The sequence below is a fragment of the Apteryx mantelli genome, chromosome 31, assembly GCF_036417845.1.
Source record: "Apteryx mantelli isolate bAptMan1 chromosome 31, bAptMan1.hap1, whole genome shotgun sequence".
NCBI classification, from domain to species: Eukaryota; Metazoa; Chordata; class Aves; order Apterygiformes; family Apterygidae; genus Apteryx; species Apteryx mantelli.
This window is the reverse complement of record NC_090008.1, coordinates 4,552,175-4,619,944: the sequence shown is the minus strand read 5'-3', so window position 1 is coordinate 4,619,944 and position 67,770 is coordinate 4,552,175.

The following is a 67,770-nucleotide window of genomic DNA, read 5'->3' as shown; positions in this document are numbered from 1 at the left end:
CCCGTCGACCACCATCAAATCGCTGCGTGCCTTCGCTGCCTCGCTGCTTAGCAAAGCGCCACGTGCCTTGGGCGCCTACAAAAGCGCCGTGTCCCTTCGGCGCTACTACGGCGTTTGCTAAGCGGCGAGGCGGTGAAGGCACGCAGCGGTGTGTGAGGCGGCAAAGGCACGCAGCGCTGTGTGAGGCGGTGAAGGCACGCAGCGCTGTGTGAGGCGGCGAAGGCACGCAGTGCTTTGCCAGGCGGAAAAGGCACGCAGTGCTTTGCCAGGCGGCGAAGGCACGCAGCGCTTTGCTAGGCTGCGATGCGGCGAGGCGCCGAACGCAGGCACTTCTTTGCTAGGCGCCCAAGGAACACGGCGCTTTGCTTTTGGGCGACGGCACGCGGAGCTTTGCTAGGCGCCGAAGGGAGACGGCGCTTTGCTAGGCAGCGAGGCGGCGAACGGACAAAGCGAATTGCTAGGCGGTGATTCGCTGCCGCGCAGAAGAACGAAGCACTGGGCATGTTGGCTGTCTCGCAAACAAGCAGCCTGCTGCATCTCTTCGCTGCCTGGCCAACTAGCAAAGTGCTGCCTCGCTTCGCCTCCACGCCAAAAAGCAATCCGCGATGCCACTGCGCCACCTGGTGCACAAGCAAAGTGCTGCATCTCTTCGCTGCCTCGCAGAAGGAGCAACCACTGGGCATGTTGGCTGTCTCACAAACAAGCAGACTGCTGCATCTCTTCGCTGCCTCGCCAACAAGCAGACTGCTGCATCTCTTCGCTGCCTCGCCAACAAGCAAACCGCTGCGTCTCTTCACTGCATCGCCAAAAGCAAAGCGTCGTGTCTCTTCGCCGCCTCGCAAACTAAACGCTGCATGTGTTCAGTGCCTCAGCAAAAAGCAGAGCGCTGCGTGTATTCGCTGAGTGGCAGAAAGCAAAGCACGGCGCCTCTTCGCTGCCTGGCCAACGAGCAAACCGCTCCATCTCTTGGCTGCCTCGCAAACGAAGGAAGCGCTGCGTGCCTTGGGCGCCGAGCAAAGCAGCGCGTGCCTTCGCCGCCTCGCCGCCTAAGAAAGCGCTGCGTGCCTTTTCGCCCTCGCCGCCTAGCAAAGCGCCGTGTGCCTTCGCCGCCTCCCAAATCGCTCCGTCCCTTCGGCGCCTAGCAAAGCGCCTAGCAAAGCGTCCTCACCCTTGGCTGCCTAGCAAAGCACTGCGTGCCCTCGCCGCCTCGCACAGCGCTGCGTCCTTGGGCGCCTGGCAAAGCGCTGCGTGCCTTCGCCGCCTCGCCGCCTAGCAAGGCGCCCTAGCCCGTCGACCACCATCAAATCGCTGCGTGCCTTCGCTGCCTCGCTGCTTAGCAAAGCGCCACGTGCCTTGGGCGCCTACAAAAGCGCCGTGTCCCTTCGGCGCTACTACGGCGTTTGCTAAGCGGCGAGGCGGTGAAGGCACGCAGCGCTTTGCTCGGCTACGACGCGCCGAGGCGCCGAAGGATGCAGGCGTTTGCCAGGCGGCTGCGGGGGGGGAGGGACGCAGTGCTTTGCTAGGCGGCGAGGCGGCGAAGGGACGAAGCGATTTGGGAGGCGGCGAAGGAAGACGGCGCTTTGCTTTTTGGCGACGGCACGCGGAGCTTTGCTAGGCGCCGAAGGGAGACGGCGCTTTGCTAGGCGGCGAGGCGGCGGAGGGACGCGGCGCTTTGTTTGGTGGCGAGGGCGAAAAGGCACGCAGCGCTTTCTTAGGCGGAGAAGACACGCGCTGCTTTGCCAGGCGCCGAAGGCACGCAGCGCTGTGTGAGGCGGCAAAGGCACGCAGCGCTGTGTGAGGCGGTGAAGGCACGCAGCGCTGTGTGAGGCGGCGAAGGCACGCAGCGCTGTGTGAGGCGGCAAAGGCACGCAGCGCTGTGTGAGGCGGTGAAGGCACGCAGCGCTGTGTGAGGCGGCGAAGGCACGCAGCGCTGTGTGAGGCGGCGAAGGCACGCAGTGCTTTGCCAGGCGGAAAAGGCACGCAGTGCTTTGCCAGGCGGCGAAGGCACGCAGCGTTTTGCTAGGCTGCGATGCGGCGAGGCGCCGAACGCAGGCACTTCTTTGCTAGGCGCCCAAGGAACACGGCGCTTTGCTTTTGGGCGACGGCACGCGGAGCTTTGCTAGGCGCCGAAGGGAGACGGCGCTTTGCTAGGCAGCGAGGCGGCGAACGGACAAAGCGATTTGCTAGGCGGTGATTCGCTGCCGCGCAGAAGAACGAAGCACTGGGCATGTTGGCTGTCTCGCAAACAAGCAGACTGCTGCATCTCTTCGCTGCCTCACCAACAAGCAAACCGCTGCGTCTCTTCACTGCATCGCCAAAAGCAAAGCGTCGCGTCTCTTCGCCGCCTCGCAAACTAAACGCTGCATGTGTTCAGTGCCTCAGCAAAAAGCAGAGCGCTGCGTGTATTCGCTGAGTGGCAGAAAGCAAAGCACGGCGCCTCTTCGCTGCCTGGCCAACGAGCAAACCGCTCCATCTCTTGGCTGCCTCGCAAACGAAGGAAGCGCTGCGTGCCTTGGGCGCCGAGCAAAGCAGCGCGTGCCTTCGCCGCCTCGCCGCCTAAGAAAGCGCTGCGTGCCTTTTCGCCCTCGCCGCCTAGCAAAGCGCCGTGTGCCTTCGCCGCCTCCCAAATCGCTCCGTCCCTTCGGCGCCTAGCAAAGCGCCTAGCAAAGCGTCCTCACCCTTGGCTGCCTAGCAAAGCACTGCGTGCCCTCGCCGCCTAGCAAAGCACTGCGTGCCCTCGCCGCCTCGCACAGCCTTGCGTCCTTGGGCGCCTGGCAAAGCGCTGCGTGCCTTCGCCGCCTCGCCGCCTAGCAAGGCGCCCTAGCCCGTCGACCACCATCAAATCGCTGCGTGCCTTCGCTGCCTCGCTGCTTAGCAAAGCGCCACGTGCCTTGGGCGCCTACAAAAGCGCCGTGTCCCTTCGGCGCTACTACGGCGTTTGCTAAGCGGCGAGGCGGTGAAGGCACGCAGCGCTTTGCTCGGCTACGACGCGCCGAGGCGCCGAAGGATGCAGGCGTTTGCCAGGCGGCTGCGGGGGGGGGAGGGACGCAGTGCTTTGCTAGGCGGCGAGGCGGCGAAGGGACGAAGCGATTTGGGAGGCGGCGAAGGAAGACGGCGCTTTGCTTTTTGGCGACGGCACGCGGAGCTTTGCTAGGCGCCGAAGGGAGACGGCGCTTTGCTAGGCGGCGAGGCGGCGGAGGGACGCGGCGCTTTGTTTGGTGGCGAGGGCGAAAAGGCACGCAGCGCTTTCTTAGGCGGAGAAGACACGCGCTGCTTTGCCAGGCGCCGAAGGCACGCAGCGCTGTGTGAGGCGGCAAAGGCACGCAGCGCTGTGTGAGGCGGTGAAGGCACGCAGCGCTTTGCCAGGCGGAAAAGGCACGCAGTGCTTTGCCAGGCGGCGAAGGCACGCAACGCTTTGCTAGGCTGCGATGCGGCGAGGCGCCGAACGCAGGCACTTCTTTGCTAGGCGCCCAAGGAACACGGCGCTTTGCTTTTGGGCGACGGCACGCGGAGCTTTGCTAGGCGCCGAAGGGAGACGGCGCTTTGCTAGGCAGCGAGGCGGCGAACGGACAAAGCGATTTGCTAGGCGGTGATTCGCTGCCGCGCAGAAGAACGAAGCACTGGGCATGTTGGCTGTCTCGCAAACAAGCAGACTGCTGCATCTCTTCGCTGCCTGGCCAACTAGCAAAGTGCTGCCTCGCTTCGCCTCCACGCCAAAAAGCAATCCGCGATGCCACTGCGCCACCTGGTGCACAAGCAAAGTGCTGCATCTCTTCGCTGCCTCGCAGAAGGAGCAACCACTGGGCATGTTGGCTGTCTCGCAAACAAGCAGACTGCTGCATCTCTTCGCTGCCTCGCCAACAAGCAAACCGCTGCGTCTCTTCACTGCATCGCCAAAAGCAAAGCGTCGCGTCTCTTCGGCGCCTCGCAAACTAAACGCTGCATGTGTTCAGTGCCTCAGCAAAAAGCAGAGCGCTGCGTGTATTCGCTGAGTGGCAGAAAGCAAAGCACGGCGCCTCTTCGCTGCCTGGCCAACGAGCAAACCGCTCCATCTCTTGGCTGCCTCGCAAACGAAGGAAGCGCTGCGTGCCTTGGGCGCCGAGCAAAGCAGCGCGTGCCTTCGCCGCCTCGCCGCCTAAGAAAGCGCTGCGTGCCTTTTCGCCCTCGCCGCCTAGCAAAGCGCCGTGTGCCTTCGCCGCCTCCCAAATCGCTCCGTCCCTTCGGCGCCTAGCAAAGCGTCCTCACCCTTGGCTGCCTAGCAAAGCTCCACGTCCGCTCGCCGCCTAGCAAAGCACTGCGTGCCCTCGCCGCCTCGCACAGCGCTGCGTCCTTGGGCGCCTGGCAAAGCGCTGCGTGCCTTCGCCGCCTCGCCGCCTAGCAAGGCGCCCTAGCCCGTCGACCACCATCAAATCGCTGCGTGCCTTCGCTGCCTCGCTGCTTAGCAAAGCGCCACGTGCCTTGGGCGCCTACAAAAGCGCCGTGTCCCTTCGGCGCTACTACGGCGTTTGCTAAGCGGCGAGGCGGTGAAGGCACGCAGCGCTTTGCTCGGCTACGACGCGCCGAGGCGCCGAAGGATGCAGGCGTTTGCCAGGCGGCTGCGGGGGGGGAGGGACGCAGTGCTTTGCTAGGCGGCGAGGCGGCGAAGGGACGAAGCGATTTGGGAGGCGGCGAAGGAACACGGCGCTTTGCTTTTTGGCGACGGCACGCGGAGCTTTGCTAGGCGCCGAAGGGAGACGGCGCTTTGCTAGGCGGCGAGGCGGCAGAGGGACGCGGCGCTTTGTTTGGTGGCGAGGGCGAAAAGGCACGCAGCGCTTTCTTAGGCGGAGAAGACACGCGCTGCTTTGCCAGGCGCCAAAGGCACGCAGCGCTGTGTGAGGCGGTGAAGGCACGCAGCGCTTTGCCAGGCGGTGAAGGCACGCAGCGCTGTGTGAGGCGGCAAAGGCACGCAGCGCTTTGCTAGGCTGTCATGCGGCGAGGCGTCGAACGCAGGCACTTCTTTGCTAGGCGCCCAAGGAACACGGCGCTTTGCTTTTGGGCGACGGCACGCGGAGCTTTGCTAGGCGCCGAAGGGAGACGGCGCTTTGCTAGGCAGCGAGGCGGCGAACGGACAAAGCGATTTGCTAGGCGGTGATTCGCTGCCGCGCAGAAGAACGAAGCACTGGGCATGTTGGCTGTCTCGCAAACAAGCAGACTGCTGCATCTCTTCGCTGCCTCGCCAACAAGCAGACTGCTGCATCTCTTCGCTGCCTCACCAACAAGCAAACCGCTGCGTCTCTTCACTGCATCGCCAAAAGCAAAGCGTCGCGTCTCTTCGGCGCCTCGCAAACTAAACGCTGCATGTGTTCAGTGCCTCAGCAAAAAGCAGAGCGCTGCGTGTATTCGCTGAGTGGCAGAAAGCAAAGCACGGCGCCTCTTCGCTGCCTGGCCAACGAGCAAACCGCTCCATCTCTTGGCTGCCTCGCAAACGAAGGAAGCGCTGCGTGCCTTGGGCGCCGAGCAAAGCAGCGCGTGCCTTCGCCGCCTCGCCGCCTAAGAAAGCGCTGCGTGCCTTTTCGCCCTCGCCGCCTAGCAAAGCGCCGTGTGCCTTCGCCGCCTCCCAAATCGCTCCGTCCCTTCGGCGCCTAGCAAAGCGCCTAGCAAAGCGTCCTCACCCTTGGCTGCCTAGCAAAGCTCCACGTCCGCTCGCCGCCTAGCAAAGCACTGCGTGCCCTCGCCGCCTAGCAAAGCACTGCGTGCCCTCGCCGCCTCGCACAGCGCTGCGTCCTTGGGCGCCTGGCAAAGCGCTGCGTGCCTTCGCCGCCTCGCCGCCTAGCAAGGCGCCCTAGCCCGTCGACCACCATCAAATCGCTGCGTGCCTTCGCTGCCTCGCTGCTTAGCAAAGCGCCACGTGCCTTGGGCGCCTACAAAAGCGCCGTGTCCCTTCGGCGCTACTACGGCGTTTGCTAAGCGGCGAGGCGGTGAAGGCACGCAGCGGTGTGTGAGGCGGCAAAGGCACGCAGCGCTGTGTGAGGCGGTGAAGGCACGCAGCGCTGTGTGAGGCGGCGAAGGCACGCAGTGCTTTGCCAGGCGGAAAAGGCACGCAGTGCTTTGCCAGGCGGCGAAGGCACGCAGCGCTTTGCTAGGCTGCGATGCGGCGAGGCGCCGAACGCAGGCACTTCTTTGCTAGGCGCCCAAGGAACACGGCGCTTTGCTTTTGGGCGACGGCACGCGGAGCTTTGCTAGGCGCCGAAGGGAGACGGCGCTTTGCTAGGCAGCGAGGCGGCGAACGGACAAAGCGAATTGCTAGGCGGTGATTCGCTGCCGCGCAGAAGAACGAAGCACTGGGCATGTTGGCTGTCTCGCAAACAAGCAGCCTGCTGCATCTCTTCGCTGCCTGGCCAACTAGCAAAGTGCTGCCTCGCTTCGCCTCCACGCCAAAAAGCAATCCGCGATGCCACTGCGCCACCTGGTGCACAAGCAAAGTGCTGCATCTCTTCGCTGCCTCGCAGAAGGAGCAACCACTGGGCATGTTGGCTGTCTCACAAACAAGCAGACTGCTGCATCTCTTCGCTGCCTCGCCAACAAGCAGACTGCTGCATCTCTTCGCTGCCTCGCCAACAAGCAAACCGCTGCGTCTCTTCACTGCATCGCCAAAAGCAAAGCGTCGTGTCTCTTCGCCGCCTCGCAAACTAAACGCTGCATGTGTTCAGTGCCTCAGCAAAAAGCAGAGCGCTGCGTGTATTCGCTGAGTGGCAGAAAGCAAAGCACGGCGCCTCTTCGCTGCCTGGCCAACGAGCAAACCGCTCCATCTCTTGGCTGCCTCGCAAACGAAGGAAGCGCTGCGTGCCTTGGGCGCCGAGCAAAGCAGCGCGTGCCTTCGCCGCCTCGCCGCCTAAGAAAGCGCTGCGTGCCTTTTCGCCCTCGCCGCCTAGCAAAGCGCCGTGTGCCTTCGCCGCCTCCCAAATCGCTCCGTCCCTTCGGCGCCTAGCAAAGCGCCTAGCAAAGCGTCCTCACCCTTGGCTGCCTAGCAAAGCACTGCGTGCCCTCGCCGCCTCGCACAGCGCTGCGTCCTTGGGCGCCTGGCAAAGCGCTGCGTGCCTTCGCCGCCTCGCCGCCTAGCAAGGCGCCCTAGCCCGTCGAACACCATCAAATCGCTGCGTGCCTTCGCTGCCTCGCTGCTTAGCAAAGCGCCACGTGCCTTGGGCGCCTACAAAAGCGCCGTGTCCCTTCGGCGCTACTACGGCGTTTGCTAAGCGGCGAGGCGGTGAAGGCACGCAGCGCTTTGCTCGGCTACGACGCGCCGAGGCGCCGAAGGATGCAGGCGTTTGCCAGGCGGCTGCGGGGGGGGAGGGACGCAGTGCTTTGCTAGGCGGCGAGGCGGCGAAGGGACGAAGCGATTTGGGAGGCGGCGAAGGAAGACGGCGCTTTGCTTTTTGGCGACGGCACGCGGAGCTTTGCTAGGCGCCGAAGGGAGACGGCGCTTTGCTAGGCGGCGAGGCGGCGGAGGGACGCGGCGCTTTGTTTGGTGGCGAGGGCGAAAAGGCACGCAGCGCTTTCTTAGGCGGAGAAGACACGCGCTGCTTTGCCAGGCGCCGAAGGCACGCAGCGCTGTGTGAGGCGGCAAAGGCACGCAGCGCTGTGTGAGGCGGTGAAGGCACGCAGCGCTGTGTGAGGCGGCGAAGGCACGCAGCGCTGTGTGAGGCGGCAAAGGCACGCAGCGCTGTGTGAGGCGGTGAAGGCACGCAGCGCTGTGTGAGGCGGCGAAGGCACGCAGCGCTGTGTGAGGCGGCGAAGGCACGCAGTGCTTTGCCAGGCGGAAAAGGCACGCAGTGCTTTGCCAGGCGGCGAAGGCACGCAGCGTTTTGCTAGGCTGCGATGCGGCGAGGCGCCGAACGCAGGCACTTCTTTGCTAGGCGCCCAAGGAACACGGCGCTTTGCTTTTGGGCGACGGCACGCGGAGCTTTGCTAGGCGCCGAAGGGAGACGGCGCTTTGCTAGGCAGCGAGGCGGCGAACGGACAAAGCGATTTGCTAGGCGGTGATTCGCTGCCGCGCAGAAGAACGAAGCACTGGGCATGTTGGCTGTCTCGCAAACAAGCAGACTGCTGCATCTCTTCGCTGCCTCACCAACAAGCAAACCGCTGCGTCTCTTCACTGCATCGCCAAAAGCAAAGCGTCGCGTCTCTTCGGCGCCTCGCAAACTAAACGCTGCATGTGTTCAGTGCCTCAGCAAAAAGCAGAGCGCTGCGTGTATTCGCTGAGTGGCAGAAAGCAAAGCACGGCGCCTCTTCGCTGCCTGGCCAACGAGCAAACCGCTCCATCTCTTGGCTGCCTCGCAAACGAAGGAAGCGCTGCGTGCCTTGGGCGCCGAGCAAAGCAGCGCGTGCCTTCGCCGCCTCGCCGCCTAAGAAAGCGCTGCGTGCCTTTTCGCCCTCGCCGCCTAGCAAAGCGCCGTGTGCCTTCGCCGCCTCCCAAATCGCTCCGTCCCTTCGGCGCCTAGCAAAGCGCCTAGCAAAGCGTCCTCACCCTTGGCTGCCTAGCAAAGCACTGCGTGCCCTCGCCGCCTAGCAAAGCACTGCGTGCCCTCGCCGCCTCGCACAGCCTTGCGTCCTTGGGCGCCTGGCAAAGCGCTGCGTGCCTTCGCCGCCTCGCCGCCTAGCAAGGCGCCCTAGCCCGTCGACCACCATCAAATCGCTGCGTGCCTTCGCTGCCTCGCTGCTTAGCAAAGCGCCACGTGCCTTGGGCGCCTACAAAAGCGCCGTGTCCCTTCGGCGCTACTGCGGCGTTTGCTAAGCGGCGAGGCGGTGAAGGCACGCAGCGGTGTGTGAGGCGGCAAAGGCACGCAGCGCTGTGTGAGGCGGTGAAGGCACGCAGCGCTGTGTGAGGCGGCGAAGGCACGCAGCGCTTTGCCAGGCGGCGAAGGCACGCAGCGCTTTGCTAGGCTGCGATGCGGCGAGGCGCCGAACGCAGGCACTTCTTTGCTAGGCGCCCAAGGAACACGGCGCTTTGCTTTTGGGCGACGGCACGCGGAGCTTTGCTAGGCGCCGAAGGGAGACGGCGCTTTGCTAGGCAGCGAGGCGGCGAACGGACAAAGCGAATTGCTAGGCGGTGATTCGCTGCCGCGCAGAAGAACGAAGCACTGGGCATGTTGGCTGTCTCGCAAACAAGCAGCCTGCTGCATCTCTTCGCTGCCTGGCCAACTAGCAAAGTGCTGCCTCGCTTCGCCTCCACGCCAAAAAGCAATCCGCGATGCCACTGCGCCACCTGGTGCACAAGCAAAGTGCTGCATCTCTTCGCTGCCTCGCAGAAGGAGCAACCACTGGGCATGTTGGCTGTCTCACAAACAAGCAGACTGCTGCATCTCTTCGCTGCCTCGCCAACAAGCAGACTGCTGCATCTCTTCGCTGCCTCGCCAACAAGCAAACCGCTGCGTCTCTTCACTGCATCGCCAAAAGCAAAGCGTCGTGTCTCTTCGCCGCCTCGCAAACTAAACGCTGCATGTGTTCAGTGCCTCAGCAAAAAGCAGAGCGCTGCGTGTATTCGCTGAGTGGCAGAAAGCAAAGCACGGCGCCTCTTCGCTGCCTGGCCAACGAGCAAACCGCTCCATCTCTTGGCTGCCTCGCAAACGAAGGAAGCGCTGCGTGCCTTGGGCGCCGAGCAAAGCAGCGCGTGCCTTCGCCGCCTCGCCGCCTAAGAAAGCGCTGCGTGCCTTTTCGCCCTCGCCGCCTAGCAAAGCGCCGTGTGCCTTCGCCGCCTCCCAAATCGCTCCGTCCCTTCGGCGCCTAGCAAAGCGCCTAGCAAAGCGTCCTCACCCTTGGCTGCCTAGCAAAGCACTGCGTGCCCTCGCCGCCTCGCACAGCGCTGCGTCCTTGGGCGCCTGGCAAAGCGCTGCGTGCCTTCGCCGCCTCGCCGCCTAGCAAGGCGCCCTAGCCCGTCGAACACCATCAAATCGCTGCGTGCCTTCGCTGCCTCGCTGCTTAGCAAAGCGCCACGTGCCTTGGGCGCCTACAAAAGCGCCGTGTCCCTTCGGCGCTACTACGGCGTTTGCTAAGCGGCGAGGCGGTGAAGGCACGCAGCGCTTTGCTCGGCTACGACGCGCCGAGGCGCCGAAGGATGCAGGCGTTTGCCAGGCGGCTGCGGGGGGGGAGGGACGCAGTGCTTTGCTAGGCGGCGAGGCGGCGAAGGGACGAAGCGATTTGGGAGGCGGCGAAGGAAGACGGCGCTTTGCTTTTTGGCGACGGCACGCGGAGCTTTGCTAGGCGCCGAAGGGAGACGGCGCTTTGCTAGGCGGCGAGGCGGCGGAGGGACGCGGCGCTTTGTTTGGTGGCGAGGGCGAAAAGGCACGCAGCGCTTTCTTAGGCGGAGAAGACACGCGCTGCTTTGCCAGGCGCCGAAGGCACGCAGCGCTGTGTGAGGCGGCAAAGGCACGCAGCGCTGTGTGAGGCGGTGAAGGCACGCAGCGCTTTGCTAGGCTGCGATGCGGCGAGGCGCCGAACGCAGGCACTTCTTTGCTAGGCGCCCAAGGAACACGGCGCTTTGCTTTTGGGCGACGGCACGCGGAGCTTTGCTAGGCGCCGAAGGGAGACGGCGCTTTGCTAGGCAGCGAGGCGGCGAACGGACAAAGCGATTTGCTAGGCGGTGATTCGCTGCCGCGCAGAAGAACGAAGCACTGGGCATGTTGGCTGTCTCGCAAACAAGCAGACTGCTGCATCTCTTCGCTGCCTGGCCAACTAGCAAAGTGCTGCCTCGCTTCGCCTCCACGCCAAAAAGCAATCCGCGATGCCACTGCGCCACCTGGTGCACAAGCAAAGTGCTGCATCTCTTCGCTGCCTCGCAGAAGGAGCAACCACTGGGCATGTTGGCTGTCTCGCAAACAAGCAGACTGCTGCATCTCTTCGCTGCCTCGCCAACAAGCAAACCGCTGCGTCTCTTCACTGCATCGCCAAAAGCAAAGCGTCGCGTCTCTTCGGCGCCTCGCAAACTAAACGCTGCATGTGTTCAGTGCCTCAGCAAAAAGCAGAGCGCTGCGTGTATTCGCTGAGTGGCAGAAAGCAAAGCACGGCGCCTCTTCGCTGCCTGGCCAACGAGCAAACCGCTCCATCTCTTGGCTGCCTCGCAAACGAAGGAAGCGCTGCGTGCCTTGGGCGCCGAGCAAAGCAGCGCGTGCCTTCGCCGCCTCGCCGCCTAAGAAAGCGCTGCGTGCCTTTTCGCCCTCGCCGCCTAGCAAAGCGCCGTGTGCCTTCGCCGCCTCCCAAATCGCTCCGTCCCTTCGGCGCCTAGCAAAGCGCCTAGCAAAGCGTCCTCACCCTTGGCTGCCTAGCAAAGCTCCACGTCCGCTCGCCGCCTAGCAAAGCACTGCGTGCCCTCGCCGCCTCGCACAGCGCTGCGTCCTTGGGCGCCTGGCAAAGCGCTGCGTGCCTTCGCCGCCTCGCCGCCTAGCAAGGCGCCCTAGCCCGTCGACCACCATCAAATCGCTGCGTGCCTTCGCTGCCTCGCTGCTTAGCAAAGCGCCACGTGCCTTGGGCGCCTACAAAAGCGCCGTGTCCCTTCGGCGCTACTACGGCGTTTGCTAAGCGGCGAGGCGGTGAAGGCACGCAGCGTTTTGCTCGGCTACGACGCGCCGAGGCGCCGAATGATGCAGGCGTTTGCCAGGCGGCTGCGGGGGGGGAGGGACGCAGTGCTTTGCTAGGCGGCGAGGCGGCGAAGGGACGAAGCGATTTGGGAGGCGGCGAAGGAACACGGCGCTTTGCTTTTGGGCGACGGCACGCGGAGCTTTGCTAGGCGCCGAAGGGAGACGGCGCTTTGCTAGGCGGCGAGGCGGCAGAGGGACGCGGCGCTTTGTTTGGTGGCGAGGGCGAAAAGGCACGCAGCGCATTCTTAGGCGGAGAAGACACGCGCTGCTTTGCCAGGCGCCGAAGGCACGCAGCGCTGTGTGAGGCGGCAAAGGCACGCAGCGCTGTGTGAGGCGGCGAAGGCACGCAGTGCTTTGCCAGGCGGAAAAGGCACGCAGTGCTTTGCCAGGCGGCGAAGGCACGCAGCGTTTTGCTAGGCTGTCATGCGGCGAGGCGCCGAACGCAGGCACTTCTTTGCTAGGCGCCCAAGGAACACGGCGCTTTGCTTTTGGGCGACGGCACGCGGAGCTTTGCTAGGCGCCGAAGGGAGACGGCGCTTTGCTAGGCAGCGAGGCGGCGAACGGACAAAGCGAATTGCTAGGCGGTGATTCGCTGCCGCGCAGAAGAACGAAGCACTGGGCATGTTGGCTGTCTCGCAAACAAGCAGACTGCTGCATCTCTTCGCTGCCTGGCCAACTAGCAAAGTGCTGCCTCGCTTCGCCTCCACGCCAAAAAGCAATCCGCGATGCCACTGCGCCACCTGGTGCACAAGCAAAGTGCTGCATCTCTTCGCTGCCTCGCAGAAGGAGCAACCACTGGGCATGTTGGCTGTCTCGCAAACAAGCAGACTGCTGCATCTCTTCGCTGCCTCGCCAACAAGCAAACCGCTGCGTCTCTTCACTGCATCGCCAAAAGCAAAGCGTCGCGTCTCTTCGGCGCCTCGCAAACTAAACGCTGCATGTGTTCAGTGCCTCAGCAAAAAGCAGAGCGCTGCGTGTATTCGCTGAGTGGCAGAAAGCAAAGCACGGCGCCTCTTCGCTGCCTGGCCAACGAGCAAACCGCTCCATCTCTTGGCTGCCTCGCAAACGAAGGAAGCGCTGCGTGCCTTGGGCGCCGAGCAAAGCAGCGCGTGCCTTCGCCGCCTCGCCGCCTAAGAAAGCGCTGCGTGCCTTTTCGCCCTCGCCGCCTAGCAAAGCGCCGTGTGCCTTCGCCGCCTCCCAAATCGCTCCGTCCCTTCGGCGCCTAGCAAAGCGCCTAGCAAAGCGTCCTCACCCTTGGCTGCCTAGCAAAGCACTGCGTGCCCTCGCCGCCTAGCAAAGCACTGCGTGCCCTCGCCGCCTCGCACAGCGCTGCGTCCTTGGGCGCCTGGCAAAGCGCTGCGTGCCTTCGCCGCCTCGCCGCCTAGCAAGGCGCCCTAGCCCGTCGACCACCATCAAATCGCTGCGTGCCTTCGCTGCCTCGCTGCTTAGCAAAGCGCCACGTGCCTTGGGCGCCTACAAAAGCGCCGTGTCCCTTCGGCGCTACTACGGCGTTTGCTAAGCGGCGAGGCGGTGAAGGCACGCAGCGCTTTGCTCGGCTACGACGCGCCGAGGCGCCGAAGGATGCAGGCGTTTGCCAGGCGGCTGCGGGGGGGGAGGGACGCAGTGCTTTGCTAGGCGGCGAGGCGGCGAAGGGACGAAGCGATTTGGGAGGCGGCGAAGGAACACGGCGCTTTGCTTTTTGGCGACGGCACGCGGAGCTTTGCTAGGCGCCGAAGGGAGACGGCGCTTTGCTAGGCGGCGAGGCGGCAGAGGGACGCGGCGCTTTGTTTGGTGGCGAGGGCGAAAAGGCACGCAGCGCTTTCTTAGGCGGAGAAGACACGCGCTGCTTTGCCAGGCGCCGAAGGCACGCAGCGCTGTGTGAGGCGGCAAAGGCACGCAGCGCTGTGTGAGGGGATGAAGGCACGCAGCGCTGTGTGAGGCGGCGAAGGCACGCAGTGCTTTGCCAGGCGGAAAAGGCACGCAGTGCTTTGCCAGGCGGCGAAGGCACGCAGCGTTTTGCTAGGCTGTCATGCGGCCAGGCGCCGAACGCAGGCACTTCTTTGCTAGGCGCCCAAGGAACACGGCGCTTTGCTTTTGGGCGACGGCACGCGGAGCTTTGCTAGGCGCCGAAGGGAGACGGCGCTTTGCTAGGCAGCGAGGCGGCGAACGGACAAAGCGATTTGCTAGGCGGTGATTCGCTGCCGCGCAGAAGAACGAAGCACTGGGCATGTTGGCTGTCTCGCAAACAAGCAGACTGCTGCATCTCTTCGCTGCCTCGCCAACAAGCAGACTGCTGCATCTCTTCGCTGCCTCGCCAACAAGCAAACCGCTGCGTCTCTTCACTGCATCGCCAAAAGCAAAGCGTCGCGTCTCTTCGGCGCCTCGCAAACTAAACGCTGCATGTGTTCAGTGCCTCAGCAAAAAGCAGAGCGCTGCGTGTATTCGCTGAGTGGCAGAAAGCAAAGCACGGCGCCTCTTCGCTGCCTGGCCAACGAGCAAACCGCTCCATCTCTTGGCTGCCTCGCAAACGAAGGAAGCGCTGCGTGCCTTGGGCGCCGAGCAAAGCAGCGCGTGCCTTCGCCGCCTCGCCGCCTAAGAAAGCGCTGCGTGCCTTTTCGCCCTCGCCGCCTAGCAAAGCGCCGTGTGCCTTCGCCGCCTCCCAAATCGCTCCGTCCCTTCGGCGCCTAGCAAAGCGCCTAGCAAAGCGTCCTCACCCTTGGCTGCCTAGCAAAGCTCCACGTCCGCTCGCCGCCTAGCAAAGCACTGCGTGCCCTCGCCGCCTAGCAAAGCACTGCGTGCCCTCGCCGCCTCGCACAGCGCTGCGTCCTTGGGCGCCTGGCAAAGCGCTGCGTGCCTTCGCCGCCTCGCCGCCTAGCAAGGCGCCCTAGCCCGTCGACCACCATCAAATCGCTGCGTGCCTTCGCTGCCTCGCTGCTTAGCAAAGCGCCACGTGCCTTGGGCGCCTACAAAAGCGCCGTGTCCCTTCGGCGCTACTGCGGCGTTTGCTAAGCGGCGAGGCGGTGAAGGCACGCAGCGGTGTGTGAGGCGGCAAAGGCACGCAGCGCTGTGTGAGGCGGTGAAGGCACGCAGCGCTGTGTGAGGCGGCGAAGGCACGCAGTGCTTTGCCAGGCGGAAAAGGCACGCAGTGCTTTGCCAGGCGGCGAAGGCACGCAGCGCTTTGCTAGGCTGCGATGCGGCGAGGCGCCGAACGCAGGCACTTCTTTGCTAGGCGCCCAAGGAACACGGCGCTTTGCTTTTGGGCGACGGCACGCGGAGCTTTGCTAGGCGCCGAAGGGAGACGGCGCTTTGCTAGGCAGCGAGGCGGCGAACGGACAAAGCGAATTGCTAGGCGGTGATTCGCTGCCGCGCAGAAGAACGAAGCACTGGGCATGTTGGCTGTCTCGCAAACAAGCAGCCTGCTGCATCTCTTCGCTGCCTGGCCAACTAGCAAAGTGCTGCCTCGCTTCGCCTCCACGCCAAAAAGCAATCCGCGATGCCACTGCGCCACCTGGTGCACAAGCAAAGTGCTGCATCTCTTCGCTGCCTCGCAGAAGGAGCAACCACTGGGCATGTTGGCTGTCTCACAAACAAGCAGACTGCTGCATCTCTTCGCTGCCTCGCCAACAAGCAGACTGCTGCATCTCTTCGCTGCCTCGCCAACAAGCAAACCGCTGCGTCTCTTCACTGCATCGCCAAAAGCAAAGCGTCGTGTCTCTTCGCCGCCTCGCAAACTAAACGCTGCATGTGTTCAGTGCCTCAGCAAAAAGCAGAGGGCTGCGTGTATTCGCTGAGTGGCAGAAAGCAAAGCACGGCGCCTCTTCGCTGCCTGGCCAACGAGCAAACCGCTCCATCTCTTGGCTGCCTCGCAAACGAAGGAAGCGCTGCGTGCCTTGGGCGCCGAGCAAAGCAGCGCGTGCCTTCGCCGCCTCGCCGCCTAAGAAAGCGCTGCGTGCCTTTTCGCCCTCGCCGCCTAGCAAAGCGCCGTGTGCCTTCGCCGCCTCCCAAATCGCTCCGTCCCTTCGGCGCCTAGCAAAGCGCCTAGCAAAGCGTCCTCACCCTTGGCTGCCTAGCAAAGCACTGCGTGCCCTCGCCGCCTCGCACAGCGCTGCGTCCTTGGGCGCCTGGCAAAGCGCTGCGTGCCTTCGCCGCCTCGCCGCCTAGCAAGGCGCCCTAGCCCGTCGACCACCATCAAATCGCTGCGTGCCTTCGCTGCCTCGCTGCTTAGCAAAGCGCCACGTGCCTTGGGCGCCTACAAAAGCGCCGTGTCCCTTCGGCGCTACTACGGCGTTTGCTAAGCGGCGAGGCGGTGAAGGCACGCAGCGCTTTGCTCGGCTACGACGCGCCGAGGCGCCGAAGGATGCAGGCGTTTGCCAGGCGGCTGCGGGGGGGGAGGGACGCAGTGCTTTGCTAGGCGGCGAGGCGGCGAAGGGACGAAGCGATTTGGGAGGCGGCGAAGGAACACGGCGCTTAGCTTTTTGGCGACGGCACGCGGAGCTTTGCTAGGCGCCGAAGGGAGACGGCGCTTTGCTAGGCGGCGAGGCGGCAGAGGGACGCGGCGCTTTGTTTGGTGGCGAGGGCGAAAAGGCACGCAGCGCTTTCTTAGGCGGAGAAGACACGCGCTGCTTTGCCAGGCGCCGAAGGCACGCAGCGCTGTGTGAGGCGGCAAAGGCACGCAGCGCTGTGTGAGGCGGTGAAGGCACGCAGTGCTTTGCCAGGCGGAAAAGGCACGCAGTGCTTTGCCAGGCGCCGAAGGCACGCAGCGCTTTGCTAGGCTGCGATGCGGCGAGGCGCCGAACGCAGGCACTTCTTTGCTAGGCGCCCAAGGAACACGGCGCTTTGCTTTTGGGCGACGGCACGCGGAGCTTTGCTAGGCGCCGAAGGGAGACGGCGCTTTGCTAGGCAGCGAGGCGGCGAACGGACAAAGCGAATTGCTAGGCGGTGATTCGCTGCCGCGCAGAAGAACGAAGCACTGGGCATGTTGGCTGTCTCGCAAACAAGCAGACTGCTGCATCTCTTCGCTGCCTGGCCAACTAGCAAAGTGCTGCCTCGCTTCGCCTCCACGCCAAAAAGCAATCCGCGATGCCACTGCGCCACCTGGTGCACAAGCAAAGTGCTGCATCTCTTCGCTGCCTCGCAGAAGGAGCAACCACTGGGCATGTTGGCTGTCTCGCAAACAAGCAGACTGCTGCATCTCTTCGCTGCCTCGCCAACAAGCAAACCGCTGCGTCTCTTCACTGCATCGCCAAAAGCAAAGCGTCGCGTCTCTTCGGCGCCTCGCAAACTAAACGCTGCATGTGTTCAGTGCCTCAGCAAAAAGCAGAGCGCTGCGTGTATTCGCTGAGTGGCAGAAAGCAAAGCACGGCGCCTCTTCGCTGCCTGGCCAACGAGCAAACCGCTCCATCTCTTGGCTGCCTCGCAAACGAAGGAAGCGCTGCGTGCCTTGGGCGCCGAGCAAAGCAGCGCGTGCCTTCGCCGCCTCGCCGCCTAAGAAAGCGCTGCGTGCCTTTTCGCCCTCGCCGCCTAGCAAAGCGCCGTGTGCCTTCGCCGCCTCCCAAATCGCTCCGTCCCTTCGGCACCTAGCAAAGCGCCTAGCAAAGCGTCCTCACCCTTGGCTGCCTAGCAAAGCTCCACGTCCGCTCGCCGCCTAGCAAAGCACTGCGTGCCCTCGCCGCCTAGCAAAGCACTGCGTGCCCTCGCCGCCTCGCACAGCGCTGCGTCCTTGGGCGCCTGGCAAAGCGCTGCGTGCCTTCGCCGCCTCGCCGCCTAGCAAGGCGCCCTAGCCCGTCGACCACCATCAAATCGCTGCGTGCCTTCGCTGCCTCGCTGCTTAGCAAAGCGCCACGTGCCTTGGGCGCCTACAAAAGCGCCGTGTCCCTTCGGCGCTACTACGGCGTTTGCTAAGCGGCGAGGCGGTGAAGGCACGCAGCGTTTTGCTCGGCTGCGATGCGGCGAGGCGCCGAACGCAGGCACTTCTTTGCTAGGCGCCCAAGGAACACGGCGCTTTGCTCTTGGGCGACGGCACGCGGAGCTTTGCTAGGCGCCGAAGGGAGACGGCGCTTTGCTAGGCGGCGAGGCGGCAGAGGGACGCGGCGCTTTGTTTGGTGGCGAGGGCGAAAAGGCACGCAGCGCTTTCTTAGGCGGAGAAGACACGCGCTGCTTTGCCAGGCGCCGAAGGCACGCAGCGCTGTGTGAGGCGGCAAAGGCACGCAGCGCTGTGTGAGGCGGTGAAGGCACGCAGCGCTGTGTGAGGCGGCGAAGGCACGCAGTGCTTTGCCAGGCGGCGAAGGCACGCAGCGCTTTGCTAGGCTGCGATGCGGCGAGGCGCCGAACGCAGGCACTTCTTTGCTAGGCGCCCAAGGAACACGGCGCTTTGCTTTTGGGCGACGGCACGCGGAGCTTTGCTAGGCGCCGAAGGGAGACGGCGCTTTGCTAGGCAGCGAGGCGGCGAACGGACAAAGCGAATTGCTAGGCGGTGATTCGCTGCCGCGCAGAAGAACGAAGCACTGGGCATGTTGGCTGTCTCGCAAACAAGCAGCCTGCTGCATCTCTTCGCTGCCTGGCCAACTAGCAAAGTGCTGCCTCGCTTCGCCTCCACGCCAAAAAGCAATCCGCGATGCCACTGCGCCACCTGGTGCACAAGCAAAGTGCTGCATCTCTTCGCTGCCTCGCAGAAGGAGCAACCACTGGGCATGTTGGCTGTCTCACAAACAAGCAGACTGCTGCATCTCTTCGCTGCCTCGCCAACAAGCAGACTGCTGCATCTCTTCGCTGCCTCGCCAACAAGCAAACCGCTGCGTCTCTTCACTGCATCGCCAAAAGCAAAGCGTCGCGTCTCTTCGGCGCCTCGCAAACTAAACGCTGCATGTGTTCAGTGCCTCAGCAAAAAGCAGAGCGCTGCGTGTATTCGCTGAGTGGCAGAAAGCAAAGCACGGCGCCTCTTCGCTGCCTGGCCAACGAGCAAACCGCTCCATCTCTTGGCTGCCTCGCAAACGAAGGAAGCGCTGCGTGCCTTGGGCGCCGAGCAAAGCAGCGCGTGCCTTCGCCGCCTCGCCGCCTAAGAAAGCGCTGCGTGCCTTTTCGCCCTCGCCGCCTAGCAAAGCGCCGTGTGCCTTCGCCGCCTCCCAAATCGCTCCGTCCCTTCGGCGCCTAGCAAAGCGCCTAGCAAAGCGTCCTCACCCTTGGCTGCCTAGCAAAGCTCCACGTCCGCTCGCCGCCTAGCAAAGCACTGCGAGCCCTCGCCGCCTCGCACAGCGCTGCGTCCTTGGGCGCCTGGCAAAGCGCTGCGTGCCTTCGCCGCCTCGCCGCCTAGCAAGGCGCCCTAGCCCGTCGACCACCATCAAATCGCTGCGTGCCTTCGCTGCCTCGCTGCTTAGCAAAGCGCCACGTGCCTTGGGCGCCTACAAAAGCGCCGTGTCCCTTCGGCGCTACTACGGCGTTTGCTAAGCGGCGAGGCGGTGAAGGCACGCAGCGCTTTGCTCGGCTACGACGCGCCGAGGCGCCGAAGGATGCAGGCGTTTGCCAGGCGGCTGCGGGGGGGAGGGACGCAGTGCTTTGCTAGGCGGCGAGGCGGCGAAGGGACGAAGCGATTTGGGAGGCGGCGAAGGAACACGGCGCTTTGCTTTTTGGCGACGGCAAGCGGAGCTTTGCTAGGCGCCGAAGGGAGACGGCGCTTTGCTAGGCGGCGAGGCGGCGGAGGGACGCGGCGCTTTGTTTGGTGGCGAGGGCGAAAAGGCACGCAGCGCTTTCTTAGGCGGAGAAGACACGCGCTGCTTTGCCAGGCGCCGAAGGCACGCAGCGCTGTGTGAGGCGGCAAAGGCACGCAGCGCTGTGTGAGGCGGTGAAGGCATGCAGTGCTTTGCCAGGCGGAAAAGGCACGCAGTGCTTTGCCAGGCGCCGAAGGCACGCAGCGCTTTGCTAGGCTGCGATGCGGCGAGGCGCCGAACGCAGGCACTTCTTTGCTAGGCGCCCAAGGAACACGGCGCTTTGCTTTTGGGCGACGGCACGCGGAGCTTTGCTAGGCGCCGAAGGGAGACGGCGCTTTGCTAGGCAGCGAGGCGGCGAACGGACAAAGCGAATTGCTAGGCGGTGATTCGCTGCCGCGCAGAAGAACGAAGCACTGGGCATGTTGGCTGTCTCGCAAACAAGCAGACTGCTGCATCTCTTCGCTGCCTGGCCAACTAGCAAAGTGCTGCCTCGCTTCGCCTCCACGCCAAAAAGCAATCCGCGATGCCACTGCGCCACCTGGTGCACAAGCAAAGTGCTGCATCTCTTCGCTGCCTCGCAGAAGGAGCAACCACTGGGCATGTTGGCTGTCTCACAAACAAGCAGACTGCTGCATCTCTTCGCTGCCTCGCCAACAAGCAGACTGCTGCATCTCTTCACTGCATCGCCAAAAGCAAAGCGTCGCGTCTCTTCGGCGCCTCGCAAACTAAACGCTGCATGTGTTCAGTGCCTCAGCAAAAAGCAGAGCGCTGCGTGTATTCGCTGAGTGGCAGAAAGCAAAGCACGGCGCCTCTTCGCTGCCTGGCCAACGAGCAAACCGCTCCATCTCTTGGCTGCCTCGCAAACGAAGGAAGCGCTGCGTGCCTTGGGCGCCGAGCAAAGCAGCGCGTGCCTTCGCCGCCTCGCCGCCTAAGAAAGCGCTGCGTGCCTTTTCGCCCTCGCCGCCTAGCAAAGCGCCGTGTGCCTTCGCCGCCTCCCAAATCGCTCCGTCCCTTCGGCACCTAGCAAAGCGCCTAGCAAAGCGTCCTCACCCTTGGCTGCCTAGCAAAGCTCCACGTCCGCTCGCCGCCTAGCAAAGCACTGCGTGCCCTCGCCGCCTAGCAAAGCACTGCGTGCCCTCGCCGCCTCGCACAGCGCTGCGTCCTTGGGCGCCTGGCAAAGCGCTGCGTGCCTTCGCCGCCTCGCCGCCTAGCAAGGCGCCCTAGCCCGTCGACCACCATCAAATCGCTGCGTGCCTTCGCTGCCTCGCTGCTTAGCAAAGCGCCACGTGCCTTGGGCGCCTACAAAAGCGCCGTGTCCCTTCGGCGCTACTACGGCGTTTGCTAAGCGGCGAGGCGGTGAAGGCACGCAGCGTTTTGCTCGGCTGCGATGCGGCGAGGCGCCGAACGCAGGCACTTCTTTGCTAGGCGCCCAAGGAACACGGCGCTTTGCTTTTGGGCGACGGCACGCGGAGCTTTGCTAGGCGCCGAAGGGAGACGGCGCTTTGCTAGGCAGCGAGGCGGCGAACGGACAAAGCGAATTGCTAGGCGGTGATTCGCTGCCGCGCAGAAGAACGAAGCACTGGGCATGTTGGCTGTCTCGCAAACAAGCAGACTGCTGCATCTCTTCGCTGCCTGGCCAACTAGCAAAGTGCTGCCTCGCTTCGCCTCCACGCCAAAAAGCAATCCGCGATGCCACTGCGCCACCTGGTGCACAAGCAAAGTGCTGCATCTCTTCGCTGCCTCGCAGAAGGAGCAACCACTGGGCATGTTGGCTGTCTCACAAACAAGCAGACTGCTGCATCTCTTCGCTGCCTCGCCAACAAGCAGACTGCTGCATCTCTTCGCTGCCTCGCCAACAAGCAGACTGCTGCATCTCTTCGCTGCCTCGCCAACAAGCAAACCGCTGCGTCTCTTCACTGCATCGCCAAAAGCAAAGCGTCGCGTCTCTTCGGCGCCTCGCAAACTAAACGCTGCATGTGTTCAGTGCCTCAGCAAAAAGCAGAGCGCTGCGTGTATTCGCTGAGTGGCAGAAAGCAAAGCACGGCGCCTCTTCGCTGCCTGGCCAACGAGCAAACCGCTCCATCTCTTGGCTGCCTCGCAAACGAAGGAAGCGCTGCGTGCCTTGGGCGCCGAGCAAAGCAGCGCGTGCCTTCGCCGCCTCGCCGCCTAAGAAAGCGCTGCGTGCCTTTTCGCCCTCGCCGCCTAGCAAAGCGCCGTGTGCCTTCGCCGCCTCCCAAATCGCTCCGTCCCTTCGGCGCCTAGCAAAGCGCCTAGCAAAGCGTCCTCACCCTTGGCTGCCTAGCAAAGCTCCACGTCCGCTCGCCGCCTAGCAAAGCACTGCGTGCCCTCGCCGCCTCGCACAGCGCTGCGTCCTTGGGCGCCTGGCAAAGCGCTGCGTGCCTTCGCCGCCTCGCCGCCTAGCAAGGCGCCCTAGCCCGTCGACCACCATCAAATCGCTGCGTGCCTTCGCTGCCTCGCTGCTTAGCAAAGCGCCACGTGCCTTGGGCGCCTACAAAAGCGCCGTGTCCCTTCGGCGCTACTACGGCGTTTGCTAAGCGGCGAGGCGGTGAAGGCACGCAGCGCTTTGCTCGGCTACGACGCGCCGAGGCGCCGAAGGATGCAGGCGTTTGCCAGGCGGCTGCGGGGGGGGAGGGACGCAGTGCTTTGCTAGGCGGCGAGGCGGCGAAGGGACGAAGCGATTTGGGAGGTGGCGAAGGAACACGGCGCTTTGCTTTTTGGCGACGGCACGCGGAGCTTTGCTAGGCGCCGAAGGGAGACGGCGCTTTGCTAGGCGGCGAGGCGGCGGAGGGACGCGGCGCTTTGTTTGGTGGCGAGGGCGAAAAGGCACGCAGCGCTTTCTTAGGCGGAGAAGACACGCGCTGCTTTGCCAGGCGCCGAAGGCACGCAGCGCTGTGTGAGGCGGCAAAGGCACGCAGCGCTGTGTGAGGCGGTGAAGGCACGCAGCGCTGTGTGAGGCGGCGAAGGCACGCAGTGCTTTGCCAGGCGGCGAAGGCACGCAGCGCTTTGCTAGGCTGCGATGCGGCGAGGCGCCGAACGCAGGCACTTCTTTGCTAGGCGCCCAAGGAACACGGCGCTTTGCTTTTGGGCGACGGCACGCGGAGCTTTGCTAGGCGCCGAAGGCAGACGGCGCTTTGCTAGGCAGCGAGGCGGCGAACGGACAAAGCGAATTGCTAGGCGGTGATTCGCTGCCGCGCAGAAGAACGAAGCACTGGGCATGTTGGCTGTCTCGCAAACAAGCAGACTGCTGCATCTCTTCGCTGCCTGGCCAACTAGCAAAGTGCTGCCTCGCTTCGCCTCCACGCCAAAAAGCAATCCGCGATGCCACTGCGCCACCTGGTGCACAAGCAAAGTGCTGCATCTCTTCGCTGCCTCGCAGAAGGAGCAACCACTGGGCATGTTGGCTGTCTCACAAACAAGCAGACTGCTGCATCTCTTCGCTGCCTCGCCAACAAGCAGACTGCTGCATCTCTTCGCTGCCTCGCCAACAAGCAAACCGCTGCGTCTCTTCACTGCATCGCCAAAAGCAAAGCGTCGCGTCTCTTCGGCGCCTCGCAAACTAAACGCTGCATGTGTTCAGTGCCTCAGCAAAAAGCAGAGCGCTGCGTGTATTCGCTGAGTGGCAGAAAGCAAAGCACGGCGCCTCTTCGCTGCCTGGCCAACGAGCAAACCGCTCCATCTCTTGGCTGCCTCGCAAACGAAGGAAGCGCTGCGTGCCTTGGGCGCCGAGCAAAGCAGCGCGTGCCTTCGCCGCCTCGCCGCCTAAGAAAGCGCTGCGTGCCTTTTCGCCCTCGCCGCCTAGCAAAGCGCCGTGTGCCTTCGCCGCCTCCCAAATCGCTCCGTCCCTTCGGCGCCTAGCAAAGCGTCCTCACCCTTGGCTGCCTAGCAAAGCTCCACGTCCGCTCGCCGCCTAGCAAAGCACTGCGTGCCCTCGCCGCCTCGCACAGCGCTGCGTCCTTGGGCGCCTGGCAAAGCGCTGCGTGCCTTCGCCGCCTCGCCGCCTAGCAAGGCGCCCTAGCCCGTCGACCACCATCAAATCGCTGCGTGCCTTCGCTGCCTCGCTGCTTAGCAAAGCGCCACGTGCCTTGGGCGCCTACAAAAGCGCCGTGTCCCTTCGGCGCTACTACGGCGTTTGCTAAGCGGCGAGGCGGTGAAGGCACGCAGCGCTTTGCTCGGCTACGACGCGCCGAGGCGCCGAAGGATGCAGGCGTTTGCCAGGCGGCTGCGGGGGGGGAGGGACGCAGTGCTTTGCTAGGCGGCGAGGCGGCGAAGGGACGAAGCGATTTGGGAGGCGGCGAAGGAACACGGCGCTTTGCTTTTTGGCGACGGCACGCGGAGCTTTGCTAGGCGCCGAAGGGAGACGGCGCTTTGCTAGGCGGCAAGGCGGCAGAGGGACGCGGCGCTTTGTTTGGTGGCGAGGGCGAAAAGGCACGCAGCGCTTTCTTAGGCGGAGAAGACACGCGCTGCTTTGCCAGGCGCCGAAGGCACGCAGCGCTGTGTGAGGCGGCAAAGGCACGCAGCGCTGTGTGAGGCGGCGAAGGCACGCAGTGCTTTGCCAGGCGGAAAAGGCACGCAGTGCTTTGCCAGGCGGCGAAGGCACGCAGCGCTTTGCTAGGCTGCGATGCGGCGAGGCGCCGAACGCAGGCACTTCTTTGCTAGGCGCCCAAGGAACACGGCGCTTTGCTTTTGGGCGACGGCACGCGGAGCTTTGCTAGGCGCCGAAGGGAGACGGCGCTTTGCTAGGCAGCGAGGCGGCGAACGGACAAAGCGAATTGCTAGGCGGTGATTCGCTGCCGCGCAGAAGAACGAAGCACTGGGCATGTTGGCTGTCTCGCAAACAAGCAGACTGCTGCATCTCTTCGCTGCCTGGCCAACTAGCAAAGTGCTGCCTCGCTTCGCCTCCACGCCAAAAAGCAATCCGCGATGCCACTGCGCCACCTGGTGCACAAGCAAAGTGCTGCATCTCTTCGCTGCCTCGCAGAAGGAGCAACCACTGGGCATGTTGGCTGTCTCACAAACAAGCAGACTGCTGCATCTCTTCGCTGCCTCGCCAACAAGCAGACTGCTGCATCTCTTCGCTGCCTCGCCAACAAGCAGACTGCTGCATCTCTTCGCTGCCTCGCCAACAAGCAAACCGCTGCGTCTCTTCACTGCATCGCCAAAAGCAAAGCGTCGCGTCTCTTCGGCGCCTCGCAAACTAAACGCTGCATGTGTTCAGTGCCTCAGCAAAAAGCAGAGCGCTGCGTGTATTCGCTGAGTGGCAGAAAGCAAAGCACGGCGCCTCTTCGCTGCCTGGCCAACGAGCAAACCGCTCCATCTCTTGGCTGCCTCGCAAACGAAGGAAGCGCTGCGTGCCTTGGGCGCCGAGCAAAGCAGCGCGTGCCTTCGCCGCCTCGCCGCCTAAGAAAGCGCTGCGTGCCTTTTCGCCCTCGCCGCCTAGCAAAGCGCCGTGTGCCTTCGCCGCCTCCCAAATCGCTCCGTCCCTTCGGCGCCTAGCAAAGCGCCTAGCAAAGCGTCCTCACCCTTGGCTGCCTAGCAAAGCTCCACGTCCGCTCGCCGCCTAGCAAAGCACTGCGTGCCCTCGCCGCCTCGCACAGCGCTGCGTCCTTGGGCGCCTGGCAAAGCGCTGCGTGCCTTCGCCGCCTCGCCGCCTAGCAAGGCGCCCTAGCCCGTCGACCACCATCAAATCGCTGCGTGCCTTCGCTGCCTCGCTGCTTAGCAAAGCGCCACGTGCCTTGGGCGCCTACAAAAGCGCCGTGTCCCTTCGGCGCTACTACGGCGTTTGCTAAGCGGCGAGGCGGTGAAGGCACGCAGCGCTTTGCTCGGCTACGACGCGCCGAGGCGCCGAAGGATGCAGGCGTTTGCCAGGCGGCTGCGGGGGGGGAGGGACGCAGTGCTTTGCTAGGCGGCGAGGCGGCGAAGGGACGAAGCGATTTGGGAGGTGGCGAAGGAACACGGCGCTTTGCTTTTTGGCGACGGCACGCGGAGCTTTGCTAGGCGCCGAAGGGAGACGGCGCTTTGCTAGGCGGCGAGGCGGCGGAGGGACGCGGCGCTTTGTTTGGTGGCGAGGGCGAAAAGGCACGCAGCGCTTTCTTAGGCGGAGAAGACACGCGCTGCTTTGCCAGGCGCCGAAGGCACGCAGCGCTGTGTGAGGCGGCAAAGGCACGCAGCGCTGTGTGAGGCGGTGAAGGCACGCAGCGCTGTGTGAGGCGGCGAAGGCACGCAGTGCTTTGCCAGGCGGCGAAGGCACGCAGCGCTTTGCTAGGCTGCGATGCGGCGAGGCGCCGAACGCAGGCACTTCTTTGCTAGGCGCCCAAGGAACACGGCGCTTTGCTTTTGGGCGACGGCACGCGGAGCTTTGCTAGGCGCCGAAGGCAGACGGCGCTTTGCTAGGCAGCGAGGCGGCGAACGGACAAAGCGAATTGCTAGGCGGTGATTCGCTGCCGCGCAGAAGAACGAAGCACTGGGCATGTTGGCTGTCTCGCAAACAAGCAGACTGCTGCATCTCTTCGCTGCCTGGCCAACTAGCAAAGTGCTGCCTCGCTTCGCCTCCACGCCAAAAAGCAATCCGCGATGCCACTGCGCCACCTGGTGCACAAGCAAAGTGCTGCATCTCTTCGCTGCCTCGCAGAAGGAGCAACCACTGGGCATGTTGGCTGTCTCACAAACAAGCAGACTGCTGCATCTCTTCGCTGCCTCGCCAACAAGCAGACTGCTGCATCTCTTCGCTGCCTCGCCAACAAGCAAACCGCTGCGTCTCTTCACTGCATCGCCAAAAGCAAAGCGTCGTGTCTCTTCGCCGCCTCGCAAACTAAACGCTGCATGTGTTCAGTGCCTCAGCAAAAAGCAGAGGGCTGCGTGTATTCGCTGAGTGGCAGAAAGCAAAGCACGGCGCCTCTTCGCTGCCTGGCCAACGAGCAAACCGCTCCATCTCTTGGCTGCCTCGCAAACGAAGGAAGCGCTGCGTGCCTTGGGCGCCGAGCAAAGCAGCGCGTGCCTTCGCCGCCTCGCCGCCTAAGAAAGCGCTGCGTGCCTTTTCGCCCTCGCCGCCTAGCAAAGCGCCGTGTGCCTTCGCCGCCTCCCAAATCGCTCCGTCCCTTCGGCGCCTAGCAAAGCGTCCTCACCCTTGGCTGCCTAGCAAAGCTCCACGTCCGCTCGCCGCCTAGCAAAGCACTGCGTGCCCTCGCCGCCTCGCACAGCGCTGCGTCCTTGGGCGCCTGGCAAAGCGCTGCGTGCCTTCGCCGCCTCGCCGCCTAGCAAGGCGCCCTAGCCCGTCGACCACCATCAAATCGCTGCGTGCCTTCGCTGCCTCGCTGCTTAGCAAAGCGCCACGTGCCTTGGGCGCCTACAAAAGCGCCGTGTCCCTTCGGCGCTACTACGGCGTTTGCTAAGCGGCGAGGCGGTGAAGGCACGCAGCGCTTTGCTCGGCTACGACGCGCCGAGGCGCCGAAGGATGCAGGCGTTTGCCAGGCGGCTGCGGGGGGGGAGGGACGCAGTGCTTTGCTAGGCGGCGAGGCGGCGAAGGGACGAAGCGATTTGGGAGGCGGCGAAGGAACACGGCGCTTTGCTTTTTGGCGACGGCACGCGGAGCTTTGCTAGGCGCCGAAGGGAGACGGCGCTTTGCTAGGCGGCGAGGCGGCAGAGGGACGCGGCGCTTTGTTTGGTGGCGAGGGCGAAAAGGCACGCAGCGCTTTCTTAGGCGGAGAAGACACGCGCTGCTTTGCCAGGCGCCGAAGGCACGCAGCGCTGTGTGAGGCGGCAAAGGCACGCAGCGCTGTGTGAGGCGGTGAAGGCACGCAGCGCTGTGTGAGGCGGCGAAGGCACGCAGTGCTTTGCCAGGCGGAAAAGGCACGCAGTGCTTTGCCAGGCGGCGAAGGCACGCAGCGCTTTGCTAGGCTGCGATGCGGCGAGGCGCCGAACGCAGGCACTTCTTTGCTAGGCGCCCAAGGAACACGGCGCTTTGCTTTTGGGCGACGGCACGCGGAGCTTTGCTAGGCGCCGAAGGGAGACGGCGCTTTGCTAGGCAGCGAGGCGGCGAACGGACAAAGCGAATTGCTAGGCGGTGATTCGCTGCCGCGCAGAAGAACGAAGCACTGGGCATGTTGGCTGTCTCGCAAACAAGCAGACTGCTGCATCTCTTCGCTGCCTGGCCAACTAGCAAAGTGCTGCCTCGCTTCGCCTCCACGCCAAAAAGCAATCCGCGATGCCACTGCGCCACCTGGTGCACAAGCAAAGTGCTGCATCTCTTCGCTGCCTCGCAGAAGGAGCAACCACTGGGCATGTTGGCTGTCTCACAAACAAGCAGACTGCTGCATCTCTTCGCTGCCTCGCCAACAAGCAAACCGCTGCGTCTCTTCACTGCATCGCCAAAAGCAAAGCGTCGCGTCTCTTCGGCGCCTCGCAAACTAAACGCTGCATGTGTTCAGTGCCTCAGCAAAAAGCAGAGCGCTGCGTGTATTCGCTGAGTGGCAGAAAGCAAAGCACGGCGCCTCTTCGCTGCCTGGCCAACGAGCAAACCGCTCCATCTCTTGGCTGCCTCGCAAACGAAGGAAGCGCTGCGTGCCTTGGGCGCCGAGCAAAGCAGCGCGTGCCTTCGCCGCCTCGCCGCCTAAGAAAGCGCTGCGTGCCTTTTCGCCCTCGCCGCCTAGCAAAGCGCCGTGTGCCTTCGCCGCCTCCCAAATCGCTCCGTCCCTTCGGCGCCTAGCAAAGCGCCTAGCAAAGCGTCCTCACCCTTGGCTGCCTAGCAAAGCACTGCGTGCCCTCGCCGCCTAGCAAAGCACTGCGTGCCCTCGCCGCCTCGCACAGCGCTGCGTCCTTGGGCGCCTGGCAAAGCGCTGCGTGCCTTCGCCGCCTCGCCGCCTAGCAAGGCGCCCTAGCCCGTCGACCACCATCAAATCGCTGCGTGCCTTCGCTGCCTCGCTGCTTAGCAAAGCGCCACGTGCCTTGGGCGCCTACAAAAGCGCCGTGTCCCTTCGGCGCTACTGCGGCGTTTGCTAAGCGGCGAGGCGGTGAAGGCACGCAGCGGTGTGTGAGGCGGCAAAGGCACGCAGCGCTGTGTGAGGCGGTGAAGGCACGCAGCGCTGTGTGAGGCGGCGAAGGCACGCAGTGCTTTGCCAGGCGGAAAAGGCACGCAGTGCTTTGCCAGGCGGCGAAGGCACGCAGCGCTTTGCTAGGCTGCGATGCGGCGAGGCGCCGAACGCAGGCACTTCTTTGCTAGGCGCCCAAGGAACACGGCGCTTTGCTTTTGGGCGACGGCACGCGGAGCTTTGCTAGGCGCCGAAGGGAGACGGCGCTTTGCTAGGCAGCGAGGCGGCGAACGGACAAAGCGAATTGCTAGGCGGTGATTCGCTGCCGCGCAGAAGAACGAAGCACTGGGCATGTTGGCTGTCTCGCAAACAAGCAGCCTGCTGCATCTCTTCGCTGCCTGGCCAACTAGCAAAGTGCTGCCTCGCTTCGCCTCCACGCCAAAAAGCAATCCGCGATGCCACTGCGCCACCTGGTGCACAAGCAAAGTGCTGCATCTCTTCGCTGCCTCGCAGAAGGAGCAACCACTGGGCATGTTGGCTGTCTCACAAACAAGCAGACTGCTGCATCTCTTCGCTGCCTCGCCAACAAGCAGACTGCTGCATCTCTTCGCTGCCTCGCCAACAAGCAAACCGCTGCGTCTCTTCACTGCATCGCCAAAAGCAAAGCGTCGTGTCTCTTCGCCGCCTCGCAAACTAAACGCTGCATGTGTTCAGTGCCTCAGCAAAAAGCAGAGGGCTGCGTGTATTCGCTGAGTGGCAGAAAGCAAAGCACGGCGCCTCTTCGCTGCCTGGCCAACGAGCAAACCGCTCCATCTCTTGGCTGCCTCGCAAACGAAGGAAGCGCTGCGTGCCTTGGGCGCCGAGCAAAGCAGCGCGTGCCTTCGCCGCCTCGCCGCCTAAGAAAGCGCTGCGTGCCTTTTCGCCCTCGCCGCCTAGCAAAGCGCCGTGTGCCTTCGCCGCCTCCCAAATCGCTCCGTCCCTTCGGCGCCTAGCAAAGCGCCTAGCAAAGCGTCCTCACCCTTGGCTGCCTAGCAAAGCACTGCGTGCCCTCGCCGCCTCGCACAGCGCTGCGTCCTTGGGCGCCTGGCAAAGCGCTGCGTGCCTTCGCCGCCTCGCCGCCTAGCAAGGCGCCCTAGCCCGTCGACCACCATCAAATCGCTGCGTGCCTTCGCTGCCTCGCTGCTTAGCAAAGCGCCACGTGCCTTGGGCGCCTACAAAAGCGCCGTGTCCCTTCGGCGCTACTACGGCGTTTGCTAAGCGGCGAGGCGGTGAAGGCACGCAGCGCTTTGCTCGGCTACGACGCGCCGAGGCGCCGAAGGATGCAGGCGTTTGCCAGGCGGCTGCGGGGGGGGAGGGACGCAGTGCTTTGCTAGGCGGCGAGGCGGCGAAGGGACGAAGCGATTTGGGAGGCGGCGAAGGAACACGGCGCTTAGCTTTTTGGCGACGGCACGCGGAGCTTTGCTAGGCGCCGAAGGGAGACGGCGCTTTGCTAGGCGGCGAGGCGGCAGAGGGACGCGGCGCTTTGTTTGGTGGCGAGGGCGAAAAGGCACGCAGCGCTTTCTTAGGCGGAGAAGACACGCGCTGCTTTGCCAGGCGCCGAAGGCACGCAGCGCTGTGTGAGGCGGCAAAGGCACGCAGCGCTGTGTGAGGCGGTGAAGGCACGCAGTGCTTTGCCAGGCGGAAAAGGCACGCAGTGCTTTGCCAGGCGCCGAAGGCACGCAGCGCTTTGCTAGGCTGCGATGCGGCGAGGCGCCGAACGCAGGCACTTCTTTGCTAGGCGCCCAAGGAACACGGCGCTTTGCTTTTGGGTGACGGCACGCGGAGCTTTGCTAGGCGCCGAAGGGAGACGGCGCTTTGCTAGGCAGCGAGGCGGCGAACGGACAAAGCGAATTGCTAGGCGGTGATTCGCTGCCGCGCAGAAGAACGAAGCACTGGGCATGTTGGCTGTCTCGCAAACAAGCAGACTGCTGCATCTCTTCGCTGCCTGGCCAACTAGCAAAGTGCTGCCTCGCTTCGCCTCCACGCCAAAAAGCAATCCGCGATGCCACTGCGCCACCTGGTGCACAAGCAAAGTGCTGCATCTCTTCGCTGCCTCGCAGAAGGAGCAACCACTGGGCATGTTGGCTGTCTCGCAAACAAGCAGACTGCTGCATCTCTTCGCTGCCTCGCCAACAAGCAAACCGCTGCGTCTCTTCACTGCATCGCCAAAAGCAAAGCGTCGCGTCTCTTCGGCGCCTCGCAAACTAAACGCTGCATGTGTTCAGTGCCTCAGCAAAAAGCAGAGCGCTGCGTGTATTCGCTGAGTGGCAGAAAGCAAAGCACGGCGCCTCTTCGCTGCCTGGCCAACGAGCAAACCGCTCCATCTCTTGGCTGCCTCGCAAACGAAGGAAGCGCTGCGTGCCTTGGGCGCCGAGCAAAGCAGCGCGTGCCTTCGCCGCCTCGCCGCCTAAGAAAGCGCTGCGTGCCTTTTCGCCCTCGCCGCCTAGCAAAGCGCCGTGTGCCTTCGCCGCCTCCCAAATCGCTCCGTCCCTTCGGCACCTAGCAAAGCGCCTAGCAAAGCGTCCTCACCCTTGGCTGCCTAGCAAAGCTCCACGTCCGCTCGCCGCCTAGCAAAGCACTGCGTGCCCTCGCCGCCTAGCAAAGCACTGCGTGCCCTCGCCGCCTCGCACAGCGCTGCGTCCTTGGGCGCCTGGCAAAGCGCTGCGTGCCTTCGCCGCCTCGCCGCCTAGCAAGGCGCCCTAGCCCGTCGACCACCATCAAATCGCTGCGTGCCTTCGCTGCCTCGCTGCTTAGCAAAGCGCCACGTGCCTTGGGCGCCTACAAAAGCGCCGTGTCCCTTCGGCGCTACTACGGCGTTTGCTAAGCGGCGAGGCGGTGAAGGCACGCAGCGTTTTGCTCGGCTGCGATGCGGCGAGGCGCCGAACGCAGGCACTTCTTTGCTAGGCGCCCAAGGAACACGGCGCTTTGCTTTTGGGCGACGGCACGCGGAGCTTTGCTAGGCGCCGAAGGGAGACGGCGCTTTGCTAGGCAGCGAGGCGGCGAACGGACAAAGCGAATTGCTAGGCGGTGATTCGCTGCCGCGCAGAAGAACGAAGCACTGGGCATGTTGGCTGTCTCGCAAACAAGCAGACTGCTGCATCTCTTCGCTGCCTGGCCAACTAGCAAAGTGCTGCCTCGCTTCGCCTCCACGCCAAAAAGCAATCCGCGATGCCACTGCGCCACCTGGTGCACAAGCAAAGTGCTGCATCTCTTCGCTGCCTCGCAGAAGGAGCAACCACTGGGCATGTTGGCTGTCTCACAAACAAGCAGACTGCTGCATCTCTTCGCTGCCTCGCCAACAAGCAGACTGCTGCATCTCTTCGCTGCCTCGCCAACAAGCAGACTGCTGCATCGCTTCGCTGCCTCGCCAACAAGCAAACCGCTGCGTCTCTTCACTGCATCGCCAAAAGCAAAGCGTCGCGTCTCTTCGGCGCCTCGCAAACTAAACGCTGCATGTGTTCAGTGCCTCAGCAAAAAGCAGAGCGCTGCGTGTATTCGCTGAGTGGCAGAAAGCAAAGCACGGCGCCTCTTCGCTGCCTGGCCAACGAGCAAACCGCTCCATCTCTTGGCTGCCTCGCAAACGAAGGAAGCGCTGCGTGCCTTGGGCGCCGAGCAAAGCAGCGCGTGCCTTCGCCGCCTCGCCGCCTAAGAAAGCGCTGCGTGCCTTTTCGCCCTCGCCGCCTAGCAAAGCGCCGTGTGCCTTCGCCGCCTCCCAAATCGCTCCGTCCCTTCGGCGCCTAGCAAAGCGCCTAGCAAAGCGTCCTCACCCTTGGCTGCCTAGCAAAGCTCCACGTCCGCTCGCCGCCTAGCAAAGCACTGCGTGCCCTCGCCGCCTCGCACAGCGCTGCGTCCTTGGGCGCCTGGCAAAGCGCTGCGTGCCTTCGCCGCCTCGCCGCCTAGCAAGGCGCCCTAGCCCGTCGACCACCATCAAATCGCTGCGTGCCTTCGCTGCCTCGCTGCTTAGCAAAGCGCCACGTGCCTTGGGCGCCTACAAAAGCGCCGTGTCCCTTCGGCGCTACTACGGCGTTTGCTAAGCGGCGAGGCGGTGAAGGCACGCAGCGTTTTGCTCGGCTGCGATGCGGCGAGGCGCCGAACGCAGGCACTTCTTTGCTAGGCGCCCAAGGAACACGGCGCTTTGCTTTTGGGCGATGGCACGCGGAGCTTTGCTAGGCGCCGAAGGGAGACGGCGCTTTGCTAGGCGGCGAGGCGGCAGAGGGACGCGGCGCTTTGTTTGGTGGCGAGGGCGAAAAGGCACGCAGCGCTTTCTTAGGCGGAGAAGACACGCGCTGCTTTGCCAGGCGCCGAAGGCACGCAGCGCTGTGTGAGGCGGCAAAGGCACGCAGCGCTGTGTGAGGCGGTGAAGGCACGCAGCGCTGTGTGAGGCGGCGAAGGCACGCAGTGCTTTGCCAGGCGGCGAAGGCACGCAGCGCTTTGCTAGGCTGCGATGCGGCGAGGCGCCGAACGCAGGCACTTCTTTGCTAGGCGCCCAAGGAACACGGCGCTTTGCTTTTGGGCGACGGCACGCGGAGCTTTGCTAGGCGCCGAAGGGAGACGGCGCTTTGCTAGGCAGCGAGGCGGCGAACGGACAAAGCGAATTGCTAGGCGGTGATTCGCTGCCGCGCAGAAGAACGAAGCACTGGGCATGTTGGCTGTCTCGCAAACAAGCAGCCTGCTGCATCTCTTCGCTGCCTGGCCAACTAGCAAAGTGCTGCCTCGCTTCGCCTCCACGCCAAAAAGCAATCCGCGATGCCACTGCGCCACCTGGTGCACAAGCAAAGTGCTGCATCTCTTCGCTGCCTCGCAGAAGGAGCAACCACTGGGCATGTTGGCTGTCTCACAAACAAGCAGACTGCTGCATCTCTTCGCTGCCTCGCCAACAAGCAGACTGCTGCATCTCTTCGCTGCCTCGCCAACAAGCAAACCGCTGCGTCTCTTCACTGCATCGCCAAAAGCAAAGCGTCGCGTCTCTTCGGCGCCTCGCAAACTAAACGCTGCATGTGTTCAGTGCCTCAGCAAAAAGCAGAGCGCTGCGTGTATTCGCTGAGTGGCAGAAAGCAAAGCACGGCGCCTCTTCGCTGCCTGGCCAACGAGCAAACCGCTCCATCTCTTGGCTGCCTCGCAAACGAAGGAAGCGCTGCGTGCCTTGGGCGCCGAGCAAAGCAGCGCGTGCCTTCGCCGCCTCGCCGCCTAAGAAAGCGCTGCGTGCCTTTTCGCCCTCGCCGCCTAGCAAAGCGCCGTGTGCCTTCGCCGCCTCCCAAATCGCTCCGTCCCTTCGGCGCCTAGCAAAGCGCCTAGCAAAGCGTCCTCACCCTTGGCTGCCTAGCAAAGCTCCACGTCCGCTCGCCGCCTAGCAAAGCACTGCGAGCCCTCGCCGCCTCGCACAGCGCTGCGTCCTTGGGCGCCTGGCAAAGCGCTGCGTGCCTTCGCCGCCTCGCCGCCTAGCAAGGCGCCCTAGCCCGTCGACCACCATCAAATCGCTGCGTGCCTTCGCTGCCTCGCTGCTTAGCAAAGCGCCACGTGCCTTGGGCGCCTACAAAAGCGCCGTGTCCCTTCGGCGCTACTACGGCGTTTGCTAAGCGGCGAGGCGGTGAAGGCACGCAGCGCTTTGCTCGGCTACGACGCGCCGAGGCGCCGAAGGATGCAGGCGTTTGCCAGGCGGCTGCGGGGGGGAGGGACGCAGTGCTTTGCTAGGCGGCGAGGCGGCGAAGGGACGAAGCGATTTGGGAGGCGGCGAAGGAACACGGCGCTTTGCTTTTTGGCGACGGCACGCGGAGCTTTGCTAGGCGCCGAAGGGAGACGGCGCTTTGCTAGGCGGCGAGGCGGCGGAGGGACGCGGCGCTTTGTTTGGTGGCGAGGGCGAAAAGGCACGCAGCGCTTTCTTAGGCGGAGAAGACACGCGCTGCTTTGCCAGGCGCCGAAGGCACGCAGCGCTGTGTGAGGCGGCAAAGGCACGCAGCGCTGTGTGAGGCGGTGAAGGCATGCAGTGCTTTGCCAGGCGGAAAAGGCACGCAGTGCTTTGCCAGGCGGCGAAGGCACGCAGCGCTTTGCTAGGCTGCGATGCGGCGAGGCGCCGAACGCAGGCACTTCTTTGCTAGGCGCCCAAGGAACACGGCGCTTTGCTTTTGGGCGACGGCACGCGGAGCTTTGCTAGGCGCCGAAGGGAGACGGCGCTTTGCTAGGCAGCGAGGCGGCGAACGGACAAAGCGAATTGCTAGGCGGTGATTCGCTGCCGCGCAGAAGAACGAAGCACTGGGCATGTTGGCTGTCTCGCAAACAAGCAGACTGCTGCATCTCTTCGCTGCCTGGCCAACTAGCAAAGTGCTGCCTCGCTTCGCCTCCACGCCAAAAAGCAATCCGCGATGCCACTGCGCCACCTGGTGCACAAGCAAAGTGCTGCATCTCTTCGCTGCCTCGCAGAAGGAGCAACCACTGGGCATGTTGGCTGTCTCGCAAACAAGCAGACTGCTGCATCTCTTCGCTGCCTCGCCAACAAGCAAACCGCTGCGTCTCTTCACTGCATCGCCAAAAGCAAAGCGTCGCGTCTCTTCGGCGCCTCGCAAACTAAACGCTGCATGTGTTCAGTGCCTCAGCAAAAAGCAGAGCGCTGCGTGTATTCGCTGAGTGGCAGAAAGCAAAGCACGGCGCCTCTTCGCTGCCTGGCCAACGAGCAAACCGCTCCATCTCTTGGCTGCCTCGCAAACGAAGGAAGCGCTGCGTGCCTTGGGCGCCGAGCAAAGCAGCGCGTGCCTTCGCCGCCTCGCCGCCTAAGAAAGCGCTGCGTGCCTTTTCGCCCTCGCCGCCTAGCAAAGCGCCGTGTGCCTTCGCCGCCTCCCAAATCGCTCCGTCCCTTCGGCACCTAGCAAAGCGCCTAGCAAAGCGTCCTCACCCTTGGCTGCCTAGCAAAGCTCCACGTCCGCTCGCCGCCTAGCAAAGCACTGCGTGCCCTCGCCGCCTAGCAAAGCACTGCGTGCCCTCGCCGCCTCGCACAGCGCTGCGTCCTTGGGCGCCTGGCAAAGCGCTGCGTGCCTTCGCCGCCTCGCCGCCTAGCAAGGCGCCCTAGCCCGTCGACCACCATCAAATCGCTGCGTGCCTTCGCTGCCTCGCTGCTTAGCAAAGCGCCACGTGCCTTGGGCGCCTACAAAAGCGCCGTGTCCCTTCGGCGCTACTACGGCGTTTGCTAAGCGGCGAGGCGGTGAAGGCACGCAGCGTTTTGCTCGGCTGCGATGCGGCGAGGCGCCAAACGCAGGCACTTCTTTGCTAGGCGCCCAAGGAACACGGCGCTTTGCTTTTGGGCGACGGCACGCGGAGCTTTGCTAGGCGCCGAAGGGAGACGGCGCTTTGCTAGGCAGCGAGGCGGCGAACGGACAAAGCGAATTGCTAGGCGGTGATTCGCTGCCGCGCAGAAGAACGAAGCACTGGGCATGTTGGCTGTCTCGCAAACAAGCAGACTGCTGCATCTCTTCGCTGCCTGGCCAACTAGCAAAGTGCTGCCTCGCTTCGCCTCCACGCCAAAAAGCAATCCGCGATGCCACTGCGCCACCTGGTGCACAAGCAAAGTGCTGCATCTCTTCGCTGCCTCGCAGAAGGAGCAACCACTGGGCATGTTGGCTGTCTCACAAACAAGCAGACTGCTGCATCTCTTCGCTGCCTCGCCAACAAGCAGACTGCTGCATCTCTTCGCTGCCTCGCCAACAAGCAGACTGCTGCATCTCTTCGCTGCCTCGCCAACAAGCAAACCGCTGCGTCTCTTCACTGCATCGCCAAAAGCAAAGCGTCGCGTCTCTTCGGCGCCTCGCAAACTAAACGCTGCATGTGTTCAGTGCCTCAGCAAAAAGCAGAGCGCTGCGTGTATTCGCTGAGTGGCAGAAAGCAAAGCACGGCGCCTCTTCGCTGCCTGGCCAACGAGCAAACCGCTCCATCTCTTGGCTGCCTCGCAAACGAAGGAAGCGCTGCGTGCCTTGGGCGCCGAGCAAAGCAGCGCGTGCCTTCGCCGCCTCGCCGCCTAAGAAAGCGCTGCGTGCCTTTTCGCCCTCGCCGCCTAGCAAAGCGCCGTGTGCCTTCGCCGCCTCCCAAATCGCTCCGTCCCTTCGGCGCCTAGCAAAGCGCCTAGCAAAGCGTCCTCACCCTTGGCTGCCTAGCAAAGCTCCACGTCCGCTCGCCGCCTAGCAAAGCACTGCGTGCCCTCGCCGCCTCGCACAGCGCTGCGTCCTTGGGCGCCTGGCAAAGCGCTGCGTGCCTTCGCCGCCTCGCCGCCTAGCAAGGCGCCCTAGCCCGTCGACCACCATCAAATCGCTGCGTGCCTTCGCTGCCTCGCTGCTTAGCAAAGCGCCACGTGCCTTGGGCGCCTACAAAAGCGCCGTGTCCCTTCGGCGCTACTACGGCGTTTGCTAAGCGGCGAGGCGGTGAAGGCACGCAGCGCTTTGCTCGGCTACGACGCGCCGAGGCGCCGAAGGATGCAGGCGTTTGCCAGGCGGCTGCGGGGGGGGAGGGACGCAGTGCTTTGCTAGGCGGCGAGGCGGCGAAGGGACGAAGCGATTTGGGAGGTGGCGAAGGAACACGGCGCTTTGCTTTTTGGCGACGGCACGCGGAGCTTTGCTAGGCGCCGAAGGGAGACGGCGCTTTGCTAGGCGGCGAGGCGGCGGAGGGACGCGGCGCTTTGTTTGGTGGCGAGGGCGAAAAGGCACGCAGCGCTTTCTTAGGCGGAGAAGACACGCGCTGCTTTGCCAGGCGCCGAAGGCACGCAGCGCTGTGTGAGGCGGCAAAGGCACGCAGCGCTGTGTGAGGCGGTGAAGGCACGCAGCGCTGTGTGAGGCGGCGAAGGCACGCAGTGCTTTGCCAGGCGGCGAAGGCACGCAGCGCTTTGCTAGGCTGCGATGCGGCGAGGCGCCGAACGCAGGCACTTCTTTGCTAGGCGCCCAAGGAACACGGCGCTTTGCTTTTGGGCGACGGCACGCGGAGCTTTGCTAGGCGCCGAAGGCAGACGGCGCTTTGCTAGGCAGCGAGGCGGCGAACGGACAAAGCGAATTGCTAGGCGGTGATTCGCTGCCGCGCAGAAGAACGAAGCACTGGGCATGTTGGCTGTCTCGCAAACAAGCAGACTGCTGCATCTCTTCGCTGCCTGGCCAACTAGCAAAGTGCTGCCTCGCTTCGCCTCCACGCCAAAAAGCAATCCGCGATGCCACTGCGCCACCTGGTGCACAAGCAAAGTGCTGCATCTCTTCGCTGCCTCGCAGAAGGAGCAACCACTGGGCATGTTGGCTGTCTCACAAACAAGCAGACTGCTGCATCTCTTCGCTGCCTCGCCAACAAGCAGACTGCTGCATCTCTTCGCTGCCTCGCCAACAAGCAAACCGCTGCGTCTCTTCACTGCATCGCCAAAAGCAAAGCGTCGCGTCTCTTCGGCGCCTCGCAAACTAAACGCTGCATGTGTTCAGTGCCTCAGCAAAAAGCAGAGCGCTGCGTGTATTCGCTGAGTGGCAGAAAGCAAAGCACGGCGCCTCTTCGCTGCCTGGCCAACGAGCAAACCGCTCCATCTCTTGGCTGCCTCGCAAACGAAGGAAGCGCTGCGTGCCTTGGGCGCCGAGCAAAGCAGCGCGTGCCTTCGCCGCCTCGCCGCCTAAGAAAGCGCTGCGTGCCTTTTCGCCCTCGCCGCCTAGCAAAGCGCCGTGTGCCTTCGCCGCCTCCCAAATCGCTCCGTCCCTTCGGCGCCTAGCAAAGCGTCCTCACCCTTGGCTGCCTAGCAAAGCTCCACGTCCGCTCGCCGCCTAGCAAAGCACTGCGTGCCCTCGCCGCCTCGCACAGCGCTGCGTCCTTGGGCGCCTGGCAAAGCGCTGCGTGCCTTCGCCGCCTCGCCGCCTAGCAAGGCGCCCTAGCCCGTCGACCACCATCAAATCGCTGCGTGCCTTCGCTGCCTCGCTGCTTAGCAAAGCGCCACGTGCCTTGGGCGCCTACAAAAGCGCCGTGTCCCTTCGGCGCTACTACGGCGTTTGCTAAGCGGCGAGGCGGTGAAGGCACGCAGCGCTTTGCTCGGCTACGACGCGCCGAGGCGCCGAAGGATGCAGGCGTTTGCCAGGCGGCTGCGGGGGGGGAGGGACGCAGTGCTTTGCTAGGCGGCGAGGCGGCGAAGGGACGAAGCGATTTGGGAGGCGGCGAAGGAACACGGCGCTTTGCTTTTTGGCGACGGCACGCGGAGCTTTGCTAGGCGCCGAAGGGAGACGGCGCTTTGCTAGGCGGCGAGGCGGCAGAGGGACGCGGCGCTTTGTTTGGTGGCGAGGGCGAAAAGGCACGCAGCGCTTTCTTAGGCGGAGAAGACACGCGCTGCTTTGCCAGGCGCCGAAGGCACGCAGCGCTGTGTGAGGCGGCAAAGGCACGCAGCGCTGTGTGAGGCGGTGAAGGCACGCAGCGCTGTGTGAGGCGGCGAAGGCACGCAGTGCTTTGCCAGGCGGAAAAGGCACGCAGTGCTTTGCCAGCCGCCGAAGGCACGCAGCGCTTTGCTAGGCTGCGATGCGGCGAGGCGCCGAACGCAGGCACTTCTTTGCTAGGCGCCCAAGGAACACGGCGCTTTGCTTTTGGGCGACGGCACGCGGAGCTTTGCTAGGCGCCGAAGGGAGACGGCGCTTTGCTAGGCGGCGAGGCGGCAGAGGGACGCGGCGCTTTGTTTGGTGGCGAGGGCGAAAAGGCACGCAGCGCTTTCTTAGGCGGAGAAGACACGCGCTGCTTTCCCAGGCGCCAAAGGCACGCAGCGCTGTGTGAGGCAACGAAGGCACGCAGTGCTTTGCCAGGCGCCGAAGGCACGCAGCGCTGTGTGAGGCGGCGAAGGCACGCAGTGCTTTGCCAGGCGGAAAAGGCGCGCAGTGCTTTGCCAGGCGGCGAAGGCACGCAGCGTTTTGTTAGGCTGTCATGCGGCGAGGCGCCGAACGCAGGCACTTCTTTGCTAGGCGCCCAAGGAACACGGCGCTTTGCTTTTGGGCGACGGCACGCGGAGCTTTGCTAGGCGCCGAAGGGAGACGGCGCTTTGCTAGGCAGCGAGGCGGCGAACGGACAAAGCGATTTGCTAGGCGGTGATTCGCTGCCGCGCAGAAGAACGAAGCACTGGGCATGTTGGCTGTCTCGCAAACAAGCAGACTGCTGCATCTCTTCGCTGCCTCACCAACAAGCAAACCGCTGCGTCTCTTCACTGCATCGCCAAAAGCAAAGCGTCGCGTCTCTTCGGCGCCTCGCAAACTAAACGCTGCATGTGTTCAGTGCCTCAGCAAAAAGCAGAGCGCTGCGTGTATTCGCTGAGTGGCAGAAAGCAAAGCACGGCGCCTCTTCGCTGCCTGGCCAACGAGCAAACCGCTCCATCTCTTGGCTGCCTCGCAAACGAAGGAAGCGCTGCGTGCCTTGGGCGCCGAGCAAAGCAGCGCGTGCCTTCGCCGCCTCGCCGCCTAAGAAAGCGCTGCGTGCCTTTTCGCCCTCGCCGCCTAGCAAAGCGCCGTGTGCCTTCGCCGCCTCCCAAATCGCTCCGTCCCTTCGGCGCCTAGCAAAGCGCCTAGCAAAGCGTCCTCACCCTTGGCTGCCTAGCAAAGCTCCACGTCCGCTCGCCGCCTAGCAAAGCACTGCGTGCCCTCGCCGCCTCGCACAGCGCTGCGTCCTTGGGCGCCTGGCAAAGCGCTGCGTGCCTTCGCCGCCTCGCCGCCTAGCAAGGCGCCCTAGCCCGTCGACCACCATCAAATCGCTGCGTGCCTTCGCTGCCTCGCTGCTTAGCAAAGCGCCACGTGCCTTGGGCGCCTACAAAAGCGCCGTGTCCCTTCGGCGCTACTACGGCGTTTGCTAAGCGGCGAGGCGGTGAAGGCACGCAGCGCTTTGCTCGGCTACGACGCGCCGAGGCGCCGAAGGATGCAGGCGTTTGCCAGGCGGCTGCGGGGGGGGAGGGACGCAGTGCTTTGCTAGGCGGCGAGGCGGCGAAGGGACGAAGCGATTTGGGAGGTGGCGAAGGAACACGGCGCTTTGCTTTTTGGCGACGGCACGCGGAGCTTTGCTAGGCGCCGAAGGGAGACGGCGCTTTGCTAGGCGGCGAGGCGGCGGAGGGACGCGGCGCTTTGTTTGGTGGCGAGGGCGAAAAGGCACGCAGCGCTTTCTTAGGCGGAGAAGACACGCGCTGCTTTGCCAGGCGCCGAAGGCACGCAGCGCTGTGTGAGGCGGCAAAGGCACGCAGCGCTGTGTGAGGCGGTGAAGGCACGCAGCGCTGTGTGAGGCGGCGAAGGCACGCAGTGCTTTGCCAGGCGGCGAAGGCACGCAGCGCTTTGCTAGGCTGCGATGCGGCGAGGCGCCGAACGCAGGCACTTCTTTGCTAGGCGCCCAAGGAACACGGCGCTTTGCTTTTGGGCGACGGCACGCGGAGCTTTGCTAGGCGCCGAAGGCAGACGGCGCTTTGCTAGGCAGCGAGGCGGCGAACGGACAAAGCGAATTGCTAGGCGGTGATTCGCTGCCGCGCAGAAGAACGAAGCACTGGGCATGTTGGCTGTCTCGCAAACAAGCAGACTGCTGCATCTCTTCGCTGCCTGGCCAACTAGCAAAGTGCTGCCTCGCTTCGCCTCCACGCCAAAAAGCAATCCGCGATGCCACTGCGCCACCTGGTGCACAAGCAAAGTGCTGCATCTCTTCGCTGCCTCGCAGAAGGAGCAACCACTGGGCATGTTGGCTGTCTCACAAACAAGCAGACTGCTGCATCTCTTCGCTGCCTCGCCAACAAGCAGACTGCTGCATCTCTTCGCTGCCTCGCCAACAAGCAAACCGCTGCGTCTCTTCACTGCATCGCCAAAAGCAAAGCGTCGCGTCTCTTCGGCGCCTCGCAAACTAAACGCTGCATGTGTTCAGTGCCTCAGCAAAAAGCAGAGCGCTGCGTGTATTCGCTGAGTGGCAGAAAGCAAAGCACGGCGCCTCTTCGCTGCCTGGCCAACGAGCAAACCGCTCCATCTCTTGGCTGCCTCGCAAACGAAGGAAGCGCTGCGTGCCTTGGGCGCCGAGCAAAGCAGCGCGTGCCTTCGCCGCCTCGCCGCCTAAGAAAGCGCTGCGTGCCTTTTCGCCCTCGCCGCCTAGCAAAGCGCCGTGTGCCTTCGCCGCCTCCCAAATCGCTCCGTCCCTTCGGCGCCTAGCAAAGCGTCCTCACCCTTGGCTGCCTAGCAAAGCTCCACGTCCGCTCGCCGCCTAGCAAAGCACTGCGTGCCCTCGCCGCCTCGCACAGCGCTGCGTCCTTGGGCGCCTGGCAAAGCGCTGCGTGCCTTCGCCGCCTCGCCGCCTAGCAAGGCGCCCTAGCCCGTCGACCACCATCAAATCGCTGCGTGCCTTCGCTGCCTCGCTGCTTAGCAAAGCGCCACGTGCCTTGGGCGCCTACAAAAGCGCCGTGTCCCTTCGGCGCTACTACGGCGTTTGCTAAGCGGCGAGGCGGTGAAGGCACGCAGCGCTTTGCTCGGCTACGACGCGCCGAGGCGCCGAAGGATGCAGGCGTTTGCCAGGCGGCTGCGGGGGGGGAGGGACGCAGTGCTTTGCTAGGCGGCGAGGCGGCGAAGGGACGAAGCGATTTGGGAGGCGGCGAAGGAACACGGCGCTTTGCTTTTTGGCGACGGCACGCGGAGCTTTGCTAGGCGCCGAAGGGAGACGGCGCTTTGCTAGGCGGCGAGGTGGCAGAGGGACGCGGCGCTTTGTTTGGTGGCGAGGGCGAAAAGGCACGCAGCGCTTTCTTAGGCGGAGAAGACACGCGCTGCTTTGCCAGGCGCCGAAGGCACGCAGCGCTGTGTGAGGCGGCAAAGGCACGCAGCGCTGTGTGAGGCGGTGAAGGCACGCAGCGCTGTGTGAGGCGGCGAAGGCACGCAGTGCTTTGCCAGGCGGAAAAGGCACGCAGTGCTTTGCCAGGCGGCGAAGGCACGCAGCGTTTTGCTAGGCTGCGATGCGGCGAGGCGCCGAACGCAGGCACTTCTTTGCTAGGCGCCCAAGGAACACGGCGCTTTGCTTTTGGGCGACGGCACGCGGAGCTTTGCTAGGCGCCGAAGGGAGACGGCGCTTTGCTAGGCAGCGAGGCGGCGAACGGACAAAGCGAATTGCTAGGCGGTGATTCGCTGCCGCGCAGAAGAACGAAGCACTGGGCATGTTGGCTGTCTCGCAAACAAGCAGACTGCTGCATCTCTTCGCTGCCTGGCCAACTAGCAAAGTGCTGCCTCGCTTCGCCTCCACGCCAAAAAGCAATCCGCGATGCCACTGCGCCACCTGGTGCACAAGCAAAGTGCTGCATCTCTTCGCTGCCTCGCAGAAGGAGCAACCACTGGGCATGTTGGCTGTCTCACAAACAAGCAGACTGCTGCATCTCTTCGCTGCCTCGCCAACAAGCAGACTGCTGCATCGCTTCGCTGCCTCGCCAACAAGCAAACCGCTGCGTCTCTTCACTGCATCGCCAAAAGCAAAGCGTCGCGTCTCTTCGGCGCCTCGCAAACTAAACGCTGCATGTGTTCAGTGCCTCAGCAAAAAGCAGAGCGCTGCGTGTATTCGCTGAGTGGCAGAAAGCAAAGCACGGCGCCTCTTCGCTGCCTGGCCAACGAGCAAACCGCTCCATCTCTTGGCTGCCTCGCAAACGAAGGAAGCGCTGCGTGCCTTGGGCGCCGAGCAAAGCAGCGCGTGCCTTCGCCGCCTCGCCGCCTAAGAAAGCGCTGCGTGCCTTTTCGCCCTCGCCGCCTAGCAAAGCGCCGTGTGCCTTCGCCGCCTCCCAAATCGCTCCGTCCCTTCGGCGCCTAGCAAAGCGCCTAGCAAAGCGTCCTCACCCTTGGCTGCCTAGCAAAGCTCCACGTCCGCTCGCCGCCTAGCAAAGCACTGCGTGCCCTCGCCGCCTAGCAAAGCACTGCGTGCCCTCGCCGCCTCGCACAGCGCTGCGTCCTTGGGCGCCTGGCAAAGCGCTGCGTGCCTTCGCCGCCTCGCCGCCTAGCAAGGCGCCCTAGCCCGTCGACCACCATCAAATCGCTGCGTGCCTTCGCTGCCTCGCTGCTTAGCAAAGCGCCACGTGCCTTGGGCGCCTACAAAAGCGCCGTGTCCCTTCGGCGCTACTACGGCGTTTGCTAAGCGGCGAGGCGGTGAAGGCACGCAGCGTTTTGCTCGGCTGCGATGCGGCGAGGCGCCGAACGCAGGCACTTCTTTGCTAGGCGCCCAAGGAACACGGCGCTTTGCTTTTGGGCGACGGCACGCGGAGCTTTGCTAGGCGCCGAAGGGAGACGGCGCTTTGCTAGGCAGCGAGGCGGCGAACGGACAAAGCGATTTGCTAGGCGGTGATTCGCTGCCGCGCAGAAGAACGAAGCACTGGGCATGTTGGCTGTCTCGCAAACAAGCAGACTGCTGCATCTCTTCGCTGCCTGGCCAACTAGCAAAGTGCTGCCTCGCTTCGCCTCCACGCCAAAAAGCAATCCGCGATGCCACTGCGCCACCTGGTGCACAAGCAAAGTGCTGCATCTCTTCGCTGCCTCGCAGAAGGAGCAACCACTGGGCATGTTGGCTGTCTCACAAACAAGCAGACTGCTGCATCTCTTCGCTGCCTCGCCAACAAGCAGACTGCTGCATCTCTTCGCTGCCTCGCCAACAAGCAGACTGCTGCATCTCTTCGCTGCCTCGCCAACAAGCAAACCGCTGCGTCTCTTCACTGCATCGCCAAAAGCAAAGCGTCGCGTCTCTTCGGCGCCTCGCAAACTAAACGCTGCATGTGTTCAGTGCCTCAGCAAAAAGCAGAGCGCTGCGTGTATTCGCTGAGTGGCAGAAAGCAAAGCACGGCGCCTCTTCGCTGCCTGGCCAACGAGCAAACCGCTCCATCTCTTGGCTGCCTCGCAAACGAAGGAAGCGCTGCGTGCCTTGGGCGCCGAGCAAAGCAGCGCGTGCCTTCGCCGCCTCGCCGCCTAAGAAAGCGCTGCGTGCCTTTTCGCCCTCGCCGCCTAGCAAAGCGCCGTGTGCCTTCGCCGCCTCCCAAATCGCTCCGTCCCTTCGGCGCCTAGCAAAGCGCCTAGCAAAGCGTCCTCACCCTTGGCTGCCTAGCAAAGCTCCACGTCCGCTCGCCGCCTAGCAAAGCACTGCGTGCCCTCGCCGCCTCGCACAGCGCTGCGTCCTTGGGCGCCTGGCAAAGCGCTGCGTGCCTTCGCCGCCTCGCCGCCTAGCAAGGCGCCCTAGCCCGTCGACCACCATCAAATCGCTGCGTGCCTTCGCTGCCTCGCTGCTTAGCAAAGCGCCACGTGCCTTGGGCGCCTACAAAAGCGCCGTGTCCCTTCGGCGCTACTACGGCGTTTGCTAAGCGGCGAGGCGGTGAAGGCACGCAGCGCTTTGCTCGGCTACGACGCGCCGAGGCGCCGAAGGATGCAGGCGTTTGCCAGGCGGCTGCGGGGGGGGAGGGACGCAGTGCTTTGCTAGGCGGCGAGGCGGCGAAGGGACGAAGCGATTTGGGAGGTGGCGAAGGAACACGGCGCTTTGCTTTTTGGCGACGGCACGCGGAGCTTTGCTAGGCGCCGAAGGGAGACGGCGCTTTGCTAGGCGGCGAGGCGGCGGAGGGACGCGGCGCTTTGTTTGGTGGCGAGGGCGAAAAGGCACGCAGCGCTTTCTTAGGCGGAGAAGACACGCGCTGCTTTGCCAGGCGCCGAAGGCACGCAGCGCTGTGTGAGGCGGCAAAGGCACGCAGCGCTGTGTGAGGCGGTGAAGGCACGCAGCGCTGTGTGAGGCGGCGAAGGCACGCAGTGCTTTGCCAGGCGGCGAAGGCACGCAGCGCTTTGCTAGGCTGCGATGCGGCGAGGCGCCGAACGCAGGCACTTCTTTGCTAGGCGCCCAAGGAACACGGCGCTTTGCTTTTGGGCGACGGCACGCGGAGCTTTGCTAGGCGCCGAAGGCAGACGGCGCTTTGCTAGGCAGCGAGGCGGCGAACGGACAAAGCGAATTGCTAGGCGGTGATTCGCTGCCGCGCAGAAGAACGAAGCACTGGGCATGTTGGCTGTCTCGCAAACAAGCAGACTGCTGCATCTCTTCGCTGCCTGGCCAACTAGCAAAGTGCTGCCTCGCTTCGCCTCCACGCCAAAAAGCAATCCGCGATGCCACTGCGCCACCTGGTGCACAAGCAAAGTGCTGCATCTCTTCGCTGCCTCGCAGAAGGAGCAACCACTGGGCATGTTGGCTGTCTCACAAACAAGCAGACTGCTGCATCTCTTCGCTGCCTCGCCAACAAGCAGACTGCTGCATCTCTTCGCTGCCTCGCCAACAAGCAAACCGCTGCGTCTCTTCACTGCATCGCCAAAAGCAAAGCGTCGCGTCTCTTCGGCGCCTCGCAAACTAAACGCTGCATGTGTTCAGTGCCTCAGCAAAAAGCAGAGCGCTGCGTGTATTCGCTGAGTGGCAGAAAGCAAAGCACGGCGCCTCTTCGCTGCCTGGCCAACGAGCAAACCGCTCCATCTCTTGGCTGCCTCGCAAACGAAGGAAGCGCTGCGTGCCTTGGGCGCCGAGCAAAGCAGCGCGTGCCTTCGCCGCCTCGCCGCCTAAGAAAGCGCTGCGTGCCTTTTCGCCCTCGCCGCCTAGCAAAGCGCCGTGTGCCTTCGCCGCCTCCCAAATCGCTCCGTCCCTTCGGCGCCTAGCAAAGCGTCCTCACCCTTGGCTGCCTAGCAAAGCTCCACGTCCGCTCGCCGCCTAGCAAAGCACTGCGTGCCCTCGCCGCCTCGCACAGCGCTGCGTCCTTGGGCGCCTGGCAAAGCGCTGCGTGCCTTCGCCGCCTCGCCGCCTAGCAAGGCGCCCTAGCCCGTCGACCACCATCAAATCGCTGCGTGCCTTCGCTGCCTCGCTGCTTAGCAAAGCGCCACGTGCCTTGGGCGCCTACAAAAGCGCCGTGTCCCTTCGGCGCTACTACGGCGTTTGCTAAGCGGCGAGGCGGTGAAGGCACGCAGCGCTTTGCTCGGCTACGACGCGCCGAGGCGCCGAAGGATGCAGGCGTTTGCCAGGCGGCTGCGGGGGGGGAGGGACGCAGTGCTTTGCTAGGCGGCGAGGCGGCGAAGGGACGAAGCGATTTGGGAGGCGGCGAAGGAACACGGCGCTTTGCTTTTTGGCGATGGCACGCGGAGCTTTGCTAGGCGCCGAAGGGAGACGGCGCTTTGCTAGGCGGCGAGGCGGCAGAGGGACGCGGCGCTTTGTTTGGTGGCGAGGGCGAAAAGGCACGCAGCGCTTTCTTAGGCGGAGAAGACACGCGCTGCTTTGCCAGGCGCCGAAGGCACGCAGCGCTGTGTGAGGCGGCAAAGGCACGCAGCGCTGTGTGAGGCGGTGAAGGCACGCAGCGCTGTGTGAGGCGGCGAAGGCACGCAGTGCTTTGCCAGGCGGAAAAGGCACGCAGTGCTTTGCCAGGCGGCGAAGGCACGCAGCGTTTTGCTAGGCTGCGATGCGGCGAGGCGCCGAACGCAGGCACTTCTTTGCTAGGCGCCCAAGGAACACGGCGCTTTGCTTTTGGGCGACGGCACGCGGAGCTTTGCTAGGCGCCGAAGGGAGACGGCGCTTTGCTAGGCAGCGAGGCGGCGAACGGACAAAGCGAATTGCTAGGCGGTGATTCGCTGCCGCGCAGAAGAACGAAGCACTGGGCATGTTGGCTGTCTCGCAAACAAGCAGACTGCTGCATCTCTTCGCTGCCTGGCCAACTAGCAAAGTGCTGCCTCGCTTCGCCTCCACGCCAAAAAGCAATCCGCGATGCCACTGCGCCACCTGGTGCACAAGCAAAGTGCTGCATCTCTTCGCTGCCTCGCAGAAGGAGCAACCACTGGGCATGTTGGCTGTCTCACAAACAAGCAGACTGCTGCATCTCTTCGCTGCCTCGCCAACAAGCAGACTGCTGCATCGCTTCGCTGCCTCGCCAACAAGCAAACCGCTGCGTCTCTTCACTGCATCGCCAAAAGCAAAGCGTCGCGTCTCTTCGGCGCCTCGCAAACTAAACGCTGCATGTGTTCAGTGCCTCAGCAAAAAGCAGAGCGCTGCGTGTATTCGCTGAGTGGCAGAAAGCAAAGCACGGCGCCTCTTCGCTGCCTGGCCAACGAGCAAACCGCTCCATCTCTTGGCTGCCTCGCAAACGAAGGAAGCGCTGCGTGCCTTGGGCGCCGAGCAAAGCAGCGCGTGCCTTCGCCGCCTCGCCGCCTAAGAAAGCGCTGCGTGCCTTTTCGCCCTCGCCGCCTAGCAAAGCGCCGTGTGCCTTCGCCGCCTCCCAAATCGCTCCGTCCCTTCGGCGCCTAGCAAAGCGTCCTCACCCTTGGCTGCCTAGCAAAGCTCCACGTCCGCTCGCCGCCTAGCAAAGCACTGCGTGCCCTCGCCGCCTCGCACAGCGCTGCGTCCTTGGGCGCCTGGCAAAGCGCTGCGTGCCTTCGCCGCCTCGCCGCCTAGCAAGGCGCCCTAGCCCGTCGACCACCATCAAATCGCTGCGTGCCTTCGCTGCCTCGCTGCTTAGCAAAGCGCCACGTGCCTTGGGCGCCTACAAAAGCGCCGTGTCCCTTCGGCGCTACTACGGCGTTTGCTAAGCGGCGAGGCGGTGAAGGCACGCAGCGCTTTGCTCGGCTACGACGCGCCGAGGCGCCGAAGGATGCAGGCGTTTGCCAGGCGGCTGCGGGGGGGGAGGGACGCAGTGCTTTGCTAGGCGGCGAGGCGGCGAAGGGACGAAGCGATTTGGGAGGCGGCGAAGGAAGACGGCGCTTTGCTTTTTGGCGACGGCACGCGGAGCTTTGCTAGGCGCCGAAGGGAGACGGCGCTTTGCTAGGCGGCGAGGCGGCGGAGGGACGCGGCGCTTTGTTTGGTGGCGAGGGCGAAAAGGCACGCAGCGCTTTCTTAGGCGGAGAAGACACGCGCTGCTTTGCCAGGCGCCGAAGGCACGCAGCGCTGTGTGAGGCGGCAAAGGCACGCAGCGCTGTGTGAGGCGGTGAAGGCACGCAGCGCTGTGTGAGGCGGCGAAGGCACGCAGTGCTTTGCCAGGCGGCGAAGGCACGCAGCGCTTTGCTAGGCTGCGATGCGGCGAGGCGCCGAACGCAGGCACTTCTTTGCTAGGCGCCCAAGGAACACGGCGCTTTGCTTTTGGGCGACGGCACGCGGAGCTTTGCTAGGCGCCGAAGGGAGACGGCGCTTTGCTAGGCAGCGAGGCGGCGAACGGACAAAGCGAATTGCTAGGCGGTGATTCGCTGCCGCGCAGAAGAACGAAGCACTGGGCATGTTGGCTGTCTCGCAAACAAGCAGACTGCTGCATCTCTTCGCTGCCTGGCCAACTAGCAAAGTGCTGCCTCGCTTCGCCTCCACGCCAAAAAGCAATCCGCGATGCCACTGCGCCACCTGGTGCACAAGCAAAGTGCTGCATCTCTTCGCTGCCTCGCAGAAGGAGCAACCACTGGGCATGTTGGCTGTCTCACAAACAAGCAGACTGCTGCATCTCTTCGCTGCCTCGCCAACAAGCAGACTGCTGCATCTCTTCGCTGCCTCGCCAACAAGCAAACCGCTGCGTCTCTTCACTGCATCGCCAAAAGCAAAGCGTCGCGTCTCTTCGGCGCCTCGCAAACTAAACGCTGCATGTGTTCAGTGCCTCAGCAAAAAGCAGAGCGCTGCGTGTATTCGCTGAGTGGCAGAAAGCAAAGCACGGCGCCTCTTCGCTGCCTGGCCAACGAGCAAACCGCTCCATCTCTTGGCTGCCTCGCAAACGAAGGAAGCGCTGCGTGCCTTGGGCGCCGAGCAAAGCAGCGCGTGCCTTCGCCGCCTCGCCGCCTAAGAAAGCGCTGCGTGCCTTTTCGCCCTCGCCGCCTAGCAAAGCGCCGTGTGCCTTCGCCGCCTCCCAAATCGCTCCGTCCCTTCGGCGCCTAGCAAAGCGCCTAGCAAAGCGTCCTCACCCTTGGCTGCCTAGCAAAGCACTGCGTGCCCTCGCCGCCTAGCAAAGCACTGCGTGCCCTCGCCGCCTCGCACAGCGCTGCGTCCTTGGGCGCCTGGCAAAGCGCTGCGTGCCTTCGCCGCCTCGCCGCCTAGCAAGGCGCCCTAGCCCGTCGACCACCATCAAATCGCTGCGTGCCTTCGCTGCCTCGCTGCTTAGCAAAGCGCCACGTGCCTTGGGCGCCTACAAAAGCGCCGTGTCCCTTCGGCGCTACTACGGCGTTTGCTAAGCGGCGAGGCGGTGAAGGCACGCAGCGCTTTGCTCGGCTACGACGCGCCGAGGCGCCGAAGGATGCAGGCGTTTGCCAGGCGGCTGCGGGGGGGGAGGGACGCAGTGCTTTGCTAGGCGGCGAGGCGGCGAAGGGACGAAGCGATTTGGGAGGCGGCGAAGGAAGACGGCGCTTTGCTTTTTGGCGACGGCACGCGGAGCTTTGCTAGGCGCCGAAGGGAGACGGCGCTTTGCTAGGCGGCGAGGCGGCGGAGGGACGCGGCGCTTTGTTTGGTGGCGAGGGCGAAAAGGCACGCAGCGCTTTCTTAGGCGGAGAAGACACGCGCTGCTTTGCCAGGCGCCGAAGGCACGCAGCGCTGTGTGAGGCGGCAAAGGCACGCAGCGCTGTGTGAGGCGGTGAAGGCACGCAGCGCTGTGTGAGGCGGCGAAGGCACGCAGTGCTTTGCCAGGCGGCGAAGGCACGCAGCGCTTTGCTAGGCTGCGATGCGGCGAGGCGCCGAACGCAGGCACTTCTTTGCTAGGCGCCCAAGGAACACGGCGCTTTGCTTTTGGGCGACGGCACGCGGAGCTTTGCTAGGCGCCGAAGGCAGACGGCGCTTTGCTAGGCAGCGAGGCGGCGAACGGACAAAGCGAATTGCTAGGCGGTGATTCGCTGCCGCGCAGAAGAACGAAGCACTGGGCATGTTGGCTGTCTCGCAAACAAGCAGACTGCTGCATCTCTTCGCTGCCTGGCCAACTAGCAAAGTGCTGCCTCGCTTCGCCTCCACGCCAAAAAGCAATCCGCGATGCCACTGCGCCACCTGGTGCACAAGCAAAGTGCTGCATCTCTTCGCTGCCTCGCAGAAGGAGCAACCACTGGGCATGTTGGCTGTCTCACAAACAAGCAGACTGCTGCATCTCTTCGCTGCCTCGCCAACAAGCAGACTGCTGCATCTCTTCGCTGCCTCGCCAACAAGCAAACCGCTGCGTCTCTTCACTGCATCGCCAAAAGCAAAGCGTCGCGTCTCTTCGGCGCCTCGCAAACTAAACGCTGCATGTGTTCAGTGCCTCAGCAAAAAGCAGAGCGCTGCGTGTATTCGCTGAGTGGCAGAAAGCAAAGCACGGCGCCTCTTCGCTGCCTGGCCAACGAGCAAACCGCTCCATCTCTTGGCTGCCTCGCAAACGAAGGAAGCGCTGCGTGCCTTGGGCGCCGAGCAAAGCAGCGCGTGCCTTCGCCGCCTCGCCGCCTAAGAAAGCGCTGCGTGCCTTTTCGCCCTCGCCGCCTAGCAAAGCGCCGAGTGCCTTCGCCGCCTCCCAAATCGCTCCGTCCCTTCGGCGCCTAGCAAAGCGTCCTCACCCTTGGCTGCCTAGCAAAGCTCCACGTCCGCTCGCCGCCTAGCAAAGCACTGCGTGCCCTCGCCGCCTCGCACAGCGCTGCGTCCTTGGGCGCCTGGCAAAGCGCTGCGTGCCTTCGCCGCCTCGCCGCCTAGCAAGGCGCCCTAGCCCGTCGACCACCATCAAATCGCTGCGTGCCTTCGCTGCCTCGCTGCTTAGCAAAGCGCCACGTGCCTTGGGCGCCTACAAAAGCGCCGTGTCCCTTCGGCGCTACTACGGCGTTTGCTAAGCGGCGAGGCGGTGAAGGCACGCAGCGCTTTGCTCGGCTACGACGCGCCGAGGCGCCGAAGGATGCAGGCGTTTGCCAGGCGGCTGCGGGGGGGGAGGGACGCAGTGCTTTGCTAGGCGGCGAGGCGGCGAAGGGACGAAGCGATTTGGGAGGCGGCGAAGGAACACGGCGCTTTGCTTTTTGGTGACGGCACGCGGAGCTTTGCTAGGCGCCGAAGGGAGACGGCGCTTTGCTAGGCGGCGAGGCGGCGGAGGGACGCGGCGCTTTGTTTGGTGGCGAGGGCGAAAAGGCACGCAGCGCTTTCTTAGGCGGAGAAGACACGCGCTGCTTTGCCAGGCGCCGAAGGCACGCAGCGCTGTGTGAGGCGGCAAAGGCACGCAGCGCTGTGTGAGGCGGTGAAGGCACGCAGCGCTGTGTGAGGCGGCGAAGGCACGCAGTGCTTTGCCAGGCGGCGAAGGCACGCAGCGCTTTGCTAGGCTGCGATGCGGCGAGGCGCCGAACGCAGGCACTTCTTTGCTAGGCGCCCAAGGAACACGGCGCTTTGCTTTTGGGCGACGGCACGCGGAGCTTTGCTAGGCGCCGAAGGCAGACGGCGCTTTGCTAGGCAGCGAGGCGGCGAACGGACAAAGCGAATTGCTAGGCGGTGATTCGCTGCCGCGCAGAAGAACGAAGCACTGGGCATGTTGGCTGTCTCGCAAACAAGCAGACTGCTGCATCTCTTCGCTGCCTGGCCAACTAGCAAAGTGCTGCCTCGCTTCGCCTCCACGCCAAAAAGCAATCCGCGATGCCACTGCGCCACCTGGTGCACAAGCAAAGTGCTGCATCTCTTCGCTGCCTCGCAGAAGGAGCAACCACTGGGCATGTTGGCTGTCTCACAAACAAGCAGACTGCTGCATCTCTTCGCTGCCTCGCCAACAAGCAGACTGCTGCATCTCTTCGCTGCCTCGCCAACAAGCAAACCGCTGCGTCTCTTCACTGCATCGCCAAAAGCAAAGCGTCGCGTCTCTTCGGCGCCTCGCAAACTAAACGCTGCATGTGTTCAGTGCCTCAGCAAAAAGCAGAGCGCTGCGTGTATTCGCTGAGTGGCAGAAAGCAAAGCACGGCGCCTCTTCGCTGCCTGGCCAACGAGCAAACCGCTCCATCTCTTGGCTGCCTCGCAAACGAAGGAAGCGCTGCGTGCCTTGGGCGCCGAGCAAAGCAGCGCGTGCCTTCGCCGCCTCGCCGCCTAAGAAAGCGCTGCGTGCCTTTTCGCCCTCGCCGCCTAGCAAAGCGCCGTGTGCCTTCGCCGCCTCCCAAATCGCTCCGTCCCTTCGGCGCCTAGCAAAGCGTCCTCACCCTTGGCTGCCTAGCAAAGCTCCACGTCCGCTCGCCGCCTAGCAAAGCACTGCGTGCCCTCGCCGCCTCGCACAGCGCTGCGTCCTTGGGCGCCTGGCAAAGCGCTGCGTGCCTTCGCCGCCTCGCCGCCTAGCAAGGCGCCCTAGCCCGTCGACCACCATCAAATCGCTGCGTGCCTTCGCTGCCTCGCTGCTTAGCAAAGCGCCACGTGCCTTGGGCGCCTACAAAAGCGCCGTGTCCCTTCGGCGCTACTACGGCGTTTGCTAAGCGGCGAGGCGGTGAAGGCACGCAGCGCTTTGCTCGGCTACGACGCGCCGAGGCGCCGAAGGATGCAGGCGTTTGCCAGGCGGCTGCGGGGGGGGAGGGACGCAGTGCTTTGCTAGGCGGCGAGGCGGCGAAGGGACGAAGCGATTTGGGAGGCGGCGAAGGAAGACGGCGCTTTGCTTTTTGGCGACGGCACGCGGAGCTTTGCTAGGCGCCGAAGGGAGACGGCGCTTTGCTAGGCGGCGAGGCGGCAGAGGGACGCGGCGCTTTGTTTGGTGGCGAGGGCGAAAAGGCACGCAGCGCTTTCTTAGGCGGAGAAGACACGCGCTGCTTTGCCAGGCGCCGAAGGCACGCAGCGCTGTGTGAGGCGGCAAAGGCACGCAGCGCTGTGTGAGGCGGTGAAGGCACGCAGCGCTGTGTGAGGCGGCGAAGGCACGCAGTGCTTTGCCAGGCGGAAAAGGCACGCAGTGCTTTGCTAGGCGGCGAAGGCACGCAGCGTTTTGCTAGGCTGCGATGCGGCGAGGCGCCGAACGCAGGCACTTCTTTGCTAGGCGCCCAAGGAACACGGCGCTTTGCTTTTGGGCGACGGCACGCGGAGCTTTGCTAGGCGCCGAAGGGAGACGGCGCTTTGCTAGGCAGCGAGGCGGCGAACGGACAAAGCGAATTGCTAGGCGGTGATTCGCTGCCGCGCAGAAGAACGAAGCACTGGGCATGTTGGCTGTCTCGCAAACAAGCAGACTGCTGCATCTCTTCGCTGCCTGGCCAACTAGCAAAGTGCTGCCTCGCTTCGCCTCCACGCCAAAAAGCAATCCGCGATGCCACTGCGCCACCTGGTGCACAAGCAAAGTGCTGCATCTCTTCGCTGCCTCGCAGAAGGAGCAACCACTGGGCATGTTGGCTGTCTCACAAACAAGCAGACTGCTGCATCTCTTCGCTGCCTCGCCAACAAGCAGACTGCTGCATCGCTTCGCTGCCTCGCCAACAAGCAAACCGCTGCGTCTCTTCACTGCATCGCCAAAAGCAAAGCGTCGCGTCTCTTCGGCGCCTCGCAAACTAAACGCTGCATGTGTTCAGTGCCTCAGCAAAAAGCAGAGCGCTGCGTGTATTCGCTGAGTGGCAGAAAGCAAAGCACGGCGCCTCTTCGCTGCCTGGCCAACGAGCAAACCGCTCCATCTCTTGGCTGCCTCGCAAACGAAGGAAGCGCTGCGTGCCTTGGGCGCCGAGCAAAGCAGCGCGTGCCTTCGCCGCCTCGCCGCCTAAGAAAGCGCTGCGTGCCTTTTCGCCCTCGCCGCCTAGCAAAGCGCCGAGTGCCTTCGCCGCCTCCCAAATCGCTCCGTCCCTTCGGCGCCTAGCAAAGCGTCCTCACCCTTGGCTGCCTAGCAAAGCTCCACGTCCGCTCGCCGCCTAGCAAAGCACTGCGTGCCCTCGCCGCCTCGCACAGCGCTGCGTCCTTGGGCGCCTGGCAAAGCGCTGCGTGCCTTCGCCGCCTCGCCGCCTAGCAAGGCGCCCTAGCCCGTCGACCACCATCAAATCGCTGCGTGCCTTCGCTGCCTCGCTGCTTAGCAAAGCGCCACGTGCCTTGGGCGCCTACAAAAGCGCCGTGTCCCTTCGGCGCTACTACGGCGTTTGCTAAGCGGCGAGGCGGTGAAGGCACGCAGCGCTTTGCTCGGCTACGACGCGCCGAGGCGCCGAAGGATGCAGGCGTTTGCCAGGCGGCTGCGGGGGGGGAGGGACGCAGTGCTTTGCTAGGCGGCGAGGCGGCGAAGGGACGAAGCGATTTGGGAGGCGGCGAAGGAACACGGCGCTTTGCTTTTTGGTGACGGCACGCGGAGCTTTGCTAGGCGCCGAAGGGAGACGGCGCTTTGCTAGGCGGCGAGGCGGCGGAGGGACGCGGCGCTTTGTTTGGTGGCGAGGGCGAAAAGGCACGCAGCGCTTTCTTAGGCGGAGAAGACACGCGCTGCTTTGCCAGGCGCCGAAGGCACGCAGCGCTGTGTGAGGCGGCAAAGGCACGCAGCGCTGTGTGAGGCGGTGAAGGCACGCAGCGCTGTGTGAGGCGGCGAAGGCACGCAGTGCTTTGCCAGGCGGCGAAGGCACGCAGCGCTTTGCTAGGCTGCGATGCGGCGAGGCGCCGAACGCAGGCACTTCTTTGCTAGGCGCCCAAGGAACACGGCGCTTTGCTTTTGGGCGACGGCACGCGGAGCTTTGCTAGGCGCCGAAGGCAGACGGCGCTTTGCTAGGCAGCGAGGCGGCGAACGGACAAAGCGAATTGCTAGGCGGTGATTCGCTGCCGCGCAGAAGAACGAAGCACTGGGCATGTTGGCTGTCTCGCAAACAAGCAGACTGCTGCATCTCTTCGCTGCCTGGCCAACTAGCAAAGTGCTGCCTCGCTTCGCCTCCACGCCAAAAAGCAATCCGCGATGCCACTGCGCCACCTGGTGCACAAGCAAAGTGCTGCATCTCTTCGCTGCCTCGCAGAAGGAGCAACCACTGGGCATGTTGGCTGTCTCACAAACAAGCAGACTGCTGCATCTCTTCGCTGCCTCGCCAACAAGCAGACTGCTGCATCTCTTCGCTGCCTCGCCAACAAGCAAACCGCTGCGTCTCTTCACTGCATCGCCAAAAGCAAAGCGTCGCGTCTCTTCGGCGCCTCGCAAACTAAACGCTGCATGTGTTCAGTGCCTCAGCAAAAAGCAGAGCGCTGCGTGTATTCGCTGAGTGGCAGAAAGCAAAGCACGGCGCCTCTTCGCTGCCTGGCCAACGAGCAAACCGCTCCATCTCTTGGCTGCCTCGCAAACGAAGGAAGCGCTGCGTGCCTTGGGCGCCGAGCAAAGCAGCGCGTGCCTTCGCCGCCTCGCCGCCTAAGAAAGCGCTGCGTGCCTTTTCGCCCTCGCCGCCTAGCAAAGCGCCGTGTGCCTTCGCCGCCTCCCAAATCGCTCCGTCCCTTCGGCGCCTAGCAAAGCGTCCTCACCCTTGGCTGCCTAGCAAAGCTCCACGTCCGCTCGCCGCCTAGCAAAGCACTGCGTGCCCTCGCCGCCTCGCACAGCGCTGCGTCCTTGGGCGCCTGGCAAAGCGCTGCGTGCCTTCGCCGCCTCGCCGCCTAGCAAGGCGCCCTAGCCCGTCGACCACCATCAAATCGCTGCGTGCCTTCGCTGCCTCGCTGCTTAGCAAAGCGCCACGTGCCTTGGGCGCCTACAAAAGCGCCGTGTCCCTTCGGCGCTACTACGGCGTTTGCTAAGCGGCGAGGCGGTGAAGGCACGCAGCGCTTTGCTCGGCTACGACGCGCCGAGGCGCCGAAGGATGCAGGCGTTTGCCAGGCGGCTGCGGGGGGGGAGGGACGCAGTGCTTTGCTAGGCGGCGAGGCGGCGAAGGGACGAAGCGATTTGGGAGGCGGCGAAGGAAGACGGCGCTTTGCTTTTTGGCGACGGCACGCGGAGCTTTGCTAGGCGCCGAAGGGAGACGGCGCTTTGCTAGGCGGCGAGGCGGCAGAGGGACGCGGCGCTTTGTTTGGTGGCGAGGGCGAAAAGGCACGCAGCGCTTTCTTAGGCGGAGAAGACACGCGCTGCTTTGCCAGGCGCCGAAGGCACGCAGCGCTGTGTGAGGCGGCAAAGGCACGCAGCGCTGTGTGAGGCGGTGAAGGCACGCAGCGCTGTGTGAGGCGGCGAAGGCACGCAGTGCTTTGCCAGGCGGAAAAGGCACGCAGTGCTTTGCTAGGCGGCGAAGGCACGCAGCGTTTTGCTAGGCTGCGATGCGGCGAGGCGCCGAACGCAGGCACTTCTTTGCTAGGCGCCCAAGGAACACGGCGCTTTGCTTTTGGGCGACGGCACGCGGAGCTTTGCTAGGCGCCGAAGGGAGACGGCGCTTTGCTAGGCAGCGAGGCGGCGAACGGACAAAGCGAATTGCTAGGCGGTGATTCGCTGCCGCGCAGAAGAACGAAGCACTGGGCATGTTGGCTGTCTCGCAAACAAGCAGACTGCTGCATCTCTTCGCTGCCTGGCCAACTAGCAAAGTGCTGCCTCGCTTCGCCTCCACGCCAAAAAGCAATCCGCGATGCCACTGCGCCACCTGGTGCACAAGCAAAGTGCTGCATCTCTTCGCTGCCTCGCAGAAGGAGCAACCACTGGGCATGTTGGCTGTCTCACAAACAAGCAGACTGCTGCATCTCTTCGCTGCCTCGCCAACAAGCAGACTGCTGCATCGCTTCGCTGCCTCGCCAACAAGCAAACCGCTGCGTCTCTTCACTGCATCGCCAAAAGCAAAGCGTCGCGTCTCTTCGGCGCCTCGCAAACTAAACGCTGCATGTGTTCAGTGCCTCAGCAAAAAGCAGAGCGCTGCGTGTATTCGCTGAGTGGCAGAAAGCAAAGCACGGCGCCTCTTCGCTGCCTGGCCAACGAGCAAACCGCTCCATCTCTTGGCTGCCTCGCAAACGAAGGAAGCGCTGCGTGCCTTGGGCGCCGAGCAAAGCAGCGCGTGCCTTCGCCGCCTCGCCGCCTAAGAAAGCGCTGCGTGCCTTTTCGCCCTCGCCGCCTAGCAAAGCGCCGTGTGCCTTCGCCGCCTCCCAAATCGCTCCGTCCCTTCGGCGCCTAGCAAAGCGTCCTCACCCTTGGCTGCCTAGCAAAGCTCCACGTCCGCTCGCCGCCTAGCAAAGCACTGCGTGCCCTCGCCGCCTCGCACAGCGCTGCGTCCTTGGGCGCCTGGCAAAGCGCTGCGTGCCTTCGCCGCCTCGCCGCCTAGCAAGGCGCCCTAGCCCGTCGACCACCATCAAATCGCTGCGTGCCTTCGCTGCCTCGCTGCTTAGCAAAGCGCCACGTGCCTTGGGCGCCTACAAAAGCGCCGTGTCCCTTCGGCGCTACTACGGCGTTTGCTAAGCGGCGAGGCGGTGAAGGCACGCAGCGCTTTGCTCGGCTACGACGCGCCGAGGCGCCGAAGGATGCAGGCGTTTGCCAGGCGGCTGCGGGGGGGGAGGGACGCAGTGCTTTGCTAGGCGGCGAGGCGGCGAAGGGACGAAGCGATTTGGGAGGCGGCGAAGGAAGACGGCGCTTTGCTTTTTGGCGACGGCACGCGGAGCTTTGCTAGGCGCCGAAGGGAGACGGCGCTTTGCTAGGCGGCGAGGCGGCGGAGGGACGCGGCGCTTTGTTTGGTGGCGAGGGCGAAAAGGCACGCAGCGCTTTCTTAGGCGGAGAAGACACGCGCTGCTTTGCCAGGCGCCGAAGGCACGCAGCGCTGTGTGAGGCGGCAAAGGCACGCAGCGCTGTGTGAGGCGGTGAAGGCACGCAGCGCTGTGTGAGGCGGCGAAGGCACGCAGTGCTTTGCCAGGCGGCGAAGGCACGCAGCGCTTTGCTAGGCTGCGATGCGGCGAGGCGCCGAACGCAGGCACTTCTTTGCTAGGCGCCCAAGGAACACGGCGCTTTGCTTTTGGGCGACGGCACGCGGAGCTTTGCTAGGCGCCGAAGGGAGACGGCGCTTTGCTAGGCAGCGAGGCGGCGAACGCACAAAGCGAATTGCTAGGCGGTGATTCGCTGCCGCGCAGAAGAACGAAGCACTGGGCATGTTGGCTGTCTCGCAAACAAGCAGACTGCTGCATCTCTTCGCTGCCTGGCCAACTAGCAAAGTGCTGCCTCGCTTCGCCTCCACGCCAAAAAGCAATCCGCGATGCCACTGCGCCACCTGGTGCACAAGCAAAGTGCTGCATCTCTTCACTGCCTCGCAGAAGGAGCAACCACTGGGCATGTTGGCTGTCTCACAAACAAGCAGACTGCTGCATCTCTTCGCTGCCTCGCCAACAAGCAGACTGCTGCATCTCTTCGCTGCCTCGCCAACAAGCAAACCGCTGCGTCTCTTCACTGCATCGCCAAAAGCAAAGCGTCGCGTCTCTTCGGCGCCTCGCAAACTAAACGCTGCATGTGTTCAGTGCCTCAGCAAAAAGCAGAGCGCTGCGTGTATTCGCTGAGTGGCAGAAAGCAAAGCACGGCGCCTCTTCGCTGCCTGGCCAACGAGCAAACCGCTCCATCTCTTGGCTGCCTCGCAAACGAAGGAAGCGCTGCGTGCCTTGGGCGCCGAGCAAAGCAGCGCGTGCCTTCGCCGCCTCGCCGCCTAAGAAAGCGCTGCGTGCCTTTTCGCCCTCGCCGCCTAGCAAAGCGCCGTGTGCCTTCGCCGCCTCCCAAATCGCTCCGTCCCTTCGGCGCCTAGCAAAGCGCCTAGCAAAGCGTCCTCACCCTTGGCTGCCTAGCAAAGCACTGCGTGCCCTCGCCGCCTAGCAAAGCACTGCGTGCCCTCGCCGCCTCGCACAGCGCTGCGTCCTTGGGCGCCTGGCAAAGCGCTGCGTGCCTTCGCCGCCTCGCCGCCTAGCAAGGCGCCCTAGCCCGTCGACCACCATCAAATCGCTGCGTGCCTTCGCTGCCTCGCTGCTTAGCAAAGCGCCACGTGCCTTGGGCGCCTACAAAAGCGCCGTGTCCCTTCGGCGCTACTACGGCGTTTGCTAAGCGGCGAGGCGGTGAAGGCACGCAGCGCTTTGCTCGGCTACGACGCGCCGAGGCGCCGAAGGATGCAGGCGTTTGCCAGGCGGCTGCGGGGGGGGAGGGACGCAGTGCTTTGCTAGGCGGCGAGGCGGCGAAGGGACGAAGCGATTTGGGAGGCGGCGAAGGAAGACGGCGCTTTGCTTTTTGGCGACGGCACGCGGAGCTTTGCTAGGCGCCGAAGGGAGACGGCGCTTTGCTAGGCGGCGAGGCGGCGGAGGGACGCGGCGCTTTGTTTGGTGGCGAGGGCGAAAAGGCACGCAGCGCTTTCTTAGGCGGAGAAGACACGCGCTGCTTTGCCAGGCGCCGAAGGCACGCAGCGCTGTGTGAGGCGGCAAAGGCACGCAGCGCTGTGTGAGGCGGTGAAGGCACGCAGCGCTGTGTGAGGCGGCGAAGGCACGCAGTGCTTTGCCAGGCGGCGAAGGCACGCAGCGCTTTGCTAGGCTGCGATGCGGCGAGGCGCCGAACGCAGGCACTTCTTTGCTAGGCGCCCAAGGAACACGGCGCTTTGCTTTTGGGCGACGGCACGCGGAGCTTTGCTAGGCGCCGAAGGCAGACGGCGCTTTGCTAGGCAGCGAGGCGGCGAACGGACAAAGCGAATTGCTAGGCGGTGATTCGCTGCCGCGCAGAAGAACGAAGCACTGGGCATGTTGGCTGTCTCGCAAACAAGCAGACTGCTGCATCTCTTCGCTGCCTGGCCAACTAGCAAAGTGCTGCCTCGCTTCGCCTCCACGCCAAAAAGCAATCCGCGATGCCACTGCGCCACCTGGTGCACAAGCAAAGTGCTGCATCTCTTCGCTGCCTCGCAGAAGGAGCAACCACTGGGCATGTTGGCTGTCTCACAAACAAGCAGACTGCTGCATCTCTTCGCTGCCTCGCCAACAAGCAGACTGCTGCATCGCTTCGCTGCCTCGCCAACAAGCAAACCGCTGCGTCTCTTCACTGCATCGCCAAAAGCAAAGCGTCGCGTCTCTTCGGCGCCTCGCAAACTAAACGCTGCATGTGTTCAGTGCCTCAGCAAAAAGCAGAGCGCTGCGTGTATTCGCTGAGTGGCAGAAAGCAAAGCACGGCGCCTCTTCGCTGCCTGGCCAACGAGCAAACCGCTCCATCTCTTGGCTGCCTCGCAAACGAAGGAAGCGCTGCGTGCCTTGGGCGCCGAGCAAAGCAGCGCGTGCCTTCGCCGCCTCGCCGCCTAAGAAAGCGCTGCGTGCCTTTTCGCCCTCGCCGCCTAGCAAAGCGCCGTGTGCCTTCGCCGCCTCCCAAATCGCTCCGTCCCTTCGGCGCCTAGCAAAGCGTCCTCACCCTTGGCTGCCTAGCAAAGCTCCACGTCCGCTCGCCGCCTAGCAAAGCACTGCGTGCCCTCGCCGCCTCGCACAGCGCTGCGTCCTTGGGCGCCTGGCAAAGCGCTGCGTGCCTTCGCCGCCTCGCCGCCTAGCAAGGCGCCCTAGCCCGTCGACCACCATCAAATCGCTGCGTGCCTTCGCTGCCTCGCTGCTTAGCAAAGCGCCACGTGCCTTGGGCGCCTACAAAAGCGCCGTGTCCCTTCGGCGCTACTACGGCGTTTGCTAAGCGGCGAGGCGGTGAAGGCACGCAGCGCTTTGCTCGGCTACGACGCGCCGAGGCGCCGAAGGATGCAGGCGTTTGCCAGGCGGCTGCGGGGGGGGAGGGACGCAGTGCTTTGCTAGGCGGCGAGGCGGCGAAGGGACGAAGCGATTTGGGAGGCGGCGAAGGAAGACGGCGCTTTGCTTTTTGGCGACGGCACGCGGAGCTTTGCTAGGCGCCGAAGGGAGACGGCGCTTTGCTAGGCGGCGAGGCGGCGGAGGGACGCGGCGCTTTGTTTGGTGGCGAGGGCGAAAAGGCACGCAGCGCTTTCTTAGGCGGAGAAGACACGCGCTGCTTTGCCAGGCGCCGAAGGCACGCAGCGCTGTGTGAGGCGGCAAAGGCACGCAGCGCTGTGTGAGGCGGTGAAGGCACGCAGCGCTGTGTGAGGCGGCGAAGGCACGCAGTGCTTTGCCAGGCGGCGAAGGCACGCAGCGCTTTGCTAGGCTGCGATGCGGCGAGGCGCCGAACGCAGGCACTTCTTTGCTAGGCGCCCAAGGAACACGGCGCTTTGCTTTTGGGCGACGGCACGCGGAGCTTTGCTAGGCGCCGAAGGGAGACGGCGCTTTGCTAGGCAGCGAGGCGGCGAACGGACAAAGCGAATTGCTAGGCGGTGATTCGCTGCCGCGCAGAAGAACGAAGCACTGGGCATGTTGGCTGTCTCGCAAACAAGCAGACTGCTGCATCTCTTCGCTGCCTGGCCAACTAGCAAAGTGCTGCCTCGCTTCGCCTCCACGCCAAAAAGCAATCCGCGATGCCACTGCGCCACCTGGTGCACAAGCAAAGTGCTGCATCTCTTCGCTGCCTCGCAGAAGGAGCAACCACTGGGCATGTTGGCTGTCTCACAAACAAGCAGACTGCTGCATCTCTTCGCTGCCTCGCCAACAAGCAGACTGCTGCATCTCTTCGCTGCCTCGCCAACAAGCAAACCGCTGCGTCTCTTCACTGCATCGCCAAAAGCAAAGCGTCGCGTCTCTTCGGCGCCTCGCAAACTAAACGCTGCATGTGTTCAGTGCCTCAGCAAAAAGCAGAGCGCTGCGTGTATTCGCTGAGTGGCAGAAAGCAAAGCACGGCGCCTCTTCGCTGCCTGGCCAACGAGCAAACCGCTCCATCTCTTGGCTGCCTCGCAAACGAAGGAAGCGCTGCGTGCCTTGGGCGCCGAGCAAAGCAGCGCGTGCCTTCGCCGCCTCGCCGCCTAAGAAAGCGCTGCGTGCCTTTTCGCCCTCGCCGCCTAGCAAAGCGCCGTGTGCCTTCGCCGCCTCCCAAATCGCTCCGTCCCTTCGGCGCCTAGCAAAGCGCCTAGCAAAGCGTCCTCACCCTTGGCTGCCTAGCAAAGCACTGCGTGCCCTCGCCGCCTAGCAAAGCACTGCGTGCCCTCGCCGCCTCGCACAGCGCTGCGTCCTTGGGCGCCTGGCAAAGCGCTGCGTGCCTTCGCCGCCTCGCCGCCTAGCAAGGCGCCCTAGCCCGTCGACCACCATCAAATCGCTGCGTGCCTTCGCTGCCTCGCTGCTTAGCAAAGCGCCACGTGCCTTGGGCGCCTACAAAAGCGCCGTGTCCCTTCGGCGCTACTACGGCGTTTGCTAAGCGGCGAGGCGGTGAAGGCACGCAGCGCTTTGCTCGGCTACGACGCGCCGAGGCGCCGAAGGATGCAGGCGTTTGCCAGGCGGCTGCGGGGGGGGAGGGACGCAGTGCTTTGCTAGGCGGCGAGGCGGCGAAGGGACGAAGCGATTTGGGAGGCGGCGAAGGAAGACGGCGCTTTGCTTTTTGGCGACGGCACGCGGAGCTTTGCTAGGCGCCGAAGGGAGACGGCGCTTTGCTAGGCGGCGAGGCGGCGGAGGGACGCGGCGCTTTGTTTGGTGGCGAGGGCGAAAAGGCACGCAGCGCTTTCTTAGGCGGAGAAGACACGCGCTGCTTTGCCAGGCGCCGAAGGCACGCAGCGCTGTGTGAGGCGGCAAAGGCACGCAGCGCTGTGTGAGGCGGTGAAGGCACGCAGCGCTGTGTGAGGCGGCGAAGGCACGCAGTGCTTTGCCAGGCGGCGAAGGCACGCAGCGCTTTGCTAGGCTGCGATGCGGCGAGGCGCCGAACGCAGGCACTTCTTTGCTAGGCGCCCAAGGAACACGGCGCTTTGCTTTTGGGCGACGGCACGCGGAGCTTTGCTAGGCGCCGAAGGCAGACGGCGCTTTGCTAGGCAGCGAGGCGGCGAACGGACAAAGCGAATTGCTAGGCGGTGATTCGCTGCCGCGCAGAAGAACGAAGCACTGGGCATGTTGGCTGTCTCGCAAACAAGCAGACTGCTGCATCTCTTCGCTGCCTGGCCAACTAGCAAAGTGCTGCCTCGCTTCGCCTCCACGCCAAAAAGCAATCCGCGATGCCACTGCGCCACCTGGTGCACAAGCAAAGTGCTGCATCTCTTCGCTGCCTCGCAGAAGGAGCAACCACTGGGCATGTTGGCTGTCTCACAAACAAGCAGACTGCTGCATCTCTTCGCTGCCTCGCCAACAAGCAGACTGCTGCATCGCTTCGCTGCCTCGCCAACAAGCAAACCGCTGCGTCTCTTCACTGCATCGCCAAAAGCAAAGCGTCGCGTCTCTTCGGCGCCTCGCAAACTAAACGCTGCATGTGTTCAGTGCCTCAGCAAAAAGCAGAGCGCTGCGTGTATTCGCTGAGTGGCAGAAAGCAAAGCACGGCGCCTCTTCGCTGCCTGGCCAACGAGCAAACCGCTCCATCTCTTGGCTGCCTCGCAAACGAAGGAAGCGCTGCGTGCCTTGGGCGCCGAGCAAAGCAGCGCGTGCCTTCGCCGCCTCGCCGCCTAAGAAAGCGCTGCGTGCCTTTTCGCCCTCGCCGCCTAGCAAAGCGCCGTGTGCCTTCGCCGCCTCCCAAATCGCTCCGTCCCTTCGGCGCCTAGCAAAGCGTCCTCACCCTTGGCTGCCTAGCAAAGCTCCACGTCCGCTCGCCGCCTAGCAAAGCACTGCGTGCCCTCGCCGCCTCGCACAGCGCTGCGTCCTTGGGCGCCTGGCAAAGCGCTGCGTGCCTTCGCCGCCTCGCCGCCTAGCAAGGCGCCCTAGCCCGTCGACCACCATCAAATCGCTGCGTGCCTTCGCTGCCTCGCTGCTTAGCAAAGCGCCACGTGCCTTGGGCGCCTACAAAAGCGCCGTGTCCCTTCGGCGCTACTACGGCGTTTGCTAAGCGGCGAGGCGGTGAAGGCACGCAGCGCTTTGCTCGGCTACGACGCGCCGAGGCGCCGAAGGATGCAGGCGTTTGCCAGGCGGCTGCGGGGGGGGAGGGACGCAGTGCTTTGCTAGGCGGCGAGGCGGCGAAGGGACGAAGCGATTTGGGAGGCGGCGAAGGAAGACGGCGCTTTGCTTTTTGGCGACGGCACGCGGAGCTTTGCTAGGCGCCGAAGGGAGACGGCGCTTTGCTAGGCGGCGAGGCGGCGGAGGGACGCGGCGCTTTGTTTGGTGGCGAGGGCGAAAAGGCACGCAGCGCTTTCTTAGGCGGAGAAGACACGCGCTGCTTTGCCAGGCGCCGAAGGCACGCAGCGCTGTGTGAGGCGGCAAAGGCACGCAGCGCTGTGTGAGGCGGTGAAGGCACGCAGCGCTGTGTGAGGCGGCGAAGGCACGCAGTGCTTTGCCAGGCGGCGAAGGCACGCAGCGCTTTGCTAGGCTGCGATGCGGCGAGGCGCCGAACGCAGGCACTTCTTTGCTAGGCGCCCAAGGAACACGGCGCTTTGCTTTTGGGCGACGGCACGCGGAGCTTTGCTAGGCGCCGAAGGGAGACGGCGCTTTGCTAGGCAGCGAGGCGGCGAACGGACAAAGCGAATTGCTAGGCGGTGATTCGCTGCCGCGCAGAAGAACGAAGCACTGGGCATGTTGGCTGTCTCGCAAACAAGCAGACTGCTGCATCTCTTCGCTGCCTGGCCAACTAGCAAAGTGCTGCCTCGCTTCGCCTCCACGCCAAAAAGCAATCCGCGATGCCACTGCGCCACCTGGTGCACAAGCAAAGTGCTGCATCTCTTCGCTGCCTCGCAGAAGGAGCAACCACTGGGCATGTTGGCTGTCTCACAAACAAGCAGACTGCTGCATCTCTTCGCTGCCTCGCCAACAAGCAGACTGCTGCATCTCTTCGCTGCCTCGCCAACAAGCAAACCGCTGCGTCTCTTCACTGCATCGCCAAAAGCAAAGCGTCGCGTCTCTTCGGCGCCTCGCAAACTAAACGCTGCATGTGTTCAGTGCCTCAGCAAAAAGCAGAGCGCTGCGTGTATTCGCTGAGTGGCAGAAAGCAAAGCACGGCGCCTCTTCGCTGCCTGGCCAACGAGCAAACCGCTCCATCTCTTGGCTGCCTCGCAAACGAAGGAAGCGCTGCGTGCCTTGGGCGCCGAGCAAAGCAGCGCGTGCCTTCGCCGCCTCGCCGCCTAAGAAAGCGCTGCGTGCCTTTTCGCCCTCGCCGCCTAGCAAAGCGCCGAGTGCCTTCGCCGCCTCCCAAATCGCTCCGTCCCTTCGGCGCCTAGCAAAGCGTCCTCACCCTTGGCTGCCTAGCAAAGCTCCACGTCCGCTCGCCGCCTAGCAAAGCACTGCGTGCCCTCGCCGCCTCGCACAGCGCTGCGTCCTTGGGCGCCTGGCAAAGCGCTGCGTGCCTTCGCCGCCTCGCCGCCTAGCAAGGCGCCCTAGCCCGTCGACCACCATCAAATCGCTGCGTGCCTTCGCTGCCTCGCTGCTTAGCAAAGCGCCACGTGCCTTGGGCGCCTACAAAAGCGCCGTGTCCCTTCGGCGCTACTACGGCGTTTGCTAAGCGGCGAGGCGGTGAAGGCACGCAGCGCTTTGCTCGGCTACGACGCGCCGAGGCGCCGAAGGATGCAGGCGTTTGCCAGGCGGCTGCGGGGGGGGAGGGACGCAGTGCTTTGCTAGGCGGCGAGGCGGCGAAGGGACGAAGCGATTTGGGAGGCGGCGAAGGAACACGGCGCTTTGCTTTTTGGCGACGGCACGCGGAGCTTTGCTAGGCGCCGAAGGGAGACGGCGCTTTGCTAGGCGGCGAGGCGGCAGAGGGACGCGGCGCTTTGTTTGGTGGCGAGGGCGAAAAGGCACGCAGCGCTTTCTTAGGCGGAGAAGACACGCGCTGCTTTGCCAGGCGCCGAAGGCACGCAGCGCTGTGTGAGGCGGCAAAGGCACGCAGCGCTGTGTGAGGGGATGAAGGCACGCAGCGCTGTGTGAGGCGGCGAAGGCACGCAGTGCTTTGCCAGGCGGAAAAGGCACGCAGTGCTTTGCCAGGCGGCGAAGGCACGCAGCGCTTTGCTAGGCTGCGATGCGGCGAGGCGCCGAACGCAGGCACTTCTTTGCTAGGCGCCCAAGGAACACGGCGCTTTGCTTTTGGGCGACGGCACGCGGAGCTTTGCTAGGCGCCGAAGGCAGACGGCGCTTTGCTAGGCAGCGAGGCGGCGAACGGACAAAGCGAATTGCTAGGCGGTGATTCGCTGCCGCGCAGAAGAACGAAGCACTGGGCATGTTGGCTGTCTCGCAAACAAGCAGACTGCTGCATCTCTTCGCTGCCTGGCCAACTAGCAAAGTGCTGCCTCGCTTCGCCTCCACGCCAAAAAGCAATCCGCGATGCCACTGCGCCACCTGGTGCACAAGCAAAGTGCTGCATCTCTTCGCTGCCTCGCAGAAGGAGCAACCACTGGGCATGTTGGCTGTCTCGCAAACAAGCAGACTGCTGCATCTCTTCGCTGCCTCGCCAACAAGCAAACCGCTGCGTCTCTTCACTGCATCGCCAAAAGCAAAGCGTCGCGTCTCTTCGGCGCCTCGCAAACTAAACGCTGCATGTGTTCAGTGCCTCAGCAAAAAGCAGAGCGCTGCGTGTATTCGCTGAGTGGCAGAAAGCAAAGCACGGCGCCTCTTCGCTGCCTGGCCAACGAGCAAACCGCTCCATCTCTTGGCTGCCTCGCAAACGAAGGAAGCGCTGCGTGCCTTGGGCGCCGAGCAAAGCAGCGCGTGCCTTCGCCGCCTCGCCGCCTAAGAAAGCGCTGCGTGCCTTTTCGCCCTCGCCGCCTAGCAAAGCGCCGTGTGCCTTCGCCGCCTCCCAAATCGCTCCGTCCCTTCGGCGCCTAGCAAAGCGTCCTCACCCTTGGCTGCCTAGCAAAGCTCCACGTCCGCTCGCCGCCTAGCAAAGCACTGCGTGCCCTCGCCGCCTCGCACAGCGCTGCGTCCTTGGGCGCCTGGCAAAGCGCTGCGTGCCTTCGCCGCCTCGCCGCCTAGCAAGGCACCCTAGCCCGTCGACCACCATCAAATCGCTGCGTGCCTTCGCTGCCTCGCTGCTTAGCAAAGCGCCACGTGCCTTGGGCGCCTACAAAAGCGCCGTGTCCCTTCGGCGCTACTACGGCGTTTGCTAAGCGGCGAGGCGGTGAAGGCACGCAGCGCTTTGCTCGGCTACGACGCGCCGAGGCGCCGAAGGATGCAGGCGTTTGCCAGGCGGCTGCGGGGGGGGAGGGACGCAGTGCTTTGCTAGGCGGCGAGGCGGCGAAGGGACGAAGCGATTTGGGAGGCGGCGAAGGAACACGGCGCTTTGCTTTTTGGCGACGGCACGCGGAGCTTTGCTAGGCGCCGAAGGGAGACGGCGCTTTGCTAGGCGGTGAGGCGGCGGAGGGACGCGGCGCTTTGTTTGGTGGCGAGGGCGAAAAGGCACGCAGCGCTTTCTTAGGCGGAGAAGACACGCGCTGCTTTGCCAGGCGCCGAAGGCACGCAGCGCTGTGTGAGGCGGCAAAGGCACGCAGCGCTGTGTGAGGCGGTGAAGGCACGCAGCGCTGTGTGAGGCGGCGAAGGCACGCAGTGCTTTGCCAGGCGGCGAAGGCACGCAGCGCTTTGCTAGGCTGCGATGCGGCGAGGCGCCGAACGCAGGCACTTCTTTGCTAGGCGCCCAAGGAACACGGC